General features: G+C 45.8%; 3 protein-coding genes across 5 annotated transcripts in view; 1 reads left to right on the top strand and 2 right to left on the bottom strand.

Moving 5' to 3' along the window:
* Window positions 1–5,021, top strand: part of LOC139317983 (uncharacterized) — a 20,256-nt gene extending 15,235 nt beyond the window's left edge. For all 3 annotated transcript variants that reach the window (XM_070945207.1, XM_070945208.1, XM_070945209.1), the window contains exon 3: window positions 2,501–5,021. In XM_070945207.1, coding sequence (XP_070801308.1) covers window positions 2,517–3,632 — 1,116 coding nt within the window. In that variant the 5' untranslated portion in view covers window positions 2,501–2,516 and the 3' untranslated portion in view covers window positions 3,633–5,021. The remainder of the gene's footprint in view (window positions 1–2,500) is intronic.
* Window positions 5,022–6,831: 1,810 nt separating this feature from the next.
* Window positions 6,832–17,179, bottom strand: LOC139318108 (PHD finger protein 13-like). The gene is made up of 6 exons (XM_070945379.1): window positions 16,903–17,179; window positions 16,727–16,770; window positions 11,567–11,659; window positions 10,706–11,231; window positions 9,642–9,686; window positions 6,832–8,538 (listed from the first exon to the last, which is right to left on the bottom strand). Exons 1-6 carry the CDS (start codon window positions 16,925–16,927, stop codon window positions 8,312–8,314), a joined length of 960 nt encoding a protein of 319 aa, XP_070801480.1. The 5' UTR covers window positions 16,928–17,179; the 3' UTR covers window positions 6,832–8,311.
* An 8,842-nt stretch (window positions 17,180–26,021) lies between these two features.
* ABCF3 (ATP binding cassette subfamily F member 3) lies at window positions 26,022–67,960 on the bottom strand. Its single transcript, XM_070946498.1, has 21 exons — window positions 67,863–67,960; window positions 63,907–64,054; window positions 62,528–62,607; window positions 61,208–61,260; window positions 59,388–59,485; window positions 57,983–58,105; window positions 54,885–55,151; window positions 54,000–54,080; window positions 50,332–50,391; window positions 49,969–50,025; window positions 48,250–48,272; window positions 45,812–45,867; window positions 45,472–45,672; window positions 44,168–44,244; window positions 42,326–42,370; window positions 40,021–40,153; window positions 37,440–37,528; window positions 34,750–34,841; window positions 32,509–32,641; window positions 31,389–31,476; window positions 26,022–27,269 (listed from the first exon to the last, which is right to left on the bottom strand). The coding sequence occupies exons 1-21, from the start codon at window positions 67,936–67,938 to the stop codon at window positions 27,111–27,113; spliced, it is 2,139 nt and encodes a 712-aa protein (XP_070802599.1). The 5' UTR covers window positions 67,939–67,960; the 3' UTR covers window positions 26,022–27,110.
* Window positions 67,961–70,630: the final 2,670 nt, after the last annotated feature.

Genomic DNA, 70,630 nt, shown 5'->3' with positions numbered 1-70,630 from the left:
GCAAAAATTCTATTCTATTCTATTCTATTCTATTCTATTCTATTCTATTCTATTCTATTCTATTCTATTCTATTCTATTCTATTCTATCCTATCCTATCCTATCCTATCCTATCCTATCCTATCCTATCCGGCTTACTTGCAGACTTATACAAGACCCAAATCAAAAATAAGGGAAAGAGGGAGGGGAGAAAAAGCAAACTTAGGCACCGATTTTTACAGTTAAGTTGCAGCTGGTGTTAGATTGGCTAAAATGGATTCAGTCATTGGAGAGAAGCAGTACGGGTAGTCCTCAGGTTACGACTACAGTTGAGCCCAGACTTTTAATGTTGCTAAGTGAAACATTTGTTAAGTGAGTTTTGCTTCCGTTTTACGACTTTTCTAGCCACGGTGGTTCAGTGAATCGTTGCCGTTGAAGAAGCTTCTTGAATGAGAGAAGCGAAAGGCCTTCAAAGGAAAAGAACCAGAAAGTCCAGTGGCCTCTTGAAAAAGCACCTTTGGGTCAAGGGAAGTACAGTAAAGCAAAGCCAGATTGAATTCTTTATTCTTTATTGGCCGAGTGTGATTGGACACGCAAGGAATTTGTCTTTGGTGCATATGCTCTCAGTGTACATAAGGAGAATAAAATACATTCATCGAGAATAAAAAGATGCAACACTTAGTGATAGTCAAGGTTACTAATAAGCCAGTGATGGCTAACCTTTTTGCTGTCGCGTGCCAAAAGCATGGGGAGCGTGGGGGGAGTTGCACGTGTGCGTGCCCACACCTATAATTCAATGCGCCCCGCTCCTCATGCATGCATGCGTGACCCCCCCGCATTCCCCCCACTTTTGGCATGTGATGGCACAGTGGGCCCATTTTTTGCCACCCCAGGCTCCAGAGGCTTTCTTGGAGCCTGGGGAGGGCAAAAACAGCCTTCCCCACCCGGAGGCCAGAAACGGCCCATTTCCCGACTTCCAGTGGGCCCGGAAGGCCCGAAAATCAGCTGGCCGGTGCGCGCATGCACACTGGAGCTGAGCTAGGACAACGCTCACGTGCCCACAGATATGGCTCCACGTGCTACTTGTGGCACGCGTGCCATAGGTTCGCCATCACGGTAATAAGCTATCAAATCGTACTAGGAAACAAAAACAATATAAATTGAAAGATAGAAGCAACATGGTTATAGTAATAAGTAATAAGATCTGAAGTTTGGGGTGTCAAATTCCCAAGTGTAATTCCCCCCCTCCCCTTTTCAAGAGAATCTTACCCCTCCCTGCCCCCCCTTGGTTCACGTTTGTCCAATCACGGTCAAACCAGATGTTTTTGGAATGATTGTCCTTGGTACGCAGCTGCATTCTCTCATAGCTGGCTGTCCTTGAAGTTTCGTCTCTGGCAGGCATGGTGAACAGCGAAGTTTCCTTCCCCCTCCCAATCAGTTTTCCTCCTCTCCCTCCCCCCCCCCCCCAAGCAAAGGAAAGAGAGTGTGTGAGGGGGAAGTTCTGACATTCCACCTCTTGTACAGGTAGTCCTCAACTTACGACCACAATGGAGCCCAACATTTTCTGTTGAGAAGCGAGACATTTGTTACGTGAATTCTGCCCCATTTTACGACCTTCCTTGCCTCAGTTGTTTAAGTGAATCCCTGCAGGTCATAAGTGGGTAACCCCGGGTGTTGTTAAGCGAATCTAGCTTCCCCATTGACTTTGCTTGTCAGGAGGGTCTCAAAGAGGGCAGTCACATGACCTCGGGACACAGCAACGGTCATAAGTATCGCCCCAGTTGCCAGGCCTTTGAATTTTGATCCTGCGATCACGGGGGATGCTGGAAACGTAACTGAAAAGTGCTCACGAGTCACTTTTTTCAATGCTGTTGTAACATTGACCAGGGGGGGGGCCTTTAAAATTTTTAGCAAGGGGTTCTCTGCCCGGTTGCTGGGTGGGCGTGGCCATGGTGGGTGTGGCCTAATTGGCCTCCTGCACTATGTGGGGGGAGTGTTTTTGCCATCCCTGGGCTCCGGAGGCTTTTTTTCAAGCCTCTGGGATGGTGAAAATGGCCTCCCCAGGCTCCGGAGGCCCTCTTTCCAGCCTTCCCAAACTTCTGGTAGGCCCATTTTTCGCCCTCCCCGAGTCTCCGCGCGCACCCTGCACTCACCTGCATCCAAAACGGGCTGCGTGGAAACTCCGGGGCGGGGCCAGCCAGGAGTGGGATTTGGGGGTTCTCCAAACTGCACAGAGTCTTGTCTAGAGGTTCTCCCGAACCCTCAGCAGCCCATTCCTGTATTGAATGGTCACTAAGCAAACAGTTGTAAGTCAAGGACTTTCCATGATTGTACTTTCCATGATTATCTGTGGATGATTTTTTTTTTTTTTTTTGGTCTTTTCAGCCATTGATAAATAAAAGGCAGCAGATGCAAACAACTTGCAAAGCAGAAATATTAGAAAAACGATTTCCTAGCTGCCCCTCCATCTGACTTAACTCTTTTCTTCCTCCCTCCCTCTCCCTTCTTCTGATAATTTGCAGAACGAGAATTTGAAAAATGGGAAGACCCAGGAAAACCTCTGACTCTGCTGCATCTCCCCGCCCAGCTGCTACAGCCCCCAAGGCAGGTCCGGGAACTCCTCGATCCTCAGCCACCTCCAGGACCGTCCCTGCGACCGGTGCAAACCCAACAGCTACGGCTCCTAAGAGTGGGAGCGGCAGAGGATCAGCCCCAGAGAAGGCGGCCTATTCCACAAAGCCTAGGGGAGCAAGGGAGAGCGGCCAGCCCAGGTCTGCAACGGCTTCTGATGGCCAACGCGGAGGTCCAAGGAAGAGCGATGGGGGAGGAGCAGTCAAGAGCTCCACGGCGTCAGGTGGAGTAAAGCCTTCTGCTACTTCCGGTGCTGCGAGCAAAACCCAAGGCAGAGCGAGGGGCCTGCCTGCGCCCCTCTCCCCTGAAAAAGTGGCTGAGGTCGAGAGGGAAACCCGGGGCCAGTGGAGAAACCCCGAATGGCACAAGTGGCGCGAGAACCGCATCACGGCCTCCATCGCTCCCAAGATCTCCAACAGCAAGTTTGCAAACGGCCGGACGGCGGAAGTGCCTCAGTCGTACCTGAATGAAGTGGTGGGATCGAGATCGGGGGTACAGACCCCGGCTATGAATTGGGGAGTCCGCAATGAGAAGAAGGCAGTGCAAGCTTACGAAGCCCTCAAGTCCACGGCAAAGAAACCGGTGAAAGTGAAAGACTGCGGCATCTTTGTCGACAAAGACAAGCCCTGGCTGGCCGCCAGCCCCGATGGCATTGTCCAAGACGCCAATACCGGCAAGGATCTTCGTCTCTTGGAAGTGAAGTGCCCCTATAAACACAGAAACAAGACGGTGGACGAAGCTTGCCGAGATCAGACCTTCTGCCTGGAAAACGAGGGCAGTTCCTACTCATTGAAGAAAACTCATCCCTATTATACCCAAGTTCAGTGTCAGATGAAAGCCTCCGGCCTGAAGAAAACTGATTTTGTCGTTCACACCAACAAACAAACCGCAATCGCCCCCGTGGATTTTGACCCGGTTTTCTGGAAGCAAACAGTCCCCAAGCTGGAGAAGTTCTACACGGATGCCGTGGTGCCTTACCTGGAGGAGAAGAGCTCTTCTGCTGTCTGGGCCAGCGAAGAGTGAAGCTGTGGGAAGTTTCTGATATTTTTTTCTTCTTCTTCTTTTTTCTTCTTCAGAAGATGCGCCTTCAACCTGTTTAACCCGTTCTCCTTTTATCCTTTCTTCTCCCAAGAGGACCAGAATCAGTTGCGGCTTTTTTGTGTCCGAAGGCAGCTTTGTAAATTCTGCAGAGTGGCCTAGAGCAGTGTTTCTCAACCTGGGTGGTTTTCAGAGATGGACTTCCAACTCCCAGAATTCCCTAAGCGGCTAGAGAATTCTGGGAGTTGAAGTCTACACTATCTTAACTGGAGAAAAATTGGCCCTAGAGCAGAGGTCTTAAAGCGGTCTTGGCCGCTTTAAGACTTGTGGACTTCAACTCCCAGAATTCTCCAGCCAGTTATGTTATGCTGGCTGGAGAATTCTGGGAATTGAAGTCCACAAGTCTTAAAGCAGCCAAGTTTGAAGATCTCTGACATAGAGCATAGTCTGCCTCTCTCTCTCTCTCTCTCTCTCTGCCTTTCAGTTAGCATTTTAGAAAGCTGCATTCCTCCTGGGAACGTGCAAAGCGCCCTCAGCCTACTATAGAACAGACAAATGATATCTAGAGCGGCCCCAATTTTTCTCCTGCATCACAAAACATCATTGGTTATTCTCTTTACCTGACCAGGCAGGTAAAGGTAGTTTAAAAAAAAAATAAGAAGACATTCTGGACTTAGCTGCTTTCAGATTTCTAGATTTCTATTTCCAGATATTTTCCACGAAGACGATCTCAGAAATGAAAATGGTTTTTGCTTGAGACGCAGTAACTTTTCCAGAAACGCTAAAAGGACCTGGAAAACGGGATACGCTTACAACTGAATACTTTCACGTTTCAATCCGCAGGCAGAGCTAAATTGTCCTCATCCAACCTATTGCCAGTATTTCCTGGAACCTGCGTTATCCAAGAAATATCCAGTGTGATAATGAAGGCCACAGGTTGAATGGAAGAAAGTAACCCCGGTTAATTAAGGAGCTGCTAAGGTTTTGAACATGGATCCAAATAAATCAAACTCTTCCGTTTCCTGCATGCTCTCGGTTACGTATCCAGAATGATCTGTTACATCCAGTGGTAGAGAAAGTTAGATTTATCATTTAGGCAAGAGGATAGATAATTCTGACCCGGTCTTATTTCAGCACAGGTAGAAGTGCATCTTTGCTTAGGAAGTTTATATATATATATTAAAAAAAAACTGTAATTAAAAAAGATACATTTTGAGGGAATTGCAACTTTTTGAAAAGTGTTTAAAAAATTATAATTAAAAATGTAATTTTTTGGGGGGGGGCGGATTGTAACTGACTTTTTTTGTAAAGAAATATTGTGATATTTTTCTTTGAGACAACATTAACAATTAGTTCTGTTTGCCCTCTGGGGCTTTTGTTATGAAAATAAAAATCATCTATGCTAGACGTTGTCCCGTTGGTCTTTTATAGCGCAACCAGAAACAGAATTTGAAAAAATAGGGTTCGTTACTATTTTTACTATCTATTATGGCTAACTGTATTCTAATTTCTTTTTGTCGAAGGCAGGGGTTGAGAGTTCATTTTGTGCCTTTTCTGCTCTCAAGAGAGATCATGGGATGACTGGAAAATAAGCTTTTAAATGCCGGAAACCGTATGGAAGAAAAATCAAACAGTGGAGTTGCCATCTCTTCTTTTCAACCGTAAGGGTGAACTGTGCCCGAGATTCCAAATCTATCTTTAAAAATTAACTATTAATGGGATTATGAATGTTAATGTGCCAAAGGAGTACACAAGTCAAGGATTGCAGTTTATCTAGGAAGGTCAGCTCTTTAAGACGGGTCTCCAACCATGGCGACTTTTAAGACTTGTGGACTTCAACTCCCAGAGTTCCTCAGCCAGCAAAGCTGGCTGAGGAACTCTGGGAGTTGAAGTCCACAAGTCTTAAAAGTCGCCAAGGTTGGAGACCTGCTTTAAGCGACTATTTTAGCATCTTAATTTCCAACTTTACTTTCAATTACACATGGGTGGGCTTCAAAAATTTTAGCAAGGGGTTCTTTCCCCAGTTGTTGGGTGGGTGTGGCCATGGCAGGTGTGGCCTAGTCAGCTTCCTACAGCCCGGAGGGGAGGGGCATTTTTGCCCTCCCCAGGCTCTGGAGGCCCAAACTTCTGGTAGGCCCATTTTTCATCCTCCCTGAGTCTCCGTGCACGCCCTGCACTTACCTGCATTCAAAACGGGCTGCGTGGGGACTCCTGGGAGGGGCGGGATATGAGGGGCCAACCAGGGTGGGATTTGAGGGGGGGGTTTCTCAAAACTGCACAGAATCTTAGCTTACCCCCAGCAGCCCACCCGATTACACGAGAGATAGACCTTATGACCATCAAGCCCAGCAGTTAACAATCCTGAAGGTTGTAAAGCATTGCTGCTCAAGGGACTGACCTGATTTTATGGGCTTTTCCCTTGCAGCAGTCATTAAGCAAAGCCCATTTTGCTTAATGCTGGTTTTTCTGGCAAAAAAAAAAAAAAAAAAATTGTGCACGCATCTGGCCATGGGACAGTGCTAATGCACACAAATGCAGGGCAGTTGCCCAGTGCCCAAAATATGTTCATGTGACTGCATGGGGTGGGGATGGGGCATCAGTGCCAGGTCATAGTAGTTTTGGGGCAGGTGGCTATTGTAACTGAATGGTCGCTAACTGAACAAGCATAAATTGAGGACTACTTGTGGGGCAGCAAGCAAGAGGAAACAATTGTGAAACGAGTGGATTTAAACTAAACTAGGAGAGTGGCTCGGTGGCTAAGATGCTGAGCTTGTTGATCGAAAGGTCAGCAGTTCGAATCCCTAGTGCCGTGTAATGGGGTGAGCTCCCGTGACTTGTCCCAGCTTCTGCCAACCTGGCAGTTCGAAAGCAGGTAAAAAATGCAAGTAGAAAATAGGGACCACCTTTGGTGGGAAGGTAACAGCATTCCATGCGCCTTTGGCATTTAGTCATGCCGGCCACATGACCACGGAGACGTCTTCGGACAGCGCTGGCTCTTCGGCTTTGAAACGGAGATGAGCACCACCCCCTAGAGTCGGGAACGACTAGCACATATGTACGAGGGGAACCTTTTACCTTTAGGAGAGTATTGGGCAAACTGAAAAATTAGGACAAGGGCCTTGTGCGCAAATGTGGCGATAAAAAAGCAGTGGTTTGATCTGCATTGAAATGAAGCACGGAGAGCTGCTTTAAAAGTATTTTAATCTATACGTATCACTCAGTATATACCCAGTATACAGCATTGTTACTGTGCTACCTTACATTTTTATAGAGGCTAACCGTAAAAATGTAAACACTCAAGGGGAGCAGAGGTACTGATGGGATCATAAGTTAGGGCTGGATTTTTGCTTTTTTAAGCAGTGACCAGGTGTAGCCTGTTTCAAACCGGAAAAAAAAAAACCCCAAATGAAAACAACTGCAATATTATTCCGTGTGCCATCAGGGCAGAACTTTCAGCGTGGCTGAAGGATGAGATGAAAGAAAAAGGCACATGGGAGCAGGGGAAGAGTGACAAATCATCTCCAAACAAGCAAAATTTGCTTGCTGGTGCAATTTCCCCAGGAACCACCAGTAGTTTGCATAGTACACAGATCTTCACTCTTTTTTTTCTTCTTTAAAGAAATCCCCAGATTGCTCTCCCAAGAGCAGCCTGGAGACAAGCAGGACCCAATCTGCTTCTACCAGGTGCCTCACCATCCATCTACTTTGGAGGGGGGGAAGAGGTCTCCCCTTTTTAGCTCCTAAAAAGGTTCTACAGCTATTCGTGTTCTCGGTTCCCTCTCCTCCTCCCCCCCCCCCCCCAAGTCCCACGTTCCCTTCAAATAAGACAGTAGTGCAACCGGAAGTCTAGGCTAGGCCAGTGAGTCGAGTAGATAGAGCTAAATATTTTCTAAGCCTCTGCATACCAAGTATGTACAGTTGGAGAATATTATCACCCCTTTCCTGATCTAACGGTGACTAGCCTGGCTTATAAAGCATGGCGTCTCACTCGAATGCTGAAAGGATGGGGAAGCTCCGAAGCGGGGTGCCAGTTGTCCTGGGGGCAGAGAACGGATCTCTCTAAATGGGCTGCAAAATAGCCCTCTCTAAGCTCTCTCTCTCTGTGTATGTGTGTGCACAAGGGGGAAGGGGACTGGACCCCTTTGAAGTGTGCTTTTGGGAAAGAGGTCGAGGAGCTTCCCGACCCACCGTTCTAAGGGGCAAAGAACAAACCACAAAACGGGGTGCATGATCCGACACATTTAAAGTCCGAGCAGCTAGCGTACCACAGAAAAATCTTGCTTGGGCCCAACTCCCTTTAGGCTGCTGAGAAAAGGCACCTCTGCGCAAGGGCAGAGAGGCTACTGGCTGACTTAGTGCATTGCCTGCAGGTAAATTCCCATTCCCTCCCCAACAGTCTCTCATGTGTCTGCCAGGCATTTGTGCATTTGCTGCTCTAGCATAACCCTGAGATCTCAACAGCACCTCAAGTGTCTTCCTCTTCCCCAATTTTCAACATTTGGAATAAGACACGCGTGTCAAAAAGTCTTGGAAATTTCCAGGGCTGCCTCCGGTCTCTTCCCTAGGGCAGTTCCTGCATTTTGATTGTCTTGGCAGCAAAAATAATAATATCCAACTGAAGCTTTGGAGGGAAGGGCGGCCCTTCCTCCATCTCCCGGCTATAGTCAGTCACAGAAGCGTTTGCGGGGGACGGTCCGGGCTCTGTTGGACCGGCGGATTTCTTGCTTGGCATCGCGGCAGCGTTGGCAGATGAAGACGTCGGGCACGTTGGACTTGCGGATCTTGGCGCAGGAGAGGTGTATCCAAGTCGTGCACTCATTGCATTCGATCATGGGTCGCCCGGCAAAGGGCTTTAAGCAGAAGCAAGTGATGAGGTCCCAAGCGTCGTCTTCTGTGTAAAAAGAGGAAAGAAGAGGATTTATGAATGGCACAATTGCTTGTTTTTCTCAGCTAGCCATACCCCAATCTAACACTGTGATTAATGAAGTGTTTTTTCTTAGACTGTTTAGAACAGCGGTCCTCAACCGTCTGGCTTTGCAGACCGAGTGGTGGGGGGAGGAGAGGGGATGGTTCCACGTGAACAGTGGGCAATCATGTGCACGCTCCATTGGTGCACGCTGCTCGTGCAAGTGGAGCTTCACATGCACACATACTACTTCCGCAGCTCGGTATTGGGCTGCAGCTTGGGGGGGTTGGGGACCCCTGCCTTAGAGAGGGCTGTAAAATTAGCTGTTTTAACTTCCTTTCATTTTCAACCCACTTCCTTCATGCAAAACGCTTTAAATGCCGTGCCTGTAGTGATTGAATAGAATTTAGAATAACTTTGTCACTTTAAACGTACACTAATTGGCATACATTCAAATGAAATTACGTCGCATACACCTCTCAATGGGTCACCACTTTCGTTGCATACACTACATGAGCATGAATAAATAAATACCGTATTTTTCAGACTGAAGAGGTAAGCAAGAAAACTTTTTGCCCTCCCCAGCCCCCAGGAGCACTCTGCAGGCCTCCCAAACCCTCTGCGCGCCCTGTTTTTGCAAAAAACGGGCCCGTGTTTCGCAAAAATGGGATGCACGGGGCAGGGCTTCGAGAGGCCAAAAATGGCTGTATTCGGTGTATAAGACGCACCAACATTTTCACCCTCTTTTTTTTGGGGGGGGGGGAAGTGCGTCTTATACTCTGAAAAGTACAGTAATACAAAAGTATGCATATACCTACATATATGACAGGGACAAACAAAACAGCCTTTTTTCGGATGCATGCATGTAAATGAGCCTCTTTGGCAGCATTTCTCAACCCTGGCAATTATAAAGACGTGTGTGCCTCAATTCCTAGAATTCCCCAGCAGCACAGCATTCTGGGAATTGAACCCCACAGGTCATAAAAATTGCCAGGTTGAGAATTGTGGCTCTGTGGTTTATTAAAGAATCAAACTAAAATGCATTTGCTCCCCCTACTGGCAGCTGGCAATACTGCCCCTTAACTTACCATCTGTTTTGGTGTCTGAGGCTGCAGTAAACTCTTCAGGCAGATCTGGGAGAGGGGAGGGAGAGAAAAATATCAGGTAAAGAAGAGTGCCCACTTTATGCTGCTCATTGCCACAGTTTGCACAGCATCCTTCGACCTAAAAAGAGCAGGCCATGTAAAATTGATAAAGCAGCTACTAGGCCTTTAATTGGTTAAGGAGCCAACCATTCTAAATCAAACTTCTTGCAGCTTATTGGCTCCTGATGTTACACCGTAAAATGTTGCCTAATCTCTCCATGCACAAACTCCACTAACTTTGGGGAAAATAGTGTCATTTGGCCCTCCTCAAAAGTAATAGGATCGCTCCCAGGGAGGACACAAGCCAGGTCACTTCCACCAGTTCTCTAAGACAGTGATTCCCAATACACCAACTTTCGAATGGGTGGACTTCAACTCCCAGAATTCTCCAGCCATTTGCATACTATCATGCAAACGGGGCATCGCGAGTTCAGAGCAAACTCGAACCGTTGGAGGAGCTGAGTATCCAAAAGGAAAATGAACATCTGGATGGGTTGCCTAGGTCTATTTAAGGGTTGATCACAGCAGATCTACAGGAGGAGCTGATCCCTTTAAAGCAGGGCTCTCCAACCTTGGCAACTTTTAAGACTTGTGGACTTCCAGAATTCCTCCGCCAGCCATGCTGGTTGGGGAATTCTGGGAGTTGAAGTCCGTAAGTCTTAAAAACGGCTGGGGGAAACTCTGCTTGATGCTGGCTGGGGAACTCTGGGAGTTGGAAGTCCACGTCTCTAAAAGTTGCTGAGGTTGGAAAACACCGCTCTGTGTTAAAGGCCCGTGGGTTAGGTGGATCAAGATTAGCTGCTGTGTCTGGTTAAGGGGTGGATTGGGTGTCAACCTTCTTCTTCTAAAGACAGGGGTGTCAAACTCGCCTCGTCACAGCTTTGTCATGTGACGTATCTTGACTTTCCCTTTCACTAAACCATGCGTGGGCGTGACCAGCGCGTGACGCATCTGGACCGCGAGTATGACAGCCCTTGTTCTAAGAGCACCAGTACTTGCAGACTTACTGCTAAGTTGAGGGGCGTCTTCTGCAGGTTTTTCTGTGCTTTGCTCCAACGTGTCCCAAGAGGCAGAGGCGTCTCTCTCCTCTTTGCATGACCCTTGTTCCTCAGTCTTCTCTTCGGCGTAAAGTCCAGGGATAGAGTCTTTCTCCGTTTGCTCCAGCAGAGGTCTGGATGGGAGCTCTGGGAGACAGGATTTCAGCTCCTTCACTTCCGTGCAAGTCTCGGGCGTTCTCTGTGAATGGTCCATCAGGGGCATCAAGCCCTTGTCCGCCGCCTGGTTCATGTTGAGTTTTTTGGACGACGGCTTTCTCTTCTTGGTTTGCGGGTGCTGACCAGTGCAAAAGCTACCGGTTATGTTGGGGCAGGTCAGCAGCTCTCCTGCCCCCTTGTAGGCAGGGTTCCTGCTCCCTCCGTCGTCTGAAAGCACTTGGGAGTCGCAGGACTGGGACGATCCCCAACTGTCGCTGTCTTGGGTGCTTCCGGTGCTGTTCTGGGGGCTCCTGTTGCCTCGGTATGTCCATGGCTCATTCTGGGGATGGAAAAAAAAGAGGAAGAAAAAGCTGTGTGATTTGCCTTATTGCAGATGGGAGAGAAAGGGGATTCCTGTAGAACAGGGGTCTCCAATCTTGGCAACTTTAAGACTTGTGGACTTCAATTCCCAGAGTTCCTCAGCCAGCAAAGCAAAGCTGGCTGAGGAACTCTGAGAATTGAAGTCCACAAGTCTTAAAAGTTGCCAAGGTTGGAGACCCCTACTGTAGAATAATATAGGGTCTCTCCCACATACAGATACTGGTATTTCAGCACCCAGGCTAGGGAGGAAGGAAGGCAGAGAAAGGGCCAAGGGCTCGATTCCACATTTCTTACCTCCTTTGGGTAGGGAATGTAGCCTGCGTAGGCTAGCACAAAAGTGCAGAATTGATTGAAGTCTTCTACAGTTCTCTGTCTTTTCTGGGGTGGCTGCAAAGATACATGGGTTTTACATGTCTGGATCTCAATATCCTCTTACAATAGTTTTAACTTCAAACCAAAACAATCAAGTAAACAGGACCCCAATCAGGAAACCGCTGAAGAGCCATCAGTAAACAGCCCAACCAAGAATCTCAAAGACACACACACACACACACACATATATACACTCCACCTACACGGACAGGCAAGACAGCAGAATATAAACTTGACAGCAAACAGCACTCCTTACTAGCACTGATGATGTTACCTGATTAGGGTAATAAAACGTCTGCAAGAACACAAGCAAGCTCAGAGAGCACCAAGGATCCCTCATTTCAACCCTGAGCTATAAATATTCTCCTTTATTGGATCCTTTTACAATGTTAACAAACTAGCTGAGCATAAATATGTCATGAAAACACAAGTTGATTGACAAAACTTAGGCTACCCTATTCAGTTCCATAGATCATTGCCCATCGTACCCTTCCAAAAAAACCTACCATCTTGCCAATATATCCTTGGTCAGCACTATGAGCAAAATACCCTTTAAGGAGGATTGCTTGCTGTCTAAATGTAAGCACCTCTCACTCAGAAGCAGGCCATTGCATTGTCCTGCTCAATGTTTCTGACAATCAACGCCAGGTCAGGAAAAAAAAACGTGAATGCATCTCAAGCAGCAGCTAAGCTTGGTTTGTGTGGTGCATTCTGGTGTGGCACCAACACAAGAAGAGCTCCGATCTGGCCCAAAGGATGTGGGCTGGCCTTCTGGATCATCCAGTGGATATCTGAATGCTTTTAGAAAGCTCACCAGCTCCCTCCACTGTGGCTTCCCAGCTGCAAATATTTGAAGTCTTCAAATATTCTCTCTCTCTCTCTCTCTCCAATATTTAATTACACACCAGATGGAAAATGCTTCCTTCTCAGTCCTGAATCTCAGTCAATGACCTTGAGTTCCAACCATACGAACTCAATTTGCCCAATGGTTAACCTTTGTGTGATTTTATACACTTCCACACCTGTATCATGTCTTCCTTTATTATCTTTCACTCCAAGCTACAGTGCCCCAGAAAGCTGGCTGGGGAAATCTTGGGAGATGGGAGTCTACCCATCTTTAGTTTGAAGTTGCCAAAGTTGAGAAAGTTTTACAAACAGGGAAAATCAGCTATTCTAAAGACCAAGTTAAGGGATGATATGGGGGATACAGCCACAAGGCATTTTTATAGCCAAAACATGCTTTCTGCCTCAATGAGTATTGTCACTTCCCTGAGGATCCCAGCTTCTGTTACGTAACACAAGGACAAAAATTTTGTTTTTTAACTGTTGGGACATTTAGCTTTCCCAAGATATTCTAAACAAGGGGGAAATACATAGGCCACCCAATATCTTATCACAACCGAAAGGACAGCTTGGCCCTGTGGTTTTTTCTCGTTTCCAAAACCAAAGAGAAAGGGAGTGAATTCCAGCAGTAAATCTCAGAGCCTGATCTCCAGGGAAAGGAACTCTCCTGCTATTTAGTGGGGAAGATGATAATAACAATGATAATGGTGTGGAAGTGTGGAGACATTTCCCTGCAGGCACCGCAGTCAAAGCAAACAAGTTGGTTTGCCTGCAGACAAAGGAAAGCTGGAGATCAGATTCCAGCCAAAACAAGCGAGATTGCTGAATTCTTAACATCCTACCTCCCCAATTTGAAGCATGCCACAACAATCTCTCTCTCTCTCTCTCTTTTGGCAAAAGCCTGGCCTCAAATTGACCCAATATGTGATAGTGAGATGGGCTGGGTAGCCTATAAATTTAATAAATAATACTGATGAAATGCCCTGTCAAGCTGGCCCATGGGTCCAGCCCCCAAAGTTGAGAAGGAGGCAGGACAGGTACCCTCTAAAGTAAAGGGGGTCCTTCGTTCCTTGCCCCATGTCCTAAGGTAAAGGTTTCTCTGTCAGTCATGGTGGTCACTGCCCATGTTGTCCAAAGATATTTTCTGGGGTCATGTGGCCAGCATGGCTATGCACCAAAGGCACATTCTGTTATCTTTCCAGTAAAGTGGTTGGTAGGTACCTATCTATCTACTTGCATTTGCCTGCTTTTGAACTGATAGGTGGGCAGGGGCTGTATATATATCCCCTTTTTTGTGAGTTTGCCACAAAGAAGAGGGGAATAACCTATTCTTCAAAGCAGCTGAAGCCAGGATAAGAAGCAATGGATGGAAACTAAGCAAGGAGAGAAGCAACCTCCTTGAGGAGAAATTGAGGAGAAATTTCCTGACAATTAGAACAATTAACCAGTGGAACAACTTGCCTCCAGAAGCTGTGAATTCTCCAACACTGGAAGTTTTTAAGAAGATTGGACAACCATTTGTCTGAAATGTTATAGGTTTTCCTGCCTGAGCAGAGGGTTGGACTAGAAGACCTCCAAGGTCCCTTCTAACTCTGTTATCCGTACTAAGAAATGCTGTTCCTCACGGAGGTTTCTTCCATCTATTAAATTTCAATTTATGGGCCACCCATCTGGTTACCCAGAGTGCCTCCAGTTACATTTAGAGAAGAGAAAGTCGTCTGAATGGCTCCAAGGCCAGGACCGGGGGAATTCCCTAAAAAAAAAACACTAGGCTTTCCTGCCAAATCTCAAAACAGGAAGGGGGGGCAGATATGAAAGGAGAAAAAAGATCGTCACAACAAAACAGACACTGCCCCTAACTGCAACCCATCTTTTCAGGGATGGAGGGAAGGAGATAAAAGCCACAAGAAGGATGACCCTGAGACTAAAAAAGGGGCAGATCCACCAAGAGCTTTCCCTTTTTTTGGGGGGAATCTTGACGCTATAGGGCACTGCACACCAAAATAACAAAACACAAGTTCCCCCCCCCCCAAAGCCATCACTCTTGCTTAATAACTAATTCTCACAAGAGTCAAAATAATTTACTAAGGCTGTATTACTATTCTTCTTCTCTTCCTTCCTAGTATCTATCTCTTCCCACTTATTACTATGACCATGTTGCTTGTATCTTTCAATTTACATTGTTTTTACTTGTTTCCTAGTACGATTTGCTAGCTTATTAGTAACCTTAATTATCACAAAGTGTTGTATCTTTTTATTCTCGACAAATGTTATTTTATTCTCCTTATGCACACTGGAGAGCATATACACCAAAGACAGATTCCTTGTGTGTCCAATCCCACTTGGCCAATCAAGAATTTTCTATTTTATTCTATTATCCACACTAAGACCTGAGCAGAGGCAGGTTGGGGGTGGGTGGTGGGGGGGGAGGAAAACCTTATCCCATTCCCCCCTCAAAAAAGAAAGGGGGGGGGAATTGGGAGAAGGTTTTCCTTACCCCCCCACCCGCAAAAAAAAGAGGGAGGGAGGAATCCTCTAAGCCAGTATCTTTCAATTTACATTGTTTTTACTTGTTTCCTAGTACGATTTGAGAGCTTATTAGTAAACTTGACTATCACTAAGCATTGTATCTTTTTATTCTGGACGAATGTTATTTTATTCTCCTTATGCACACTGGAGAGCATATACACCAAAGACAGATTCCTTGTGTGTCCAATCACACTTGACCAATAAAGAAATCTATATTTACTATTAAATTTTCTGAAATATGCTAATTCCCACACTATCGAATAATTTACTATGACTGTATTACTATTCTTCTTCTCTTCCTTCCTAGTATCTATCTCTTCCCTCTTATTACTATGACTATGTTGCTTGTATCTTTCAATTCACATTGTTTTTACTTGTTTCCTAGTACGATCTGAGAGCTTATTAGTAAACTTGACTATCACTAAGTGTAGTATCTTTTTATTCTTGATGAATATATTTTATTCTCCTTATGAGAGCATATACACCAAAGACAAATTCCTTGTGTGTCCAATCCCACTTGGCCAATCAAGAATTTTCTATTTTATTCTATTATCCACACTAAGACCTGAGCAGAGGCAGGTGGGGGGTGTAAGGAAAACCTTGTTCCATTCCCCTCAAAAAAAAAAAAAAAAAAAAAAAAAAAAAAAGGGGGGGGGGGGCGGAGAGAAATTGGGACAAGGTTTTCCTTACACCCCTCCCCCCCAAAAAAGAGGGAGGGGGGAATCCTCCTTAGAGCAGTGTTTCTCAACCTCGGTAGCTTGAAGATGGGTGGACTTCAACTCCCAGAATCCCCCAGCCAGCGCAGCTGCCTGGGGGATTCTGGGAGTTGAAGTCCACCCATCTTCAAGCTACCGAGGTTGAGAAACACTGCTCTAAGGAGGAGAGGGCAAAAACACCACCACCCCCAAAGGCCATCCAGTCGTGCCGCCTATAAAACACGAAGAAACTGAGGAGCGCGTGGAGAGCCGGCGGCAAAAAACAAACCCTCGCCGTCCCGTTTACCATCCCCTCCCCTCAAAAAAAAAAAGGGGGGGCAAAAGCGAACTTTCTCTCACACACCCACCCACCCTCCCCCACAAAAAAAAAAATCCCCTCAGGACGCCGGTCAGGCTCGAGCCAAGGACACCTCTGAGGGTCGTCCCCTCCCCTCACCCTCCCCACGCTCCCACCCGCTTAAGATGGCGCCGGGGAAGCCGCCGCCACCGCCGTCCTGGCCCAAAAAAAAAAAAAAGAGCCGGGAGGTTTAACTTCGCCGGCGGACTCCCCCCGGGAGAAGAAGAAGAAGAAGAAGAAGCCGTTCAGCCTCGTTCAGTTTCCCACATTAAAAAAAAAAAGCTGCCGGGGTCGGGAAAACGCGGGACGGCCAATGCCAAAACTCCGAAGCCGGGGCGGAGCCGCCGTCGCGCCAAAGACACCCGGGAGCGCCGCCCCCGCCGGGAGAAAGCAGCCGCTCCGCCCGCCCCGCTCTCAAGGCAGCGGTTCTTTCCATGGGGGGGCCCCCGGCCACACACACACCCACATCCACACGACTCGGAGACCGGCCGGTTCGGGAAAGCGGGGCGCAAAGGGAACGGATGGATCCCCTCTTCTCTCTCTCTCTTTCTCGCCCGCCCGCCCGGTTTCTTTCCTCCGCCCGGCCGCTGCCTTTTTTTTCCCCTCCCCTCCGTCCGTCGCCCGCCCTTCCCCTCCCGACCGCGTTGGGGGACTCACCTCGTCGAAGGTGGGGAAGCCCGGACTGGGCACTGGGCTGGCAGCTGAAAAGAGGAGGAAGGAAGGAAGGAAGGGGAGGTTAGATCGGGCCGGGAAAGCAACCCCGGACACCCGGCGCTTTCTACCCGGCAGGCCGAGTGTGGCCCTCCGTCCCTGCCCTCGCCGCCCCTGCCCACCTGCGTCCTCCTCGGAGCTGTTCATCCCCGCCGCCACTCGGCTCGGCTGCCCGTCTGGCTGCTGCTCCTCCTCGTTCGGCCGCTGCTCCCGCAAAAGGCGGGCGGGGAAGGTGGGAGGAAGGAAGGAAGGATCGGGGGGATCGGCAGCGTCTTTCCTTCTTTCCTTTCCTCGCTTCTTCCTTTCTTTCGTTCCTTCTCTCCTCCTTTCGTTCCTTCTCTCCTTTCTTTCGTTTCCTTCTCCCGCGACGAAGGTTGGCGGGACCGGCCGCTCGCTTTCCCAGCCCCCTTCGCTTGTAACCGGCGCCGGGTGTTGAGCGCCAACTCCGCCTCTTTTCCTCCGCCCCCCTCCTTCCCCCACGGGAAGGCTCCGCCCAGCAAGGACTCTGGCGCGGGAGGCAGTACCACCTGGGGAGGAAGGGGAAGGGGCGGCGGAAGCCGGCGCGCGGGGGGCGGGGGAGTTGCAGCGATGATCTCCTACCGCTTCCTCTCCCCCCCCCCGCTTTGGATTCGCCCACCAGCTAAAGCGCTGCTGGCGGGGTGGGGGGGTGTGCGGAGGGGGAGGTGGGGGGGGAGGGGGAGTTGGTTTGGCCGCCCTCCCCGCCGGGATATCGCGACCATCGGCAGGCGGGGTGACGGTGCCGCTTTAGGAGGGGAAGGTGGGCGGCTTTGGGCCAGGATCTCCCGGCAAAGATCTTCCTTTCGTTTCCTCTCCTTCTTTCCAGCCTCTCTCGCTTCTTTCTTTTTCGGTCTTTCGCTCCTTTTTGCCTTTTCTGTTTTTTTTTTCCTTTCCTTCTTTCAGACCCTCCCTCTTTTTCTGTCTTTCTTGCTCTTTTTTCTTTCCTTCATTCCCCCTCCTCTCCTTCTTTCAGTCTCTCTCGCTCTTTCTTTCCTTCTTTCTTTCTTTCTTTCTTTTTCTTTCCTCCCTTCTTTCCTTCCCTCCCTCCCCTCTCCTTTCGTTCGTTCGTTCCTTTCCTCCCTCTCCTCCTTTAGTGTCTCGCTCTTTCCTTCCTTCCTTCCTTCCTTTTTCTTTCCTTTCCTCCCCCCCTTCCCTCTCCTTTCCCCTTCCTTTCTTCGTTCGTTCGTTCCTCCCTCCCTCTCCTCCTCTCCTTTCAGTCTCCCTCACTCCTTCCTTCCTCCCTTCTTTCCTTCCCTCCCTCCCCTCTCCTTTCCCCTTCCTTCGTTCGTTCGTTCCTTTCCTCCCTCTCCTCTCCTTCTTTCAGTGTCTCGCTCTTTCCTTCCTTCCTTCTTTCTTTCCTCCCCTCCCTCCTCTTCCCTCTCCTTTCCCCTTCCTTTCTTAGTTCCTTCGTTCCTTCCTTCCTCCCTCCCCTTCTTTCAGTCTCTCTCGCTCCTTCCTTCCTTCCTCCCTCCTTTCTTTCCTTCCCTCCCTCCCCTCTCCTTTCCCCTTCCTTTCTTCGTTTGTTCGTTCCTTCCATCCTTCCTTCCCCCCTCTTCTCTCCTCTCCTCTCCCTCTCCTTTCAGTCTCTCTCGCTCCTTCCTTCCTTCCTTCTTTTTCTTTCCTCCCCTCCCTCCCCTCTCCTTTCCCCTTCCTTTCTTCGTTTGTTCGTTCCTTCCATCCTTCCTTCCCTCCCTCTTCTCTCCTCTCCTCCCCCTCTCCTTTCAGTCTCTCTCGCTCCTTCCTTCCTTCTTTTTCTTTCCTCCTCCCTTCTTTCCTCCCCTCCCTCCCTCCCTTTGGGATAGTCCAGCTGGGAAGCCAGAGGCTTGGGGTAATGGCTCTTCCCCCCCCTTTCCTTCGGCCAAGGGGGCGGGCAGGGGGGGGGCTGAGGCTCATCTGAAACGGCTCGCCCCCCCCCCCCCCCGCGTCATCCCTGGGGCCTTCCGCAGATGTTGTCCGACCGACTCCAGGGCCCATCCTTCCCAGCCTGAGCTGGCGAAGCGGTGAAGGAAGGGAAAAGGGAGCCAGAGCCATTGGCGGGGCTGCGGGGCACGGGAAGCCTGCCGGTTCTTGCTCCGTCCGGATGGCCCGTGTGGGGCGCGTGGGGGTCGGTCGGGGAAGGGAACTGCAGCCTTGGCTCACTTGCGCGTCTCCGTGCATTGAAAGGCTGCTTTTTTTTTTTTTTTAACTTGATTTATATGCCGCCCTTCTCCGGAGACTCAGGGCGGCTTACAGTGCGCTAAGCAATAGCCTTCATACTTTGGTATATTTTATACAAAGTCAGCTTATTGCCCCCACAAACTGGGTCCTCATTTCAACTACCTTAGAAAGGATGGAGGGCTGAGTCAACCTTGAGCCTGGGGAGATTTGAACCTGCAGTAATTGCAGGCAGCTGGTCTTCATAACAGGGTGCTTTAGACCACTGTACTACCAAGGCTCTTATTTTAACTTGCCTCCCGACTGCGCGCATTAAAAAAAAAAAAAAAAAGCCACTTGGTCACCTGCTTTGAAGGGGTTTTATGCGGCTCTTTCCAATGCACCGGGACTTCTTGCCGGGTAAAAACGGAGGGAAGCAGCTGCTGCTTTGGTGGCCCTTCCAACTTTTTTGCGTGGGATCTGACCGAGGGCCACGTGGGATAGATTGCTCGGGCTGTGGGTCTCATTGCTCAATGAGGGAAATGCAAAATTCTTCCCCCCTCCCCCATTATTATATGTTATAATAATAATTTTAATTAGCAATTTTATGATGTTTGTGTATCCATATTTTTCTTGACTGTATACTGCCTTGAGTCCTACGGGAGAAAGGCGGTATAGAAATATAATATAATATAATATAATATAATATAATATAATATAATATAATATAATATAATATAATAATATAATTAATATAATATAATGTAATATAATGTAATATAAGTAATATAATATAATATATAAATAAATAAATGTTTCAAGGATCTAAGAATAGAATAGAAGAAAATAAAAGAGTTGGAAGGGACCTTGGAGGTCTTCTAGTCCAACCCCCTGTGCTTGAAAGAGGATTTTGCAAACAGGATCTTAGCAACCGGGAGATTCTGGGGAGTCTCAAAAGAGAGGGAGAGAGACCATACTCCTGTGCCTGTGTGTGCAAATGGCATTCTGAGTGGAGCATCTGGACAGTGGTTGCCCTGCAATACTGCGCTTTAGCCACTCTGCCCCCAGGGCACATTTCAGGCATTTGACAGGATAACAAGAGTTTGGAAGGGACCTTTTGGAAGTCCTCTAGTCCAGGGGTCTCCAACCTTGGCAGCTTTAAGACTTGCGGACTTCCAACTCTGAACTCTGGGAGTTGAAGTCCACAAGTCTTTTATTTATTTATTTATTTATTTAAAAAGTTTTTTTATTTTATAAACAAACAAACAAACAGTACATAATCAATCATTCAATATATCTTCTGAATACATCTTTTACGTCTTCTTTTTACTCCTCCAATATTTATCATATCTTAATATTATCATTCCTTTATTATGACATTTCCCCCACTTTTCTTACTTCTCTATTAATACATTTATCTATCTTTTAATTTTATTAAAAATTAGACAACAATTTTAGTCCGCAAGTCTTAAAAGTTGCCCAGGTTGGAGACCCCTGCTGTAGTCCGACCCCCTGCACAAACAGGAAACTACTAGACTACTAGAGGTATCAAACTCAAGGGCCCGGGACCCGGATCTGGCCTGCGGGGTGCTTGGATCTGGCCCGCGGGGCCACCCTGGAAACAGCAAAGGACTGGCTTGCAGTGCCTCTGCCAGCGAAAACGGAGGTCAGGAGGACTGCATGCGGCCGTCGCGAGCTCCGTTTTCGCTGGCAGTGGGTTGCAGGAGGCCATTGCAGCTGAAAATGGAGCTCGAGAGCCCAATTTTGCTGGCAGAGCGCTCAGGCCACCATAGGCACCCCTGACACGAGTGATGTTGAGTTGGCTACGTCTACCCTGGCCATGCCCCCCCTCAGCCCCCCCAGATCAAACACAACCCTGATGCGGCCCTCAATGAAATCGAGTTTGACACCCCTGCCCTATACCAGGGATCTGCAACAGGGGTGGGTTCTAAATTTGTTTACTACCGGTTCTGTGGGCGTGGCTTATTTTGTGGGTGTGGCTTGGAGGTCATGTGACTAGGTGGGCGTGGCTAGCTGGTCAGACCTTCATTTCTGGAAGGTCCTCGCACTTACCACCAGTCCTCGCACTTATGACCTGACTCATTTGTTTGCTTTTAACACTTTTGCTAAAGCACCAAATTGTACAATAAACTTTCTTGCTTTATTTATTTATTTATTTATTTATTTATTTATTTATTTATTTATTGGTTCAATTTATATGCCGCTCTTCTCCGGAGACTCAGGGCGGCTTACAATGCGTTAAGCCATAGCCTTCATACTTTTGTATAAACCTGCTTAGTAGGGCTTTCGCCTCCCCCCAAGCGGTGTTCTTTTTTATACAAAGTCAGCTTATTGCCCCCACAATCTGGGTCCTCATTTTACCTACCTCGGAAGGATGGAAGGCTAAATCAACCTTGAGCCTGGTGAGATTCGAACTTGCAGTAATTGCAGGCAGCTGGTGTTACTTAACAGCACTTTAATCTGCTGTGCCACCAAGGCTCTTGGTGGCTTTCGTAACATTTCCCAGTGATGTGCTGAAAAGCCAAACCATGGTTTTCACATCTATTCAGCATAGAGCTACACTAGAACAGAACAGAACAGAACAGAGTTGGAAGGGACCTTGGAGGTCTTCTAGTCCAACCCCCACTCCACTTTCCAAAATTTGTGTATGGTCATCTTGTACCTTTGTGATCACACTTTTTCCAAATAGCATTCCCTGGCACGTTTAAAATAGTCCCTTTGCAGTTTATGATTCACTCTGATGACTTTTTTCCTTTGCATAAGGTAACAATCACAGCAAACATTTTGGCACAGAGGTAGTATTCACACAGCAAAATATATAGATGTGGCACAGAACTCTAAATGCAAAATATGTGCAAAATACACATCTGTATTTTATCATTTCTTCAGCTACATTCCATCTCTGAAGCATGTTGCAACATGTAACGTGTTACTAGTAATGGTATAATATGTTAACAACACTTAGGTCTTTCTTTTCATCCATTTTTTTCTTGAACCTTATTCATATCCTGCCTTTATTATTTCAAAAAGATAACTATTCTTTCCTCCTATTCTTCCCATAACAACAACCCTGCTGAGAGAGACTGGTCCGGTCATCCAGCTAGCTTTCATGGCCAAGGTAGGACTTGAACTCATAGTCTCCTGGTGATTGGCCCAAAGTCACCCAGCCATGTTAAAGTATATTATGAACTTTATATATGAAGGACTGGAAATTGTGGGGACTTGGAGGTACACTCCCAGGATTGATTAAACATTGTTAATATTTGGCGCTATTAATAATCCTACACATTTGGAATCTGGAAGTTATGGTGGTATAATGAGTAATTTTAAAAATTTTAAATAATAGCATTTAGTAGGGGAACAAATACATGGCGTAAAGAAATGTTAGCTGTGTTTAAACGAATTAATGGGAAAATGACAAAGGATTATGAAAAAGAGAATAGCAGCAGAGCTGGGTTTCAGCAGGTTCTGACCAGTTCTAGAGAACCGGTAGTGGAAATTTTGAGTAGTTCGGAGAACCGATAGTAAAAATTCTGCCTGGCCCCACCCCCATCTATTCTCTGCCTCCCAAGTCCCAGCTGATCGGGAGGGAATGGGGATTTTGCAGTAACCTTTCCCTGGAGTGGGTGGAAATGGAGATTTTACAGCGTCCTTCCCTTGTCATGCCCAAGCCATGCCCATCAAGCCATGCCACGCCCACCAAGCCACACCCACAGAACCGGTAGTAAAAAAAATTGAAACCCACCACTGAATAGCATCATTGAAGTTGGAAGATTAGGACTATATATACTGATTTGTACTATTAGTGTTAATATTGTTTTTTTTTTAAAAAAAAGCTTTACCTAGTCAATGTACTGTCCACAAAATATGTATATGGAATAAAAAATAAAAAAACTTGTTTTTTTTTTTAAAAAAAGTTACAATGGCACTGAAAAATGCGATTTACGACCGTTTTCCACACTTACAACCTCCGTAGCTTCCCCACAGTCAGGTGATCAAAATTCAGATGCTTGGCAAACTGGTTCATATTTATGACCGTCGTTGTGTCCCAAAGTCACATGATTCCCCCCTTTTGCGACCCTTCTGACAAGGACAGTCAAAAACAGGAAAGCCGGATTCTACTTCACAACGTGGATTTACTAACTTTTATCAACTGCGGGGATTCACTTAACAACGGTGGCAGGAAAGGCCGTAAAATGGGGGTGCAAAACTGACTTCACCAATGTCTCGCTTAATGACAGAAATTTTGGGCTCCGCTGCGGTCGTACGTCGAGGATTACCTGCCTATGTCAACCTCACTAGTTAGAAACAGGCCAGGAAATCAACTCACCCCCCCACCCCCCAAGAGGGCTGAAATTATTATTTTTTTAATTGAGAATAGCTATAATTACAGAACCTTGAAAGTCTGCTTGGAAGGCCTCCTCCTTTCTTCTACTCTGGTGAGTTAGGGAGGTGTTTTGGGCTGCTTACAAAGGCTAGTTGTCCTTGGTGGATTTAAGATAAGTTTCCTCCCTTGTTCCTTTGATAACAGTTTGCAAATCTCCTTCAAGGTCAACTTTTTTTTTACTCTGTAGTGTTGCATGCCTTTTACAGAGGTTTTAACAACAAGAAGTCGTGGTCCTTGGATGTGTTTTCATTAGTATTTATTTTTTTTTAATTTGATTTATATGCCGCCCTTCTCCGAAGACTCAGGGCGGCTTACAATGTGCTCAGCAATAGCCTTCATCCTTTTGTATATTTATACAAAGTCAGCTTATTGCCCCCACAACTGGGTCCTCAATTTACCTACCTTAGAAAGGATGGAAGGCTGAGTCAACCTTGAGCCTTGGCGAGATTCGAACCCTGCAGTAATTTCAGGCAGTATTATGAGTAACGGTGTTATTATATGTTTCCCAGGGTCCCCTATAGAATTGAGTAAACTTATTTATTTATTTATTTATTTATTTATTTATTTATTTATTTATTTATTTATTTATTTAATTTTATTCAATTTGTATACCGCCCTTCTCCTAGTGGACTCAGGGCGGTGCACAGCCAGAACTAAAACACATACCAATACAAAATTTAAAAGTTTTAAAAGAATTACATAACTTTGGCCCAGAATTTAAAACATTCAAACTAAAACCCATTGACAATTTTAAAAGCTAAAAAAAAAAAAAGGGGGGGGGTGTTTCACGCCAGCCCTGCTTGATGGAAAAGAAAAGTTTTCAGGGCACGGCGAAAGACCTGGAGATCTGATATCCTTCGTATCTCCGGGGGCAAATCGTTCCAGAGGGCAGGAGCTGCCACAGAGAAGGCCCTCCCCCTGGGGATCGCCAGCCGACATTGCCTGGCTGACGGCACCCTGAGGAGTCCCTTTCTGTGGGAGCGTGCTGGTCGGTGGGAGGCTATCGGCGGTAGAAGGCGGTCCCGCAAATACCCAGGTCCTATGCCATGGAGCGCTTTAAAGGTGGCGACCAACACCTTGAAGTGCACCCGGAAGATCACTGGAAGCCAATGAAGCTCACGCAGGAGAGGTGTTACATGGGAGCGCCCCGTCGCTCCCATAATCCCGCGCGGCCACATTCTGCACCAGTTGGAGCCTCCGGGTGCTCCTCAAGGGGAGCCCCATGTAGAGAGCATTTAATATATTTAATAAATATTCTAAATGGATGATTATCAGGCCGCCCTTCTCATTTACTCCTGGGTCTCCAAATAGCCCCTTTTTCTGTACTGTCCCCGTCTTCATGACCCCCCCAAATTCTTCTCTTGAATTGCACTCATTCAGCAAGGAGGCATCATTTCCCCTCCAGCTTTTGTCTCAAGGATAACTTATTCACAACACGTTACAGGGAATAACGTGCAGCTACCTGCCACTTAGGGATTCCATCTATGCTCTATGCTGCAAAAAAGTCCAAAAAACATGACCCACTTAACGACCGGCATGACTTACAACCATAATTCTGGGCTCAATTAGAGACCTAAGTTGAGGACTATCTGTATTCTATGCACTGCAGTATTCTTCAACTTTTTTCAGGACTCTTTCCAAGAAGTTTAGCAAACACCGGTCAGATATGTTCCAGCATACAAACGCCCTTCATGACTTGGTATACAGGTAGTCCTCGACTTACAAACAGTTCATTTAGTGACCGTTCGAGATTACAACAGCTCTGCAGCGACTTATGACCGTTTTTCACATTTACGGCCATTGCAGCATCCCCATGGTTGCATGAACAAAATCCAGACTTGGCAACTCATAGATATGGCGTGATCCCTTTTTATGACCTTCTGGCAAGCAAAGTCAACGGGGAAGCCAGATTCACTTCACCTCTTTGGCAAGAAAGGGCATAAAATGGGGCAAAGCTCACTCAGCAACTGTCTTGCTTAGCAACAGAAAGGTTGGGCTCAATTGTGGTTGATAAGTCGAGGACAACTGTTGTGGCCTGCCAGCGGCCAGCGGAGCTGGTGGCAGACTCAGATATTGAGGAGATTGGGGAGGAACATGGGCCGGTCCTGGAGTCTGGGGAGGGCTCTGCATCAGAGGCAGAGATGGGGCCAGGGCCGTCTGACAGTTATCAGCTGCCTTCGGAGTCAGATATCAGTGGGGCTGAAGAACAGCTGGAGCCTGTTTCCAGGGTGCGCATGCGCAGAGCTGCCAGGAGAAGGGAACAGCTAAGGAACAAGGGCCGACTCAGGAGTAAAGCCACAGATGGACGGTGAATGGCCCCTCCCATAGGGATTAAAGAGGAGCAAAAAGGGAGGGGAGTCTGCAGGAGACGATTAGTTCGCTTAATTGGTTCGTGACTCTCAGAGACTCCTTGCCAAGTTTTGAAGATATCGGCCTGGCAGCTCTCCAAGCCAGGTAAGGTCTGTGGCTGTAAATTCTCCCTTGAAAGACTTTGCTGGATGTGAATGAGAGGAATTCACAGTAACTTAATAAAAAGGGTTTTTTTGTTGGGACAAGGAATCTGCTTCATGCTCTTCGGTCAGAACAACTACCTGTATACAATCAACTCTGGTGGACACTGGCCCCCCCAGTGTAAAAATTACCTGTGCTGTTTAAAAAAAAAAAAAAATGAAACCCAAGACTAGAGAGATCCATTTTATTTACACGGCAAATCTCAGTGCTGATGAACAGGGGATTGAAAGTGTAACGTTGCAATGTGAAACCACTTAATTTTATTATCGAGACATGGTGCGTTAGCTGGGACACATCTTAACCCTACATGGAGTTGAGACCTTTGAGAGACTCGGGAGACCAATTTTTAGATATAAGGCCCCCCTCCCCCCAAATAAAACCCAGAACAGCCAAGGCCACCACCTTCTGGAAGAAAAGGAAAAGCTGCTGCGTTTCCGCCATCCTTGTACCCTGCATACAGTAAGTGTCGCTTTTTTGTTATCGTGGTGTGTCTCCCTCGTGACAGGATCACACCCGAGAATGGAAACGAAGACGGGCTCCTATCCCCATACAAAAAGCATCACCATCTGACGGGGGAGAGGGAAAAGGGGAGGAAATTTAAGGCTACGCCATGAAAAAAAAAAACAGAAGCCATTTCAAGAGAACTTGGCTTGCTTGCTTGAGTGGTGCTTGGAGTGGTGCTGCAACTCTTCCCAAAGGTGGTGGGTGGGGGTGGGGGTGGGGGAGGGAGAGAAGGCAAGAAACGATCCAGTTTCCAAAGGACGGTTTGCAGCTCCAGCCCAATTCCTGGGAGAAGCTACTCAACGTGCAACATTTAGCAGCATCTGACACCCCCCCCCCCCCCGAAAGCCTTCTTTACATTCCTCGGCGGTGGGTTCAGTTCTACCGACAGGCAGGGGGAGAAGAGACAGGACAGCTCGGAGCAGCCATGTCTCTTCCCCATCCCAACTCCCTCCACTACATCAGCCCTGGGCGCCCCCTTCTCCTCCACCTCTCCCTTCAGCTGTCCTTCCATCCCCGCCCAGCAGAGACTTGGCACAGATCCAGCAGCGGAGTTGGCAACTTGGGTTACTTTCGTCCACTTCTCTTTCCCGGCGGATGCTGGTTTCCCGGGGGAAGGAGGGGGTCAGCTTGGCGGTTGGCACAGCCGACGTTCGCCCAACGGCAGTGGAATCCCCCGGCGACTCCATGGGGCGAGTGGGAGGGGTGCTGCAGGGCGTGTTCCGCTCCCCACCAGCTCACGCACACAGTCTGGCGGCTTTATAGGAAACCTTCTTTCCGGAACTGCTCTTGCAAGGTGTCTCTGTACTCGTCGAAGCCGCCCTCGATACGCTGAACGGTGCCGTTGCCGCACACCCACAGCTCTTTGCACACCAGCCGGATGAACCGTTCGTCGTGCGAAACTAGGATCAAGCCACCCTAGAACAAAAAGGGAGAGAGGGAGGGAGGCTCACATCACAAGAGCCTTGGTGGCACAGCAGACTAAAGTACTGTTAAGTAACACCAGCTGCCTGCAATTACTGCAAGTTCGAATCTCACCAGGCTCAAGGTTGACTCAGCCTTCCATCCTTTCGAGGTAGGTAAAATGAGGACCCGGTTTGTGGGGGCAATAAGCTGACTTTGTATAAAAAAGAACACCGCTTGGGGTGGGGGGCAAAAGCCCTACTAAGCAGGTATACACAAAAGTATGAAGGCTATTGCTTAACACATTGTAAGCCGCCCTGAGTCTCCAGAGAAGGGCAGCATATAAATCGAACCAATAAATAAATAAATAAACTGGGCAGAGCGTATGCCGCAAGGTCAGCTGTTCCCTCACTACAACTTCCTTGCCGTTTGGTTTTTAATACGATGAAAAGCCCTTGGTGCTCCCTGAGCTTGGTTGATTTCTTGCAGAGGTTTTGATCCCTGTCCACGTAACACTGATGATGTGATCTAGTCTGGGTAATGAAATGTCTGCAAGAAAACAGCCAAGCTCAGAGAGCACCTCGTTTCAACCTTGAGCTACAAATATTCTCCTTTAGCAATAGCAATAGCCCTTAAGACTTATATACCGCTTCGTAGTGCTTTACAGCATTATGGTTTACAGCACGGGTGTCAAACTCGATTTCATTGAGGGCCACATCAGGATTGTGGGCGTGGCTGGGTGGGGTGGGGGGGGCTGTGTCCAACTCAACAGTCACTCGTGCTGGGGGTGCCTGTGGTGGTCCGAGCGCTCTGCCAGCAAAAACGGAGTCCCAAACTCTGTTTTTGGCTGCGATAGCCTTGTGCAATCCTCCGCCAGCGAAAACGGAGTTGGGAGTGCTGTCCGCGGCCCTCGCGAGCTCTATTTTTGGCTGCAACCCTCTGACAGTGAAAACAGAGCTTGGGAGGGCCACACACAGCCCTCCTGAGCTCTATTTTCACTGGCAGAGGCACCGCGGGCCGGTCCTTCGATGTTTCCAAGGCAGCCCGCGGGCCAGATCTAAGGACTCCACGGGCCACATCCGGCCCCCGGGCCTTGAGTTTGACCCCCCCTGGTTTACCAAGTCAGCATATTTTCCCCCAACAATCTGAGTCCTCATTTTGTGGGTCGAAGGATTTTACGGGAGGAAGGAAGCATTTTACTTATGAAGGATGGAAGGCTGAATCAACCTTGAGCCGGTCAGGATCGAACTCCTGGTGTGTGGGCAGTGTCAGCCTGCAATAATGCATTCTAACCACTGTGCCCCTAGGGTCAATTAAAATCCTAATTAAAATTGTCAATTAACCTCCCCTTGCCATTAGTAGAATTTCTATTTGAAGATCTGTTCTGGATTATGACAACAGTTGGTTGACCTTCCCTGGGCCTGGAAGTCAAGCAAGATGAGGACTTGGATGAGAAACCTTTAAGAATACCAGCCCGTAGATTAAATTGGACTAACTATCAGCTTTGGAAGCCATATTAGGCCAGAAGCTTCCATGCTGCCACCAACATTAAGGGCAAGCCACCCTCCAGATTGTTAGGCTGTTGAAGTTGTCTGAGCTTGGCTTTCTTTCTTTTCTTTTCTTTTTTGCTTTTAAAAAACAAACTTTATTAAATTTAAAAAGATAAAATTATATAAAACATTCACAACCTTAAAATTACAATCAGCAATGCTAATCACAACAAACAAACTAAATATATGTAATATATATAAGTACAAATATAAACAGTGACTTATTTCCTCTTTTATCTTAATGACGGTGTATGATTATTACTTTTAATTTCTTACTAAATTTTAACTTTACCTTCTTTTCCATTGGTTTATCCACTCATATCAACTATCCCACACCTTAAAATACTGTGAGTCTTATCTTTCAATTTCAACGTTAGTCTATTCATTTCTGCGCATATATAAATGCTTGGCTTTCTTTTCATTTCCAGACATTTCCTTGTCTACGTAGAGCATGTCTGCAATGACATGTCTGCAAATAAAAACTCAAGCTGAAAATTCCTACAAGCTAGCTAAACTGCTCTTGAAGATGGTTGAGAAGAACCTTATGCAGATGCCTCCATGAAGTCACCAATCCTGAGCTTGATTTGGTACCTTTGCCATCACCAAGGAGCCTTGGTGGCGTAGCGGACTAAAGTGCTGTTAAGTAGCACTTAGCTGCCAGCTGCCTGCAATTAGTGCAAGTTCAAATCTCACCAGGCTCAAGGTTGACTCAGCCTTCCATCCTTCCGAGGTAGGTAAAATGAGGACCCGGATTGTGGGGGCAATAAACTGACTTTGTATAAAAAAAGAACACCGCTTAGAGGGGGCCCGAAAGCCCTACTAAGCAGCTATATACAAAAGTATGAAGGCTATTGCTTAACGCATTGTAAGCCGCCCTGAGTCTCTGGAGAAGGGTGGCATATAAAATGAACAAATAAATAAATAAATAAATAATAAATCTTCGATAAAAAGCAAAGAACGAGGAAAGCCCAGTTAGTCATCCCCAGCCTGGGTATTTTCTGGTTTGCTTGGAAAATGTGGACACTGTAATGTCAGCAGGTTTGGAGAATACAGGTAGTCCTCAACTTACGACAGTTCACTTAGTGACCGTTCAAAGTTACAACAGTACTGAAAAAACTTGACTTATGGCTGTTTTTCAGGCTTATGACCGTTGCGGTATTCCCACGGTCACATGATCAAAATTCAGATGCTTAGCCAACGGACTCATACTTATGACGGCTGCAGTGTACCTGGAGGCACGTGATCGCCTTTTGCGACTTTCGGACAAGCCAAGTCAATGGGGAAGCCGGAGTCACTTAACAACCGGGTTACTCATTTAACAACCGCAGCGATTCACTTAACAAACGTGGCAAGAAAAGTCGTCCAATGGGGCAAAACTCACTTCACAAATTTCTCACTTAGCAACATAAATTTGGGGCTCGATTGTGGCTGCAAGTTGAGGACTACCTATATCACCTTGGGGAAGACTGAGTTAATCTCCACTGGCTACAGTGGACTACTACTTAGAGTGTGTATTAAACTTCGGGCTAATTGTCCTATATTGGCGAAGCTTTACACTGTCCTATGATGGGGAAGCTTTAAAGCAGAGCTCTTCAAATTTAGCAGCTTTAAGACTTGTGGACTTCAACTCCCAGAATTCTCCAGCCGGCATAACATAACTGGCTGGAGAATTCTGGGAGTTGAAGTCCACAAGTCTTAAAGCTGCCAAGTTTGAAGACCTCTGCTTTAAAGGGAACCACGGTGCAAGATCAAAAATCAAGGTAGCTCTCTGTTTTGTCTGCTCCATGACATCATTTTTCCACTTGCCCTTCTGTTTCTCAAAGATTTAAAAAAAAAAAAAACACCACCACACAACAGGATTTATTATAGGATTTGGTTATGATTAAACAGGCTCTGTGGTGTTTTGCATTCAGCCTACTGAAGTAACTCTGGAGTGGGAACTTAGCGCCGAAGGGCAAACACCATAAAGCAGCAGTGCTTTTTCTTGGGATTGTGTGACAGATTGTACAGCAGTGGAGAAAGATGCGGCTGCTTTAAGCAGTTACAGAAAGAGGCTACATGGTGTGAAACATCTTTTGAGATCCAATTTCAAGCACAGACCTATTATCAGCCCACAATTTCCCTCTAAAATTAAATTAAACTAAACTAAACTAAACTAAACTAAACTAAACTAAACTAAACTAAACTAAACTAAACTAAACTAAACTAAACCAAAAGAGTGAATTAAATCTGTAGCTCCTGACATGCTGTCAGTGCTGCAGAGCAGTGGTGCGTTTCAAATTTTTTTATTAACGGTTCTGTGGGTGTGGCTTGGTGGGCGTGGCATGGCTTGGTGGGTGTGGTTTGATGGGCGTGGCAAGGGAAGGATACTGTAAAATCTCCATTCCCTCCCCACTCCAGAGGAAGGTTACTGTAAAATCCCCATTTCTTCCTGATCAGCTGGGACTTGGGAGGCAGAGAATAGATGGGGTCGGGGCCAGTCAGAATTTTTAACTACCGGTTTTCCGAACTACTCAAAATTTCCGCTACCGGTTCTCCAGAACTGGTCAGAACCTGCTGAAACCCACCTCTGATGCAGACTTACCCGGAATTTGTTGAGTGCTTTTGCTAGAGCTTCTATGGTTTCCATGTCCAGGTGGTTTGTTGGTTCATCCAGTATATAGAAGTTGGGGCTACAAGGGGGGGAAAAATGCAATTATAGTACAGGCAATTCTTGATTTTACAACTTTGAGGCTGAAATTATCACCATAATTCCATCATGGTGGTCATTAAGTGGGTCATCCCAGGACCAGGCCTGATTTTACTACCTTTTTTTGAGGCACTTGTTAAGGGAGTGTGATGGTCGTAAAGCAAAACGCAGCTGTCACCAAGCAAAGCCAATGTCTACAATGGGCGGGTTTTTTTTTTTTTTTGCTGGAAAATGGAAATAAATGCGGCTTCCGGCAAAAAAAAAAAGTCATAAATTGTGCTCGTGTGACTGTCGGATGCTGCAAATGGCCATAAATGGGGGCTAATTGGTAAGTGCCAAAAATATGATCTTGTTCCCTCTCCATGTTAAGGACACCCTCTCTGCCAGTAGTGAAATGTAAAATTTGTTACTACCGGTTCTGTGGGCGTGGCTTGGTGGTGGTGGTGGTGTAATGTGACTGAGTGGGCGTGGCCAACTTTTTTTTTTTTTAACTTTTAAAACCATTTTTTCTGCAACCTCTTCAGCAGAAGAGGTTGTAAAAAAAATGCTTTTGAAAGCCTCTGACGATCAAGCAACTCAGCTGGGATCGTCAGAGGCTTTTAAAAGCATTTTTTTCTACAACCTCTTCGGATGAAGAGGTTGTAGAAAATCCCAGCTGAGCCGCGATCCCAGCTGAGCCGTGTGATCATCAGAGGCTTTTTTTTTTATTATTTTTAAAAGCATTTTTTCAGCCAAAGAGGTTGTAGAAAAAATGCTATTAAAAAAAAGGCTCTGATGATTGCGCGGCTCAGCTGGGCATGGGGGTGGGTGGGAGGGATTTTTGCTACTGGTTCTCCGAACCACCTGCCGCCATTGCTACTGGATTAGGCGATCTGGTCCGAACCGGGAGCATTTCACTCCTGCTCTCTGCCCACTGTTTATATAACGCAAACAAACAAACAAGCAAACAAACAGCCCCCCCCCCCCAACAACAACAACAGAAAACAAACCAACAATAACAACCCAGCAGGATTACCAAGGCATGGTCATCTGGGCAAAAGCCACTCTGCTCTTTTGGCCCCCAGATAGGCTGGCAACAGGGCGGACGGCCAATTCTCCGGAGACTCCGTAGCATCCCAGCTGATGACGGTACTCCTCCTCCGATTTCCCTAAATCACGTGGAGCAGAAAAAAGAGGTGTGAAACCCAATGTCTAAAACGTTATAAGCAGTTGTGGTTTCAATTTCGTTTGCTCCCGGTTTGCTCGTGGGTGCGCGCATGCGCAGAGACGTCCGGGCAGGTGGGCGGAGCTTCCTGCCATTGCCGCTACCGATTCGCCCGATCTGGGGCAAACCGGTAGCAACTCTTATAAGAGCCGAGGTGGCGCAGTGGTTAGAGTGCAGTACTGCAGCTAGTTCAGCTGACTGCTAGTTCAGCAGATCAGCGGATCAAATCTCAGTGGCTCAAGGTTGACTCAGCCTTCCATCCTTCCGAGGTGGGTAAAATGAGGACCCAGATTGTTGGGGGCAATATGCTATTTAGTATACTGTCTTTGGTGTAAGCCGCTCAGAGTCCTCGGGGAGAGGGTGGCATAGAAATATGAATAATAAAATAAAATAAACTCACCACTGGTTATAAGGCAAGATAGCTAAACCAAAATCTCGTTATCCCAATGGCCAGGTGTGACTGGGAAGCCAGGCTGAGGGATGCTACAAGCCATGATGATAAGGGCTTACGGGGGTTAAACATTGCAATTTGGAACATTCATTTGTGACTGGATTCACACTGCATCTTAAGAGGCGACTGTTTTAAACATGCTTGTTGAGGCAGAACGGTCTAACATTAAACCACACCTCCCACGGTTTATCAACCGTGGAGCCGTTGGTGTCTCTGCGAGGTTGGTTGTTTGCTTGCCGATGTTTTATTACCTGGCTAGGTAACATCGTCAACGCTGGTCATTATGAGGTTTGCTCCCTGTTTATAGACAGTAGCTTGCCTTCCCCGTGTTGGTAGGGTATGGTTTTCTCCTTGGTAGTGCCTAGTTTAGGCTATTGTTTTCTGCTTGGTTGTTTGTCTGGGGTTAATCCCTGCTTATCTGGGTGTTCAGCCCTGAGAACTACGGATATTCTCCTTCATTGGTTTACAAATGCTAATGGGCAAATTTATTCACAGTGGTATGAATTCGGCCACAGTGGCTGATAGACCATGGTTTGTGGCTTATTCAAGGAGATGCAAAAAATGGGACTAGGGGCCTATAAAGCCCGCCAGCATACTTTCTCTGCCTCTCAGATTCAATGAGAATAGATGAGCCAAAAGCAATCTCGGTGAAGAGGTTGTAAAAAAATGCTTTCAAAAGGCTCTGACGATCCCAGATGAGTTGCCTGATCGTCAGAGGCATTTAAAAGAAGAAAAAGGGTTTTTTTCTTTTAAAAGCCTTTGATGATCCCAGCTGAGCTGCGCGATCATCAAAGGCTTTTTTTTTTACTTTTAAAAGCATTTTTTCGGTTGAAGAGGTTGTAGAAAAAATGTTTTTAAAAGTAAAAAAAAGGCTCTGATGATTGTGCGGCTCAGCTGGGCATGGGGAGGGGGGCAGGGATTTTTGCTACCAGTTCTCCAAACCACCCGCCTCCATCGCTACCGGATCGGGCGATCTGGTCCGAACTGGGAACATTTCACCCCTGCCCTAATCCCTTCCCCCCACCTATGTTAAGAGATGGGAAGAGGGAAAATGAGTGTCTTAAGACCAATGCCATAACATCGATGCCTTTTGGTCTATGGGTTTGACAAAAGCCAGTGTGGCCCACTGATCAATAAAAATAGCTGCTGGCTTAACATGTTCCAGGAACCTTTGCCAATTAACTCAGGATAAAAAGCCATGTTTTAGAATGAGGTTGTAACTCAAGTCACTGTCTTTAATCTTCAGTGTTCAGTAAACACAGCAAGGCAGGGAAAAGTGCGCTTAAAAGTATTTCTGATGGTTAACCATGTAGGCCATGAAATTGCAGGAACTGAAATCTAACAAATTTATTTATTATTTTATTTGTTTAAATTTCTATACCGCCCTTCTCCAATATAGGACTCAGGGCGGTGAACAGCCAAAGTAAAAACAAGACATACAAAATCTAAAAACTGTTTAAAATAATTAAATAATCTGCCGTAATTAAAAGATTCCAATTTAAAATCAGTTTAAAATTTAACTCAAGCCAGCCCAGCTAGCTGAAATAAATGGGTTTTCAGGGCCCGACGAAAAATTGTGAGAGGGCATTTTGGCAACTTACCTGGAAACTTTTTTGCTAGTAGTTCTGTAGCACTAATATCCAAATCCAATTGATCCACATGATGTTGGCTGAAATAGCCAATTTTAAGATTTCTGCCCGGCAGGAAAAAAAAAAAAAAAACATTATTAAAACTAGAGTTTAAAATGGCCTATTATTGAAAACATTAGCCAAAGGAATAACTCTGATTTTTTTTCAAGATAAAAAGTGTTCCCTTGCCTGACAAGGAGAGAATAAGAGGGATAAATTGAACTTGGCTTCTGTGGCTTAAGGAGACGTATTTCTTACTGCGGTTCTATCACAGCTGTGGAAAATTTCAGGATCCATTCCAAAAAGGGATTCTCGTGCACAGGTTGTGCTGACATAATATCTAATCTATAACTCTTCAAAGAATCCACATTTTTTTCCCTCAGGATCACTCAACAGCAGCAAAGGGCTGCGTCTTTTTCAAGGTCAGCTTGGTTTCCCTCAACTTGGAGGGATAGAGATATGGGAGGGGAATAGGAGGAGACAAGGCTGGCACTGTTCAGGGCCTGGTATTCTGCAGCCCTTAAAGCAGGGTTTCTCAATCTTAAAATGGACGGACTTCGACTCCCAGAATTCTCCAGCCGGCCATGCTGCCTGGGCAATTCTGGGAGTTGAAGCCCACCTAATTTAAAGTTGCCATGGCTGAGAAACACCGTCTTCGAGTGATACAGAAGAGCAGGAAAGTAGGGCAGAGATCGGAAGCAACAGCAATGTTGCATCTCCCAGCTAACATTAGGAAGCTAAGAGTAGCGATCTTCCCCTAATGAAGGAAGGAAGGAGGAGCAGGGGAAAAAAAGTAGCTTCATTCAGCTTTTGAGCTAATAGGCCTTGGCCTGAGCTGGGATGGTGCTTCGAAGTGGAGCTTAGGATGCACACAATGTGGCCTTTAGCCTGTGAATTCAAAACCGCTGTTCTAGTCCAATGTGCTGAGATTTTACCCAAAGTTTCCCATCTTTACCGAAAGATTAAAAGCTTATCTCCAAAGTAGACAGAAAGCAACGTAATAGATTCTATTCTATTCTGTTCTGTTCTGTTCTGTTCTGTTATATCTATTCTATGTTATATCTAGATTCTATCATATCTCAAGATCTAAAATGGACACCTAAAACATCAAAAACGTAATCAAAAAAGCACAACAAAGAATGTTCTTTCTGCGCCAACTCAGAAACCTCAAACTGCCCAAGGAGCTGCTGATCCAGTTCTACAGAGGAATTATTGAGTCTGTCATCTGCACCTCTATAACTGTCTGGTTTGGCTCTGCAACCCAACAAGACAGACACAGACTGCAGAGGATAATTAGAACTGCAGAAAAAACAATGGCTACCAACCTGCCTTCCACTGAGGACCTGTATACTGCACAAGTCAAAAAGAGGGCTGTGAAAATATTTACAGACCCTTCACATCCTGGACATAAACTGTTTCAACTCCTATCCTCAAAATGACGCTATAGAGCGCTGCACACCAGAACAACTAGACACAAGAACATTTTTTCCCCGAACGCCATCACTCTGCTAACCAAATAATTCCCTCAACACTGACAAACTATTCACTAAGGCTGCATTACTATTACTATTAATCTTCTCATTGTTCCTATCACCCATCTCCTCCCACTTATGACTGTATGACTGTAACTTGTTGCTGTATCCTTATGATTTAGATTGTTTCTTAGTATGATTCGATTGCTTATTTGTACCCTATGACTATCATTAAGTGTTGTTACCTTATGATTCTTGACGAATGTATCTTTTCTTTTTAAGAAAACACCCTGTTGTTCCACCAGGCCGGGCTATCAACATAATTTTAAATTGGGTGTTTTAAATTTCTGGGGTTTTAAATTGAGCCGAATTATTTAATAATTTTAATAATTTTAATTGATGTTTGTCTTGTACTTTTATTAGGCTGTACACCGCCCTGAGTCCTTCGGGAGAAGGGCAGTATAGAAATAAAATTATTATTATTATTATTATTATTATTATTATTATTATTATTATTATTATTATTATTATTTACAATGAGAGCATATGCACTAAAGACAAATTCCTTGTGTGGCCAATCACACTTGGCCAATAAAGAATTCTATTCTATTTTATTCATTTTATTTTTCAAATTCCTATACCGCCCTTCTCCCGAAGGACTCAGGGCGGTGTACAGCCAACTTTTACAATATAAAAGTTAAAAACAATTTAAAATTATTAAATAGTTTGGCCAATAATCTAAAATAAAATAACCCATTAAAATAATATTTTAGGCCTGCTTGATGGAATAATAATGTTTTAAGGGTGCGGCGAAAGGTACTAAGGTCAGGAATCCGACAAATCTCCGGGGGCAGCTCGTTCCAGAGGGCAGATGCTCCCACAGAGAAGGCTCTTCCCCTGGGGGGGTCGCCAGTCGACACTATCTAACCGATGGCACCCTGAGGAGACCCTCTCTGTGGGAGCGTGCTGGTCGATGGGAGGCTATCGGAGGCAGAAGGCGGTCTCGTAAATTCAATTCAATTCAATTCAATTCAATTCAATTCAATTCAATTCAATTCAATTCAATTCAATTCAAAAGCACATGTGGCTCAGGAATCTGGGATGCTATGAATTACTTAGCAACAAGTCAGCAATTTTCTACGAGTGTCTTCTCATTCTACCCTATCTCTGTAACGGTGGTTTGAAATCTACCTGTGAGCGTGTCTAATCCCTCGCACCGGTGCCAGGTCTCCCATCAGGATCTTCAGCATGGTAGATTTGCCAGCTCCGTTCTCTCCCACCTAGAAGTAAAACGATATAGGAATTACAGAAACATCTTGCCGAGTTCTATGTTAGGATTCCAGAACTCAAGAGAAACGGGAGAAAACTTACTCTGATGCATGTGTATTTACTTATAGCCCTTTTAATCTGCTTTTCAATCGAAGAAAAATAGCTGATTGACAAGCAATGGAAGAAAAGGATGGGAAGGGATGGAGGAAGCCGTAATAAATTCGAGGACTAATCCCTAACATTTAAGAATTGTTGTGGCCAAATGAAATGGTGATAAAACACTGCCATCTATTGATGCTATACAGCCTGATACTTTTCTTTTTTTTTTGCTTTTTGGTCCTCAAATGCAAATCTTTAGGTATAGCAGTATGCCAGAAAAGGTGCATATAGGTTGAAGTAAAGTTAAATGTACTTGCCAGTTAAAGAAACTAGGAGAAGTTATTTAAATTATTTTAAATTTATTTCTGCTGAGCAAAGCAGCAGCAATAGTAATAGCACTTAAGACTTATATACCGCTTTACAGCCCTAAGCGGTTTATAGAGTCAGCATATTGCCCCCAACAATATTTAAATTTAAGTTATTTAATTGGGTTTTGATAGGGGTTTTAAATAACTATTTTAGCTGAGTGTTTTAAATTTGGCCAGTGATTGAATTATTTTAATAAATTTTTAAATTTTTGTCTTGTATAGTGTTTTTACCATGGCTGTTCACCGCCCTGAGTCCTTCGGGAGAAGGGCGGTATATAAATATAATAAAGGAAAGGAAAGGAAAGGAAAGTAAGCAGAACTGCCAAGCGTTAAACCATTATATGTCATTGGCTGAGATGGGCGGTCATAGAAATCAATCAATCAAGGCAACAAATGTGACATGCAGCTTTATGAAAATTATGGACACCAATCTGTCACACATATTAGCCAAATTCTTGGGATATTTATTGGTCGCAAAATTGTTTTGCATAAAACTTCCTTTTAAAAATGCTTGTAAAAGGCTCTGACGATCCCAGCTGAGATGCCTGATTGTCAGAGGCTTTTTTTTTCTTTTAAAAACATTTTTTCTATAACCTCCTCAGCCAAAGAGGTTGTAGAAAAAATGCTTTTAAAAGAAAAAAAAAAGCCTCTGATGATCGCGTGGCTCAGCTGGGCATGGGGGGGGGGGGGGCAGGGATTTTTTGCTACCGGTTCTCCAAACCACCCACCGTCAACGCTACCGGATCAGGCGATCCGGTCCGAACCGAGAGCATATTGTATGCACCCAGGCCAGAAATATTTCTGCTGAGCAAAGCAGCAGCAATAGTAATAGCACTTAAGACTTATATACCACTTTACAGCCCTCTCTAAGCGGTTTACAGAGTCAGCATATTGCCCCCAACAATCTGGGTCCTTATTTTACTGACCTTGGAAAGCTGAGTCAACCTTGAGCCGGTCAGGATCGAACTCCTGGTGTATGGGCAGAGTCAGCCTGAAATGCTGCATTTTAACCACTGTGCAACCACAGCTCCTAGGTCAGTGATGGCTAACCTTTTTGCCATCGCGTGCCAGGAGAGGGGGGGCGGAGGAGGGTCGCGTGCGCAAGTGCCCACGCGCATGCGTGTGCAACCCCCTCCCCCCCCAGCTCCTGGCACATGATGGCCTGGTAGGCCCGTTTTTCTTTCTTACCTGGTTCCAGATCCTCTCTGTGTATCTGGGAAGGGCGAAAACAGCCTTTCCCACTCCCTTGGAGGCCCTACGGAGGCTGAAAGGGCCCATTTCCCAACTTTGGTGGGACAGGAAGTGATGTTTTTTGCTGTCCCCCCAGCCTCCAGAACCACTCTAGGAGTTTCCAGGAGCCTTTCTAGGAGTCTCTGGAGGCTGGGGACAGGAAAAAATGTCACTTCCTGTCCCACCGGGAGTCAGGAAATGGGCCCTTTCAGCCTCCATAGGGCCTCCAAGGGAGTGGGAAAGGCTGTTTTCGCCCTTCCCAGATACACAGAGGATATCTGAAGCTAGGTAAGAAAGAAAAACGGGCCTTTCCCACCCCCCCACAGGCCCTCCAGAGGCAGGAAACAGCCTGTTTCCCTACTTCTGGTGGACCCAGAAGGGCCGAAAATCAGCTGGCCGGCATGCGCATGCGCCCCAGAGCTGAGCTAGCGTGCCCACTAATATGGCTCCGCGTGCCACCTGTGGCACGCGTGCCATAGGTTCGCCATCACGGTCCTAGGTCTTATTAGGCCCTTCTGTTAAAAACACTTGTACCCTGTTTCCCCCAAAATAAGACATCCCCTGATAATAAGTCCAATTGGGCTTTTGAGCACATGGCAATAAGCCCAAACGCTTATTTCAGGGTTCAAAAAAAATATAAGACACGGTTTTATTTTCGGGGAAACACGGTAGCATTTCTTTTTTCTTGGTCTATCCACTGCTACAAAACAGTTGCTGAGCTATTGGAGTTTTCGTTTCTTTGTTTGTGGTAGGGAATGCTTTATCGCTTCCACATAATTAACCTTTTGCCAAATATTTCATCTTACCACACAGATGCGAGAGTCCAGGTCAGCAGAGACAGAGAGGGTGCAGAAGATGTAGTTATTGGGCTCGTAGTAAAAATCCACTTCATCGAGTTGTAAGATGGGAGGAGAAAACTTCTCAAAGCCATCTGGGAACCTAAAGGGGGGAAGGGAAGGAAAAAAAGGTCCAGGGGAATGAGCAAAAATGGATGTGGCCAAAAGGTCCCTTGTTGCTTCTATTAGATCAGGAGAATCAGCTTGGCATTAATTTTGCCTTATGAAGAACATACTATGGTAGGAATACATAGCAGTTACATTTTACACAATGTCGTTTTTAATGGAATAATAAGGATGCATTGCAGGCATCATTTAGAGCAGGGGTGTCAAACTCAAGGCCCGTGGAGCCAGACCGTGGGGTGCTTAGATCTGACATGCGGGGCTGCCCTGGAAACAGCAAAGGACCAGCCCGTGGTGCCTCTGCCAGTGAAAATGGAGCTCGGGGGGGGGGGGGGGGGGCTGCACACGTGGCCTCAAGAGGGACGGCGAGGTTCCTCTGGAGGATAAGGCGCTCTCCATGGTCTTGCCTTCCTCTGCTGGTGACAATGGATTCCGCCCAGCCCAGCCCCGCCCAGGCCACCACAGGTGCCCCCAACATGGGTGATGTCAAGCTGGCCACGCCCACCCAGGCCATGCCCACCCGGCCCCCGGAGGTCCAACACAACCCTGATGCGGCCCTCAATGAAATCAAGTTTGACACCCTTGATTTAGAGGTATGGAGCCGTGTGTGTGTGTGTGTGTGTGGCGCATGCATGCCCACACTCATAATTATATGCGCCCTGTACCCGTGCATGCGGACCCCTCCCCCCCCGGCACGCGATGGCATGGTAGACCTGTTTTTCTTTCTCCCCAGCCTCCAAAGCCTTTCTAGGAGTCTGGGGAGGGTGAAAACGGCCTTCTCCACACCCCGGAGGCCAGAAATGGCCCATTTGCCAACTTCCGGAAGATGGCAAACGGGCCGTTTCCGGCCTCCGGGGGGCTGGGGAAGGCCGTTTTCACCCTCCCCAGACTCCTAGAAAGGCTCTGGAGGCTGGGGAGAGTGAAAAACGGGCCTTCCCCACCATCCCCTGAGGTCCTCCAGATGCAGGAAACAGCCAGTTTCCCTACTTCTGATGGGTCCAGAAGGCCCGAAAATCAGTTGGCCAGCATGCACATGCGCGCCAGAGCTAAGCTCGCATGCCCACTGATATGGCTACGTGTGCCACCTGTGGCACGCGTGCCATAGGTTCGCTATCACGGGTCTAGGATGCATATTATTGCCATTTTTGTTGTAGCTACACAGTCCTGCAACCAGACAATGCCTAGATAGGGGGGACTTGTCTGGAAAAACAGGAATTGCTGCCTGAAGAAAAGCTAGGATAATGACTTATCAAATAATGAATTAACTTGAGTCAAGTAATATAGAATAGAATAACAGAGTTGGAAGGGACTTTGGAGATCTTCTAGTCCAACCCCCTGCCCAGGCAGGAAACCCTACACCACTTCAGACAAATGGTTATCTAGCATCTTCTTAAAAATTTCCAGTGTTGGAACATTCACAACTTCTGGAGGCAAGTTGTTCCACTGATTAATTGTTCTGTCAGGAAGTTTCTCCTTAGTTCTAGGTTGCTTCTCTCCTTGATTAGTTTCCACTCATTGCTTCTTGTCCTACCCTCAGGTGCTTTGAAGAATAGCTTGACTCCCTCTTCTTTGTGGCAACCCCTGAGATATTGGAAGACTGCTATCATGTCTCCCTTGGTCCTTCTTTTCATCAAACTAGACATACCCAGTTCCTGCAACCGTTCTTCATATGTTTTAGCCTCCAGTCCCCTAATCATCTTTGTTGCTCTTCTCTGCACTCTTTCTAGAGTCTCAACGTCTTTTTTACATCGTGGTGAACAAAACCTTTCCTTACAAAAACCATACAGGACTGGCCAACCTTATCATTTCTGTCTTGCCAACTAGGTGCCCGAGGCTGGGTGATTTGCCTAAGGCAGTGTTTCTCAACCTCCAACATTTTAAGAGGCATGGACTTCAACTCTCAGAATTCCCCAGCCAAATGGCGATCACGTGACTGCAGGATGCAGCAATAGCCAGAACTTTCAGGACTGGTTGGTTATAAGTATCACTCATTCGGCACTGTTGCAACCGTCGTTGAATGAGTATTGGCTAAGTGAGGACCATCTGTACTGAGTCTGAGAAGGCAGACAGGTGAGTAAGAAGACGTCTGCTCTTCTTTTCCTATGATGGACTAGAAAATTGGGCTTTCTTGTGCCTGTCAAGGTTCACTTACTTCATTATCACTTCAGATTCTTTGTCCACTGGCTTCAGTTTTGGCCTGAGAAAAAAAAAGACAACAATAAGTCTTGTTGCAGTAAATTCAAATTCAAATCTTTATTGTCAGTGCACAACATATGTACAATGAGATTGGTTGAACTCCATCAGTACACCCCCCCCAACATAATACAACTCACAGTGAAGACAGAAAATCCCTAACCCAATAAATCATATTAATCTAGTAATAGATAGGTATCAAATATCCAATCACTAAGCAGACACTTGGAAGCAGATAAATTCTCAGGACTGAGCACTGAAGAACTACTATAACTAGATTCACTAGATCTTGGTTTTCTTTAAAAAGAGAGCTTATTTCCCTTTCCAAGTTATTTTTTCCCCCTAATTCTGTCTCATAAGTGTAAAAGATTTCAAAGACAGAAAAAAAAAGAGTTCACCAATTTCCCTTGGTTCATTATGAAAATCACTTAACACTATATCATCTGAACTGTTCTTTATTTCATCTTTTATGGCAATTAAAAAAAAAGAAAAAAAAATTCAAACCCCCTACCAGTGGGGACAAGAGGAGAGACAAAGATAAATTATTGGGCTAAAATAGCCAATTAGCTATTTCTGGTTTTTTGAATCAGCAAAAAAAAAACTTTTTTTTTTTATTTTTTGCATTCTTTGACAGTGGCCGGTGGAACTTAAAATCAGGATCTCCTCAAGCTGAAGAAAGCAGCCCATGCTTTCCTATTTCTACCAACATCCTGTTAGTATATGTTAGTTACAGTAAGGTTTAAAGCGGGAGTCTTCAAACTTGGCAACTTTAAAGATTTGTGGACTTCAAGTCCCAGAATTCCCCAACCCTGCATGACTGGCTGAGGAATTCTGGGCGTCGAAGTCCACAAGTCTTACCAAGTTGGCAAGTTTGGAGAGCGCCCTGCTTTAAAGAGATAGTAAGCCTTTGCATTAATACTGTTGATAATGTTTACTGCTCTAATGATAACGCAAGTGATTGAGGGATAACTGGGGGCTGAAGAGTGTCAAGGAGCAATCTTTTCCTAACCAAGGAATACTGCACATCCAAATGATGAGAATTAGTGCAAAATATTGCTTTAGTTTATACATTTTGAGACTCATGCTGTATGCCGGGAGCAGGCCGTGCGCCACCATTTAAGAAATTGTGCTAAATCAGCTCCTCAGTCTGTAGATCCTGCAATGATGAACCCTTAAATTGACCTAGGTCCGTGATGGCGAACTATGGCACGCCTGCCACAGGTGGCACACGGAGCCATATCAGTGGGCACGCGAGCATTGCCATAGCTCAGCTGCAGCGCACATTGGCCAACAGATTTTCGGGCCTTCTGGGCCTACCGGAAGTTGGCAAATGGGCTGTTTCTGGCCTCCAGGGGGGTGGGGAAGGCCATTTTCGTCCTCCCCAGGCTCCTAGAAAGCCTCTGGAGCCTGGGGAGGGTGAAAAAATGGGCCTACCAGGCCCACCTTGCCATCACGTACCAAAAGCAGGGGGAGCACGATGGGGGGGGTGTTGTCTGCGCGTGCATGCGTGGGGTGGGGCACATTGAATTGTGGGTGTGGGCACGCACGCACGTGACCCCCTCGCACTCCGCCCCGCTTTTGGTACGCGACGGCAAAAAGGTTAGCCACCACTGAGCTAGGCCAGGGGTGGGCAACTGTGGCCCTTTTACAACCTGTGGACTTCAACTCCCAGAATTCCTGAGATAGCCAAGCTGTCTCAGGAATTCTGGGAGTTGAAGTCCACAGGTTGTAAAAGGGCCACAGTTGCCCACCCCTGGCCTAGGCAATCCACCCAGATGTTCGTTTTCTTTGGGATACTCACAGCTTCTCCAAGAGTTTCAGTTTGCTCTGAACTTGCGACGCCCTGTTTGCATTGTAGCGGAATCGATCGATAAAGACCTGTGGGAGAAAAGCAGAGATGATTCCTGTATCCAGAAGGACGCACCAGCTGCTGCAGGGACAACGGTCTTATTTTAAGGATCTGCTCTTTGCTTACCATATATCACATATCATAGGTAAAGGTAAATGTTCCCTTCACACATATGTGCTAATCGTTCCCAACTCTAGGGGGCGGTGCTCATCTCTGTTTCAAAGCCGAAGAGCCAGCACTGTCCGAAGACGTCTCCGTGGTCATGTGGCCGGCATGACTCAATGCCAAAGCGCACGGAACGCTGTTACCTTCCCACCAACTTGCATTTTTTACGTGCTTTCGAACTGCTAGGTTGGCAGAAGCTGGGACAAGTCACGGGAGCTCACCCCATTACGCGGCACTAGGGATTCGAACTGCTGAACTTTCGACTGACAAGCTCAGCATCTTAGCCACTGAGCCACCGTGTCCCTCTCTCATGTACAATATATCACATCATATATATTCACTATTGTAATGCTCTCTACATGGGCCTCCCCTTGAGGAGCACCCGGAGGCTCCAACTGGCGCAGAGTGCGGCCGCGCGGGTGGTTATGGGAGCAACATGGCGCTCCCGTGTGACACCTCTCCTGCGCGAGCTGCACTGGCTCCCGGTGGTCTTCTGGGTGCGCTTCAAGGTTTTGGTTATCACCTTTAGAGCGCTCCATGGCTTAGGACCTGGTTATTTACGGGACCGCCTACTACCACAAACAGCCCCCACCGGCCGGTACGCTCTCATAGAGAGGGGCTCCTCCGGGTGCCGTCAGCCGAGCAGTGTTGACTGGCGGCCCCCAGGGGGAGGGTCTTCCCTGTGGGGGCACCCACTATCTGGAACGAGCTCCCCCCCGGAGATCCGGAGGATCCCGGATCTGTGCACTTTCCGCCGTGCTCTTAAGACCCTCCTATTCCAGCAAGCCGGCCTGGCCCAATTTTCTCCCCTTTCTATTAAATTTTTAAACTGAAATTTTAATTTGTTTTAAATTATTGGGATTTTTAATTGTCTTGGGCTAAATTATTTAATTTGGTTTTAAATTGTTTCTAACTTTTGTATTTCTGTATTTTATTCTGTGCCTGTTCACCGCCCCGAGTCCTTCGGGAGTAGGGCGGTATACAAATTTAATAAAACAAAACAATAAAACAAACAAAACAATTCAATCGTATTTCATATGGCACTGTCAGATCAGCGTTAGCTGCATCACTAACCACGCTGGCTCTCTGACCTGGATATGCTCCCGGTATTGCTGCTGCGCCTCGTATTCACGCTGCTGGTTTTTGAGCCGTTCCTCTTTGATCTTGACAAAGTTCTCGAAGTCCCCACGGTAACTGTCAAGCCGCTGGGAGTGCAGGTGGATGACATCGGTGGCCACGGCGTTTAAGAAGTTCCGATCGTGAGACACCACAAGGATGGTGGACTGCCAAGTCTAGAAGGGCCCAGAATGCAAAAAAAAAAAAAAAAAGGGCAAAATTGAGGTCTCAGCCAGATCTGAAGGTCCCAAGCTCCTTAAACTAACCCTTGCCCTCCCCCTCAACTGCGGATGGTTTTCCAAATTTTAGACAGACCTGCAAATAGTTTTCCAGCCAGATGATCGCCTTCACGTCCAGCATGTTGGTTGGCTCTGGAAGTGAATTGAAAGAAGGCTGTTTACACAAAGCCCCTTTGGACAAAATTCTCAGGGAAAGACATATACCGTATTTTTCGGAGTATAAGACGCACCTTCCCCCCCCCCCAAAAAAAGGGTTAAAATCTGGGTGCGTCTTATACTCCGAATGTAGCCCCGCCCAGCTTCTCAAAGAGAGGTTTCAGAGGCTGAAAAAAGCATCAGAAATGAAGCTTCAGAAAAAAAGCCTCAAAACAGAGCTTCAGAAAAGAAGCCTCCGAACAGAGCTTCAGATAAGAAGCCCCCAAACAGAGCTTCAGAGGCTTTTTTTCTGAAGCTCTGTTTTGGAGGCTTTCAGAGGCAGAAAAAAAAGCAAAAAAAAAAAGCAAAAAAAAAAAAAAAAAGCAAGGCACAGAGCTCACAACCAAGGAACCTGTTGCTAAAATTCACCTCTGGGAACAGCTGATTGGGGGTATTCCGGGAGAGCGATCCACCTGCCAACCAGCTTTTTTCTTATTTTCCTCCCCAAAAACTAAGGTGCGTCTTATACTCCGAAAAATACTGTAGGTAGTCCTCAATATATGACCACAATTGAGCCCAAAATTTTGATTGTTAAGCAAGACTATTACTAAGTGAGTTTTGCCCCATTTTACAACCTTTGCTTGCTACGTTGTTAAGTGACGCACTGCGGTTGTTAAGTTAGTATCACGATTGCTAAGTGAATCTGTCTTCCCCACTGACTTTCCTTGTCAGAAGCTTGCAAAAGGGGATCATGTGACCCTGGGACACTGCAACTGTCGTAAATATGAGTCAGTGCCAAGTGTCTGAATCTTGGTCACGTGACCATGGGGAGGCGGAATGGTTCTAAGTATGAAAAACGGTTGTAAGTCACTTTTTCAGTGCCGCTGTAACTTCAAACGGTCATTAAACGAATGGTCAGTGTTGATGATGCAATGGTCACATTTGGAATTAAACAGTTCAAAAGAACAATGCCTCCACAGTTCTAATACACCCAGAACATGATTAAAACCAAACGAAGAAATTGAGTTAATTTAAGACAGAGATGGCCAGCTCCTTTGTAACATTTGCAAAATGGCTGAAGGAGCGGGGAGAGCCAACATTTTTTGGTGGACATTGATAAGGTTTTACTTGATGAAACGGGTGCCTAAAATCTTGCAAAGACTTAGGAATCCGTTTTCCCTTCTTCAACCTTTCTTTCAAATTAAGCTGATTTTGGGGTGGTGGGTTACTTTGTTAAATGGGTCCCTTAGCAAGGTTTAAATGAAAAGAAAGACATGATAGCAGTATTCCAGTTTTTGATGGGCCAGAAAGAGGAGAAGGTAAACTTATTTTCCAATGCACCGGAAGGCAAGACAAGAAACAATGGATGGAAACTAATCAAGGAGAGAAGCAACCTGGAATTAAGGAGAAACTTCCTAACGGTGAGGACAATTAATCAGTGGAATAGCTGGCCTTCAGAAGTTGTAGATGTTTCATCACTGGAGGTTTTAAAGAAAAGAAAGGACGGCCACCTGTCTGAAATGGTATAGGGTCTCCTCGATGAGCAGGGGGTTGGACTAGAAGACCTCCAAGGTCCCTTCCAGCTCTATTCCGGAATAAGAGCTGGAAGGGCCTTCTATTCTATTCTCTATTCTGATTAATCAATTAAATCTTCAAAGTTACCCCTTACAATAGAGGCTTAAAATTTTTGGCCAACTTGTGATAGAGATGCCATCTATCTCTGACAACTCCCAACTGCAAGAAAATTGGCCACAAATCCAGATATTCATACATCTGCCAGGTATGGCTGTAGCAATGGTTTCCAATCTAGAGAGCTTCCAAATATTGGAAGTGCACGGACTTCCAACATGGGGAAACACTGGGTCAGAGCAATTGGGAAATCAGCAGTCCAACAGGGGATGGAAAAAAAGTCTACAGCAGTATTCCCTAGAGAATTTTTTTGAGGTTGGTTTGCACCACCCCACTTAGGGATGGGCTGCTGGGGGTTCGTAGGGTTTCGAGAGAACCTCTAGCTAAGATTCTGTGTAGTTCAGAGAACCCCCAAATCCCACTCCTCCAACCCCGCCCCTCCCAGGAGTCCCCATGTGGCCCGTTTTGGATGCAGGTACGTGTAGGGCGCACATGGAGACTCAGGAAGGGCAAAAAAACGGGACTACTGGAAGTTTTCGCCCTCCTGGAGGCTCGAGAAAAGCCTCTGGAGGCTGGGGAGGGCAAAAATGCGCCCCCCCACCCGCTGTGGTGCAGGAGGCTGACTAGGCCATGCCCACCATGGCCACGCTCACCCAGCAACCGGGCAGCGAATCCCTTGCTAAAATTTTTGAAGCCCACCACTGAGCCCACCCCTTCCCTTCTGTCTATGTAGGTCCAGAAAAGACTTACCATCAAGCAGAAGGAGGTCAGGCCTGGGAAAATTAAAATCAACAGAAGAGGAAAGGGAGACAGAAGTATTATTAGTGCAGCAATCATCAATTCTACTTTGGCATTGCTTTGATAGCAGATTTCTCACAAAGCTTTCTATGAAACAACTATGCCCTCTTAATATTTTCATCATCACTGGAAAGCCAATCGTAACTAATCTTTTCAAGTCCAGTTATTTTTGATGGGGAAATTCTTAAAAGTTGCTTAAACCGGCCATTTCTATACAAGTCTGCACTTTTATACCATTGTGCCAGATTTGGCAAAAGGTTTCGCTGTTCTACCCTGTTTCCCCTAAAATAAGACCTCCCCTGATAATAAGCCCTCCCCGAAAATATTTAAATGCATGCACAGCTGGTCCTTGCCATTTCCTCGTTTCCTCCACGTGCCCCAAAATAATAAGACCTCCCTGAAAATAAGGCCAAGCGCTTATTTCGGGTTTCAAAAAAAATATAAGTCAGGGTCTTATTTTCGGGGAAACTCGGTAATATTTCATTATTAAATTTATACCATTCTTATCAATCTGACAATCAAGTGACTTAGCCCCAAATTCTGTAGGTGAACACCTAAAATTTGAAGAAAAAAAAAAAAAAAGGACCCTGCCCAACCTTTAAATTGAGAAAATTCATTACACAGGCATTTTAAAAAGCCGAATGTCTCATTCAATGAAAACGGGGTGATTTGGAAAGGTAAGGAAAGAAAGAAAGAAAGAGACATTAGATTAGTTTCATGCTGATGGATTAGACTGAAAGATTTTCTCACTGCCATGGAAGGCATCTGTCCTTTAAAAAAAAAAAAGTTTCCAATTTTGCAGCAGAACCGGTGCCCTGATTTAAATGTCTATAGAAATTCACAGTCATCCAGTTATCTGAGAAGCTTCTTGCATGAGAAGCAAAATGTCTTCAATGAAATGGAGACTCCTGTTTCATTGAAAAAAGCACCTCCATGATTTAAGCATTCTTTTTCTTTTTGTCCTTTAAATTCTTGGAAAACTTAACTGTTAAGTATCCCCAAATATGTATGTTATCTTTTGTGCACAAAACACATACAGGTTAGTCCTCCCCTTAGGACCGTTCGTTTAGTGACCGTTTGAAGTTAACAATGGCACAGAAAAAAGTGAGATATGAACCGTTTTTCACATTCAATACCTTTGTGCTATCCCCACAATCCCGTGATCAAAATTCAGCCACTTGGCCAACTGGCAATGTATTTAAAACTTTGCAACTTTCAACGGTCACTAAACGAATGGTTGGAAGGCAAGGCTTACCTGTAGCCCAAACACCTGTAATCTCATCTCTCCCTCCACCCCCCCCCCCCACAGCCCAATGCAGTCAGGCATCCTTCCTCAACACTGCCAATCAGGATTAAGACTCTAAGTCTTAATTTTCACACCCACCATTGTTACTATCAACCCATTTTCTGGGACGAGGATTTTGAGCAGAACGGAGATCCTTGAAGACCAGCGATGGTATTCAGCCGGTTCTATCCGGTTCGGGCAAACTGGTAGCGGCGGCTGTGGGAGGCTCCGCCTACCCGCCTGGATGTCATCACGTCCCGTTTTTGATGTTCTACGCATGCGCGGAAGGCCCTGTGCATGTGTGGAGGTGTGCAGGGTGCGCATGCGCTCACATTTGCGAACTGGTAGCGAAGGTTAAGTGAATACCACCCCTGTTGAAGACTCACCGGGCAAAAAGGGCACGAGCCAAAGCCAGCCTCATTCTCCAACCTCCGGAAAACTCTCTGAAGGAAAACGAATAAAAGTAGAGAGAGATCAGTTTCCCTGGGCCAGCCGGACCCCAGTTTGCCTGTAGATACGGAAGGTCGCCTTACATTTTTCAAGGGTTGGTGTCAGAGATGGCCAAGTTCACTTCCCCCTCTATCACAATTGTAATGTGAAGGGACAGCTACCAAGCTTCCTATCTCTGGAAGCGCCCCTCTGTCCCAGCACCTAGCAGTAGGCAAGATCAAAAAGAAAAAAAAAATCTAGGATCCCATCGTTCAAATCACAGAAGGGAACAATTCAGTCTTGGCTAAAAGCCCACTTACTTGGTTGTCTGTTGCTGCATCTTTGCGCTGAAACCCAACCCGGCCAGGATAACAGACGCTCTAGAAAAGGATAGGAAAGGAAAGGTCATTTCTAGAATGCAAAAACTGGACTAGGAGCTGACTCTGGATGGGTCTAAAAAAAAAAAAAATTCCGAAAGGAAAGGCAGCGATATCTGAACTTGGAATAAGAATCGATTGGAAATAGGAGTATTTAGCTAAGGGCACTAAGCCACAAAGGGCAGCATGGTAGCTGCTCAAGTGGTCATGATGCTGGGTTTATCAGCTGGAAAGCTGGCAGCCCAGGTTCGAGACCCGAGCGCCATGGGACTGGGTGAGCTCCCGTCCTCGCTCCAGCTCCTGCCGATCTAGCAGTTCAAAAGCATGCAAATGCGAGTAGTTAAATAGGTACCACTTCGGTGAGAAAGTGTAACAGTGCTCTGCAACATCGTATTGGCCACATGACCGCAGAAACGCCTTCGGACAGCGCTGGCTCAATGGCCTTGAAACGGAGATGAGCACCACCCTGTATAGTCGGTGATGACTAGCAGAGTAAAATCTGCAGGGACTTTACCTTTTTTTTTAATGCTTCCTTCATCAAAGAACTTAAAATAACTGGAAAATCTATCAAACTGCAGGAAGAGCAGCTCAACACCTCAAGAAGCCGTCCCTGGATCCAGCAATATTGGCCAACAGACAGCCGTCCTGTCTCCAACCTTCGCTTCCTGGCGAAGGTTGTTGAGAGTGTGGTCGCGCGACAGTTCCCGCAATTCCTGGAGGAAACATCCTATCTGGATCCGTTCCAGTCTGGTTTCAGGCCTGGGCACAGCACGGAAACGGCATTGGTCGCGTTGGTTGATGATCTCTGGAGGGCTCGGGACAGGGGTTGCTCCTCTGTTCTGGTCCTGTTAGATCTCTCAGCGGCTTTTGATACCATCGACCATGGTATCATGCTGCACCGGTTGGAAGAGTTGGGGATGGGGGGCACCGTGTTACGGTGGTTCTCCTCCTTTCTCTCTGACCGGTCGCAGTTCGTGTTGGCAGGGGGGCAGAGGTCGACCTCGAGGCCTCTCATATGTGGAGTGCCTCAGGGGTCGGTCCTCTCGCCCCTCCTGTTCAACATTTATGTGAAGCCGCTGGGCGAGATCATCCGTGGCTTTGGGGTGAGATACCATCAGTACGCTGATGATACTCAGCTGTACATCTCCACCCCAGGCCACCCCAACGATGCCCTTGAAGTGATGTCCCAGTGCCTGGAGGCTGTACGGATCTGGATGGGGAGGAACAGGCTCAAGCTCAACCCTTCCAAGACTGAGTGGCTGTGGTTCCCGGCATCCCGATATAGTCGGTTGACTCCATCACTGACTATTGGGGGCGAGTCTTTGGCCCCCACAGAGAGGGCTCGCAATCTGGGAGTCCTCCTGGATACGCAGCTGTCCTTGGAGGAACATCTGATGGCTGTAACCAGGGGGACCTTTTATCAGGTTCGCCTGATCCGCCAGTTGCGGCCCTTTCTTGATCAGGATTCCTTGTGCACAGTCACTCATGCCCTCGTAACCTCTCGCCTTGATTACTGCAATGCTCTCTACATGGGGCTCCCCTTGAGGAGCACCCGGAGGCTCCAACTGGTCCAGAACGCAGCAGCGCGGGTAGTGACGGGAGCAGCGTGGCGCTCCCATGTAACACCGCTCCTGCGTGAACTGCACTGGCTCCCGGTGGTCTTCCGGGTGCGCTTCAAGGTGTTGGTTATCACCTTTAAAGCGCTCCATGGCATAGGGCCTAGCTATCTTCGAGACCGCCTACTGCCACCGACGACCTCCCACCGACCCGTGCGCTCCCACAGAGAGGGCCTCCTCGGGGTGCCATCAGCCAAACAATGCAGGCTGGTGACCCCCAGGGGGAGGGCCTTCTCTGTGGGGGCACCTACCCTCTGGAATCAGTTGCCCCCTGAGATAAGGAGAATCCATGACCTCAGTGCCTTCCGCCGTGCCCTTAAAACTTTCTTTTTTCAACAAGCCGGGCTGGCTTAATTTCTTTTTAAGGGTTTTTTAATTGTTCTGTTTTGCTTATCGTTTTAATTAATGGGGCCAAATCTATATATATTTTTAAATGTGTTTTAATATTTGTATCTGATGTTTTTATCTGGCTGTTCACCGCCCTGAGTCCTCAGGGAGAAGGGCGGTATACAAATTCAAAAATAAAATAAAATAAAATAAACATGATACCTCAAAGCTCTAATATGACTGTATGACTGTAACCTTGTTGCTGGTTTCCTTAAGATTTATATTGACTGTTTCGCTATGACTATCATTAAATGTTGTACCTTATGATTTTTGACGAATGTATCTTTTCTTTTATGTACACCGAGAGCATATGCACCAAGACAAATTTCTGTGTGTCCAATCACACTTGGCCGATAAAGAATTCTATTCTATTCTATTCTATTCTATTTTCTATTCTATTCTATTCTATTCTATTCTATTCTATTCTATTCTATTCTATTCTATTCTATTCTATTCTATTCTATTCTATTCTATTCTATTCTATTCTATTCGTGGACAGCCTTGTTGCTCCTCGCTAAAGCCTTCTGCTCCTGGGGTTTCCATCGATGGAAAAGCTAAAGGAAACTAATGGGTTTGTATGTTCTTTAAATCAGATTTCAGGAAGATCTAAAGTCTCTTCTTTCGATTTAAGATGAAAACAGTTAATCCTCGACTTACAACTTTTTGTTTAGTGACCCTTTGGAGTTACAATGGCACTGCAATAAGTGATTTATGACCCGTTTTCCCTTAATGACCACTACAGCATTGCCATGTCACGTGATCAAAATTCAGGTCCTCGGCAACTAACAGGTATTTATGACGGTTGAACTGTTCTGAGGTCATGTGATCACCATTTGTTACCTCCCCAGCCGGCATCTGACAAGCAAAGTCAATTGGGGGGGAGGAAAGGAAAGCAAAATTCACTTAACAGCAATATTCACTTAAAAAAGGCAGTGATTTGTTTGCGCCAAAAAAAGGTCATAAAATGGGGCGCAACTCACTTCACAACCGTCCTGCTTAGCAACAGAAAATTTGGGCTCAACAAGTGGTTGTAAGTCAAGGATTACCTGTACTCTTTCCTTTGGAGAACTGGGGAAGCAGCCAATTTTTATTCGGAATTTAGGAAATTTCTGAGTTCTTGGTGGAAATTTATTACTCTGGGCTGATGGAGAAATTGCCTTTTCCCAGCCACGTTACCCGTGTTTCCCCGAAAATAAGACCCTGTCTTATATTTTTTTGAACCCCGAAATAAGCACTTGGCCTTATTTTTGGGGAGGTCTTATTATTTTGGGGCGTGTGGAGCAAGACGGGGATCCTCTTGCCGTCTTACCTGATTTCCAGCTCTGTCTCTCTAACCCTAACCAGAGGAAATGGGCAGGGACTAGCTGCCCATGCAGTTAAATATTTTCAGGGAGGGCTTATTTTTTTGGGGGGGGGGGCTTATTTTAGCGCATGCGCTCAGAAGCCCGATTGGTCTTATTATCCGGGGAGGTCTTATTTTCGGTAAAACACTGTATCTCCACAGACTCGTATGCATCAGGATTTCCTATTTTAGACTTCAGAACTCACCGACTACCAAGCATGTAAATTCAGAGCTGATTCTGCCTCTTACAGAGACTTTCAACTTACCTTGCTGGGGCCTTGTCTGCCTCAATCTCTTCTAGACCGGCGTAGATTTCGGACAGTCGAGCACCTTCGGTGCCTACTCCCCTGAAGAAAAAAAAAAAACGACAGAAAAGCAGCATGGTGATTTGTAGACGGCCAAACTAGCTCTGTTCTGCACCTGAATTAGATTGTGTTCCTTGGGAACAAGTTTACCTTCCAGAATTGATAGCAATAGCACTCTTAGACTTATATACCGCTTTACAGTGCTTTACAGGCCTCTCTAAACAGTTTTAGACTCAGCCAGGGGTGGGCTGCTGGGAGTTTGCAGGGGTTCGGGAGAACCTCTAGCTAAGATTCTGTGCAGTTTGGAGAACCCCCAAATCCCACTCCTGGCTGGCCCCGCCCACCCCACCCCACCCCTCCCAGGAGTCCCCACGCGGCCTGTTTTGGATGCAGGGCGGAGGCCTGGGGAGGGCAAAAAAATGGGCCTACCAGAAGTTCGGGAAAACCCTCCAGAGGGCCTGCGGAGCCTGGGAAGGCTGTTTTCGCCCTCCCGGAGGCTCGGGAAAAACCTCCAGAGGCTGGGGAGGGCAAAAACGACATCCCCCCACCATGGTGCAGGAGGCTAATTAGGCCACGCCCACCATGGCCACGCCCATCCAGCAACCGTACAAAGAACCCCTTGCTAAAATTTTTAAAGCCCACCCCTGGAGTCAGTGTATTTGCCCACAACAATCTGGGTCCTCATTTTACCGACCTCAGAAGGATGGAAGGCTGAGTCAACCTTGCGCCATTAAGAATCAAACTTCTGGCAGTGAGCAGTGAGTTAGCCTGCAATACTGCACTCTAACCACTGCTCCACCACGGGCTCCTGAATTATTAGACAGTGTTCCTTGGGAACAAGGTTACCTTCCGGAGTTAACCCGGGCAGTCAGCTCCTTTTCCTCCTTGAGCAGCCCCTCACGAACCGTGTCACATTCCAGCACACTCTGCAGGGCTGGCGTCTCGTCCCCGGCCACTTCTTGCTCCACGTGAAGGATGCTGATGTGCGAAGGGATGCGCAGGTTACGGCTGGCGATCATCTTCAACAACGTGGTCTTGCCCAACCCGTTCCGACCTACCAAGCCGTATCGCCGGCCGTAAGCCAGGTTCAGGTCTGCTCCTGTGAGGAGGACCCTGAAAAGAAGAGAATAAAGGACAACTGTCTCCTGTGGTTTTATAAAACGAGGGAACGTTTTTGAGAGAGGGGTTTAGAAACCTCGTTTGTGCCAGGTGAGCTGACAACTGCACTGTACCTGATGGGCAGAGGAGCAACTGCAGGAACGTCTACGTCAGACTGCGGTGCTATCTCAAAATTAAATGAATTTCCAAACTACCAATCTTTAAGGAAATCTTTCTTTAATTGAGTTCAGCCACCAGATCATGACTCCGCGCGGACAAGACTGACCTTTTGCCTCCTAATCCCTCCCTTTCCGATCCCCAAATCTCTGCTTCTCATTGGCTGTCTTCCAAGTCATTCTTCAGACTTCTTTTCCCCATCATTTCCCAGGAATGTGCCCCCTCCCTTCATTTCCACGACAACCGGGCTTCAAAGGGATTTAGCAGGCAAAAGTTTCAGAGCTTATCTCTTGCTCTCCTCTGCTCTATGACAGCGTTAAAACGCTGACAGTCTACCCTGTTTCCCCCAAAATAAGACATCCCCTGATAATAAGCCCAATCAGGCTTTTGAGCGCATGGCAATAAGGCCAAGCGCTTATTTCAGGGTTCAAAAAAATATAAGACAGGGTCTTATTTTTGGGGAAACACGGTAGAAAGTCACCTTATGTCAGCTCTTCCAGGTAAACCAGATAAGAAAGCAGATGAATAGAAACTAGAAGGAATAGATCAGACACCTAGCCCTTGCTTATCAATGGAGACCGAGTGGAGCAAGTGGCCAGTTTTAAGTTTCTGGGTATTATCATAAAAGAGGACCTGACCTCACATTGCAGCACTGGTCAAAAGGGCCCAGCAGAGATTCTACTACCTGAGACTTCTCAGGAAAAAAACAACTGAATGAAAAACTGCTGGTGACCTTCTACCGCTGCACCATAGAGAGTATTTTAACTTACTACACCTGTGTATGGTTTGCCAATTGCACAGTGGCAGATAGGACAGCACTCCAGAGGGTAAAACATCATTGCCCAGAGGATCAGTGGTTGCCCTCTCCCCTCTTTGGAAGAGCTTTATAGCTCCCGCTGCCTTAAGAAAGTTCAAAACATTATTAAAGATCCATCTCATCCTGGGCACCCTTTTTTTTTGAACTATTACCATCTGGCAGACGGTACAGGACAATAAAGACAAGGACAAATAGGCTGAAAAACAGCTTCTATCCCAGGGCAGTAACTATATTGAATTCTATGGTATAGTGCAGAGGTCTGCAACCTTAAGCACTTGAAGAGCCATTTGGACCCGTTTCCCACAGAAAAGAAAACACCGGGAGCCACAAAACTCTTCCCGTGCCTGACTATTTCTTGAGCGGCCACAAAACTAGCATATGTAGTCGAATTAAACATTCTGTTTTCTTCTGAAACTTTTCTTTTCTTGGATTTATCCATGGTTGGCCTACCGGGGGGTTGAAAAGCTCAATAAATCGCTTGCCGGGGGTGTCGCACATTGGCGTTTGTGACGCCTACTTTGAGTGACAGGGAGCCGCAGCAGAGGGGTGAAAGAGCCACATGCGGCTCCAGAGCCGCAGGTTGCTGACCCCTGGTATAGTGCAATATTAATGCAATATCGGGTTTTCAATTTCAATTATATAGAATGTGAAGGATGTGTGTTTGTGTTTTTATTTTTATAGTTATAATGTACACTGAAGATGGCATTTAATTTAGTTGTACGAGGTGCAATGACAATAAATTAATGAGCCAATTGTACTTTATTGTTGGGCAACATTAAAAGAATCTCGCAAGTCTCCCCTGCTACAGGTAGTCCTTGGCTTAGGATCACAATTGAGCTCAACATTTTCTGTTGCTAAGCGGGGCAGTTGTTCAGTGAGATTTGCCCCGTTTTATGACATCTCTTACCACAGCTGTTCAGTGAATCCCTGCAGTCGTTAAATTAGCAACACGGTTGTTAAATGAATCTGGTCTCCCCACACTGACATGGCTTTTCAAAAGGTAACCAAAGGAGAGTTCATGACTCCGGAACACTGCAACCGTCATAAATATGAGCACCTGCATTTTGATTACGTGACCACGGGGATGCTGCAATGGCCGTTAAGTGTGAAAAATGGTCATAAATCACTTTGTTCAGTGCCGTTGTAACTTCGGTCACCAAATGAACTTTAAGTCGAGGACTACATGTATTTTTAGCCACCTGATCCATTAATGGGGGGATCCTTCCTAAATTTCAATCTCTGACCATGAAGCCACTGGCGGCTACTGCCTTTCTTGTTAATTCATTTCCTAGGCAGCATCTCTTCCCCTCATCCCCCAAGGTCATCTACACATTCTGTTACATCCCAACATGTAAACGCGCATCATAATTTTAAATAAATAAGTATTTTTTTTGGAAGTCCAGCTTTAATGCTATTCTATGCTCAGCTCCTTCATCAGAAATACTAACATCTTTCCTCTGCACAGGGTGGATAAAAATCAATGATTTTTTTAAAAAAATCAAAAAAATCAGATTTTTTTGATTTTTATCAAATTTATTCTGCAATATTGGGACTGTTGGTGAGTCAACAGCGGGTCAGAGGTGGAGCTGCTGCCAGAAAAGAGATGTCAGCTGCTCTTTAAAAATTATGATTTAAATAGAGTTGATTTAAATCAAGCCTTTTTACTAGTGATTTAAATCATGATTTAAATCAACTTGATTTAAATCAAATCCACCCTGCTCTGCAATGAAGCTTGGGCTGGATACCACGCTAGGCGTAACCGCAAGTTAGCTTACAGCGCTATGCCAAAGGTGTTTAAATGGCCAAATCAAAGATGCTGCAAAGATGGGTGACCCTTAACATGGAGACTCACCGCTCGCCAAAGGACACGTCGAAGTTTTCGATGCGTACGTCATAGGACTTGTTCTTGCCTGACATTTCGAGACGGTTCTCTTTCTTACTGGCTGCTTGGCTGGCAGATGCTTCTTCAAGAACCCTGCCATCCAGAACAAGATCACAAACAACCATTAGGACCAGGGAGAGTACACATTCCTTTCCTTTTGTTGGGTCAGTTTCCCACATGCAACAATGCAGTTCTCTCCCCTTCTGTTTAACGTGTGCATGAAATCCCTGGCTGAGGTCATCTTTTGGCTTGCAGTCAGATATGAGTATACTAGGTAAAGGTAAAGGTTTCCCTTCTCCTGTTGAGTCCAACTCTGGGGGGGTGGCGGGTGGCAGTGCTCATCTCCATTTCTTATCCAATGGAGCCAGTGTTGTCCGAAGACAATTCCGTGGTCATGTGGCCAGCATGACTATACACCGAGGCGCATGGAATGCTGTTATCTTTCAACCGAAGTGGTACCTATTTATCTACTTGCATTTGCACGCTTTTGAACTGCTAGGTGAGCAGAAGCTGAGGTAAGGAACGGGAGCTCACCCCGTTATACGGCGCTTGGGTCTCGAACCTGGGGTGCCAGCTTTCTAGCTGACAAACTCAATGTCTTTAGCAGCTGAGCCATTATGCTCCCATCATTGGTATGCTGACGATACCTGATTATACACCTTGACCCTCAATCACTCAAGGGATATCATCATCATCATCTTATTCCAGTATCTGAAAGCTATGACAGATGAACCCTGAAGACCAGTGGTGGGATTAAATTTTTTTTTACTACCAGTTCTGTGGGTGTGGCTTGGTGGGTGTGACAGGGGAAGGATACTGTAAAATCTCCATTCCTTCCCCACTCCAGGGGAAGGTTACTGCAAAATCCCCATTTCCTCCCTATCAACTGGGACTCGGGAGGCAGAGAATAGATGGGGGGGAGGGGGGAGCAGTCAGAAGTGGTATTTATCGGTTCTCTGAACTACTCAAAATTTCCGCTACCAGTTTTCCAGAACTGGTCAGAACCTGCTGAAACACATCTCTGCTGCCCTCTGGAACAATGTCCCCACCCAGAGATTTATATGGTTTATGGTCTGACGAAATCCAGGAATTCTTTCAAAATCTGGCTATTATCCCAGGGCTTTGAATTTAGCTGGAATCCAAAGTCCTGTTCAATTATATTTGGATGGAAAATGGTAGCTAAACGAGGAGAAGGGTCTACTTCTATTCAACCCCATTCTATTCTCCTTTATGTCAGCCACACCCTGATCTCTTCTACTTCCTTCCCCATAAGCAGTGGAAAGACTGATGCATTAAGAAATTGATTCTGGTAAAATTAGCCCTCCCACTGTTGAGAAGCAGGTGCCCCATTCCAAGACCATCACCCTTCACTCACAACGGGCTCCCAGATTTGACGGAATCTCGCTCCTGCTTCTTGCATTGCTTTGCTTTAAGGCGGGCCTCGGCTTTCTCCAGCTTTCTGGCGTTCACCATCTGCAACGCAAGAGATGGACAGCAAAGAATGATCAGAGAGAGCCGCCAGTAGCCAGAGAGAAGATGTGAGAGGAAATTAAAAGAAGAGGATGAGGACCTATGGGTAATCCTTGATCCAAAGGTGCTTTTTCAAGACTTTCTGGTTTTTCTTTGAAGACATTTCTCTTCTCATCCAAGAAGTTTCTTTTCTAAGCAGAGGGTTGGACTAGAAGACCTCCAAGGTACCTTCCAACTCTGTAATTCTGTTCTCATTCTCAATTCTCAATTCTCAATTCTCTCCTATCCTATCCTATCCTATCCTATCCTATCCTATCCTATCCTATCCTATCCTATCCTATCCTATCCTATCCTATCCTATCCTATCCTATCCTATCCTATCCTAATTGTCTTCAGGTCTGTCCCAAAGGTGCTTCTTCAAAAGCACTTTTGGGACAACCACAACCTGGATGACTGAGAATCTCCATAGGCATTTGGGTAATCCTTGACTTACAACCTTTCATTTAGGGATTGTTCAAAGTTACAACAGCACTGAAAAAAACTGACATATGACCATTTTTCACACTTACAACCGTTGTAGCATCCCCTGTGGTCACACGATCAAACTTCAGAAGTTTGGCAACTAGCTCATATTTATGACGGTTGCATTGTCCCAGGGTCATGTGATCACCTTTTGCGACCCTGTGACAAGCAAAGTCAGTGGGGACGCCCGATTCACTTAACAACCGTGTTACTAACTTCACAACTGCAGTGATTGACTTAGCAACTGTGGCCAGAGAGGTCGTAAAAATGGGCAAAAACCCCCTCACTTAGCAACAGAAATTTTGGGTTCAATTGTGTAAATCGAGGACTACCAGCATTTGCTAACAACCTGCCTTCCATGGAGGACCTGTATAGTGCATGAGTCACAAAGAGGGCTGTGAAAATATTTACAGACCCCTCACATCCTGGACATAAACTGTTTCAATTCCTACCTTCAAAATGACGCTATAGAGCACTGCACACCAGAACAACTAGACACAAGAACAGTTTTTCTCGAACGCCATCACTCTGCTAAACAAATAATTCCCTCAACACTGTCAAACTATTTACTAAGTCTGCACTACTATTCATCTTCTCATCATTCCTATCACCCACCTCCTCCCACTTATGACTGTGTATGATGGTAACCTTATTGCTGGTATCCTTACGATTTATATTGACTGTTTCCTAATATGATTTGATTGCTTATTTGTTCCCTATGATTATCATTAAGTGTTGTATCTTATGATTCTTGATGAACGTATCTTTTCTTTTATGTACACTGAGAGCCTGTGCACCAAGACAAATTCCTTGTGCGTCCAATCACACTTGGCCAATAAAAAATTCTATTCTATTCTATTTGGTCTGGTCTTATTATAAGGAGTTTGATTTGGGTTTTTTTTTAAGCCTCCGTCTGTATTGTGATTAAGGATGTCCACATAACTAAAGTCTGTATCCGTGGAAAAAAGGGCCAGGGAACAACAGCAAAATAAGCTGTTTACTGGAGCTCTGAAGCAAATATTGGGAGAGGGTGGATCACCAGATGGTTTTGGACAACAGATCCCAATATCCTATAGTAGGAGCCAACATTAGTTGGTAGAACTAAGAGGTGCTCCAAAATGTGAGCGATCCAGCTTTGAAATCTACACAGACTCAATTGTTAGGGATCAATAGTAACAAAAATTGCCATCATGATAGCCTTACCGAAGTCTGATCTCTCTTCAACAGCAGTCCTGGCAACAAGTCCAGGTTAGAATCTGCAACCAACAACAAAACAATAAATAAAAATAAATCTTACTTCAAGAATCCCAGCATGAATTGAAATCCTTTTCCCCACTTATTCTATAAGGCAGTGTTTCCCAAACTTTTGACATATGTGTACCCCTTCTATAATTTTCGTAACACTGAGTACCCCTCATAAAAAACATATGCTTTAATAAAAATCAAAATATATTTATTTTTTCTTTTTTTGGTACATACACTCTAACCGTAGATAACACTGCAATTCTCCGGCGTTTAAACAGCTCCGCGGCTCAACGTCAACTGTTAAATGTTCCCGCAGTTTAAAAATGGCCAAACCCGAGCTGCGCGAAGGATGCGCAGAAGTTCCCGCCATAATGAGTTGCGATACGATGTACGATGGCCCCAGTTCCCGTGTAAAAACTGCAATACACGCCTATTTCTTTCCTTGTTCTGTGGGCGCAGCTAAGCACGATGCAGTGGATATTCCCACGTGATCCCCACCAAACTCCGGTGCAACGCGTACCCCCACCAAACTCTTCCTGTACCCCTGGGGGTACGCGTACCACACTTTGGGAAACACTGCTATAAGGAAGTGCATATGCCAGTATTTCTCAACCTTGACCGCTTGAAGACAGTCTGGACTTCAACTCCCAGAATTCCTCACCCAGTCCCTTCTGGGAGTTGAAGTCCAGATGCCTTCAAGTGGGAAACATTGGCATGTGTAATAAATATGGAAACATTAACTTTCTGGTGCATTATTATTATTATTTATCTCACCAGATGTTTAACAGGTCTCCCAACTCTGTCTAACCTCGATGTTTCTAATTTTGGTGTGCTGGAACATGGCAGCACATCAAGGGTGTAGGTGCGTTTGTGTGAGTGTGTTAAAACTAACGGGTCAAAAATTTCCCTGCTTCTCCCACCATTTATAATTCTTATTGTTTCCAGAACTTGCTCTTCATAAAAGCAGTTGTAAAATCAAGTTTGATCACACGATGACTCAATTTACAATCAAAATTCCAGGCTTAACTGTGATCGTAACTCAAGGACTACCTGTATATATTCCCTCCCCCCCGCCCCCCGATTTATTTGGCAGTCTTGAAAAACTTGGGTTGTTTTCTGAAAGCACTTTTTAAAAAATTCTTTTGAAAGCCTACAATCCCAAGAGAAGGAAACCACGTGCCTCTTGATGATGTCTGGTTGATAAGAGGTATAGAAAAGATTAGAATCTACATAGTTCTTACATTCCGAGTAAACGCAAGAGACCGCTGCACTACTCACCGTAATTGTCAGTGATCTTAGAAAGCTGAATTGGGGCATCCAGGAGAACCTGCCGGCTGCTCGGAGAGTTTTCGTTCTCCCTGTCCAGAAACAAGAGTTGTTACTTAACAAAACTCCACAGATTGCTCCCCCCGTGTCCTCATCCCATCGTTGTAAACCTTTCTCACATTGGGGGATGCTTATGTAGTCAGCGCCATAATAGGTATCCTGGCTTCCCTGATGCTTAAATTAAAATAAGCCCTGGTAGCACAGTGATTAAAGTGCAGTACTGCAGGCAAACTCTGCCCTCAGCCTGGAGTCTGATCCCCTGATGGGGCTCAAGGTTGACTCTGCCTTCCATCCTTTTTGAGGTTGATAAAATGAGAACCCAGATTGTTGGGTGCAATATGCAAAGGATGCTTACATTGTAACCCACCCAGAGTGTGTTGTAAAGTGTTATGGGGGAGGGGGGATCTATAAGCCTAAATATTACAGGTAGTCCTCAATTTAGGACCACAATTAAGCCCAAAATTTATGTTGCTAAATGAGAAATTTGTTAAGTACCATATTTTTTGGACTATAAGATGCACCGGACTAGAAGACGCACCTAGATTTACAGGAGGAAAAGAAGAAAATAAATAGTTTTTGGCCTCCGCGCATCGCGTTTTCGCACTCCCCGGCCCCCAGAAGCACTCTGCAGTGCTCTGTACATTCCGTTTTTGCCAAAAACGGGCCCATGTTTGGCCTCCAGAGTGATTCTGGGGGCCGGGAAGGGTAAAAATGTGACACGCGGAGGTTTCGGGAGCCCCAAAATAGGCCCGTATTCGGTCTATAAGAGGTACCGAAATTTTCACCCACTTTTAGGGGAGGAAAGTGCGTCTTATATTCTGAAAAAATACGGTAAGTTTTGCCCCATTTTAAGACTTTTCTTGCCACGTTTCTTAAGTGAATCATTGCAGTTCTTGAATTAGTAATACGGCTGTTAAGTGAATCTGGCTTCTCCACTGACTTTGCTTGTCCGAAGGTAGCAAAAGGAGATCACATGACCCTGGGACACTGCAACTGTCATAAATGTGAGTCAGTTGTCAAGCATCCAAATGTAAATCATATGACCATGAGGATGCTGCAATGGTCATAAGTGTGAAAAATGGTCCATAAGTCACATTTTTTCAGTGCCGTTATAACTTTGAACGGTCCCTAAATGAACAGTTGTAAGTTGAGGACTACCTGTATTGTTATACAATATAAAGGTTGCTTGGGTTCTCAAGTTCTACCCAAAGGGTCTTGGTGGATTCTGGACCTCTAGTTTCGGCTTCATGTATTATTAAATCATCATCACAAGTGAAGAAAGCACATCTGTTTGGTTTCTCATGACCCCGTTTTAATCAGAGGCAACTTACAGATGAAGGGTGTTGAACATACGCTGGCAGATGGCACGGATGTCCACGTCATCTTTGGAGTCTCGGGATACGTCTTGCAAGAGCTCGCCGACGGCTTCAAATAGATCGTCCACCGTCTCAAAATCTGAGCTGCCACTGTGCAGGACCCCTGCCAAAGAAATCAATTGTTAATGCAAGGCTGAGACCCCCCCACAGGCATTCCAGCTGGGGAATTCTGGGAGTTGAAGTCCAGGCTTCTTAAAGTTGCCAAGGTTCCTCTGTTAGAGGCTTAGCTAGCAAGATACTCGGAAGAGGGAAATAGCATTACCAATAGCACTTAAGACTTATATACCACTTCACAGTGCTTTTACAGCCCTCTCTAAGCGGTTTACAGAGTCAGCATGTTGCCCCCAACAATCTGGGTCCTCATTTTACCCATCTCGGAAGGATGGAAGGCTGAGTCAACCTTGAGCCTGGTGGGATTTGAACTGCTGAACTGCAGGCAGCCGGCAGGCAGCAAAAATAGCCTGCACTTCTGCACTCTAACCACTGTGCCACCACGGCTCTTGAGATGAGAAAGAATCTCATTTTGGCTTCCCCATTGACTTTGCATGTCAGAAGGCCGCAAAAGGGGACCATGAGACACTGCAACAGTCATAAATACGAGTCAGTCATCTGAATTTTGATCACGTGACCACGGGGGAATGCTGCAATGGTCGTTAAGTGTGAGAAAAGGGTCCTAAGTCACTTTCTCCAGCCCCATTTGGAACTTCAAAGAGTCACTAATCAAACTGTTTGAAGTCAAAAACTACCTGCAGGCAGATTTGAACTACAATACTGATTCTAAAATATAAGTTGCTATGGTTTTTTAATCCAGAATTAAACAAGTCTGGTTATGCATAATCTCTTGCTTCTGCCACAGTTTAGTCATGTGTGATGTCTTCTACTGAAACACAAAATGGCACATCTTTCAGCTTACTGAATGGAGTCACACCAGACTTTGGCTTACCCTACAATAGCTTAAAATGAATCAAAATTAAACTTGGGAAGGGAAGCAAGAAGGAAAGGGAAAACGTTTTCTCTTTGCTAAATGCCAGGCCTGGAAGAGCAGAACCAAAGAAAAGAGCAATATCTCAGGTTTTTAGTACACTGAATTCAACTGAACAGTAATTCTAATTGAAATAATGTAGACTCGCTTCAGCGTAAATACCTAATGAATTATGGTGAAAATGAAATATGAAATCTGCCAAATACTTAGCTGAGATCATCAGCTGAAAACATAGATGCAGCAAGAACATGGGAAAAACGCCATTTAAAAACACATATATACTCTTTTTATAGCATTTCTTCCTTTATAACACATGAGCTTTTTATGTTGGTGCTCAAATTTTTCTTACAGAGGTCACAGGCTAAAAATACATGGAATAAGATATTGGATTTGCTTTATGAGCACCCAGCTAATATCTGCTTACATTTATCCAGTGCTTTTGAGTATATAAATCATTTCGCATTTATGACCTATAGCGTGATAGGGCACTATTATCTCCATATTTCAGAGGGCTGGAGAGCAGTTGCAAAGAATTGTGAGACCTGATGGCAAAGGAAAAGTTGGCAATAAACTTAACTCTTTCCATAAGATGTCTTTTGTTCCCTAACCCACACTTCCAACAATTACACAAATCTATTTTAAACCAATTTCCAATCAAGATATTTGAAATGTTGGATGGCAGAAGTTGTTCAATACACCCGTTCAAAAGAAGGCAGCCTCTAATCTGAACTAGATCTTCCACTTTTGAGCAGAATTTCCGAAAGGTGGGACCTTTTGGACAGGGCTGGGAGGGAAACTGAGAAAGATTAAGATACAGATGTTGTGGGATGAGCAAACTGCAGACATTAGCATCTGTCTAACTAACAACTGATCTGGATGGGACGCAAGCAGGAAAATGACAGCTACAGCCTAGGCAGGAAATTAAAAAAAAAAAAATCAAAACAAGACAAAATCAAACCATTTCTATATTGCTGGTAAGAAAACTTTATAGTGACATCCATGAACTCATTTTGAGTCAAGCTCCTGTATAAAACAAACCCGATCTTACCTTTTTCCTGGACACAGCTATGTATTTTCTTTAAGTAAATGTGAAATTTACTTAATTTGTAAATTTAATAGTAGTCTGCACTACTATTAATCTTCTCATCGTTCCTATCACCCATCTCCTTCCACTAATGACTGTATGACTGTAACCTTGTTGCTGGTATCCTTACGATTTATATTGACTATTTCCTAGTATGATTTGATTGCTTATTTGACTATCATTAAGTGTTGTACCTTATGATTCTTGATGAACATATCTTTTCTTTTATGTACACTGAGAGCGTATGCACCAAGACAAATTCCGTGTGTGTCCAATCACACTTGGCCAATAAAATTCTATTTTAAAAAATGGTTTGATATTGGCTTCTTCTCAGGAGTCCAATTAAAACTCGGACCACACGTTTTCTGAATAGTTTTTATCCCAGAGCTATCATTGCACTCAACAATGAACTAAAGGGCCACCATCAGTGAACTGTTGGACAGCATTACTTGGTCTGTTGTGTGGATGTTTGGGTGGTTTAGGGGTGGGGGAATTGTGGTTGGTGGGAGTGTGTTTGGGGATTGTACTTGGTACTGTACTACCAAGAGCTTTGGTAGTACAGTGGTTTAGAGCACCCTATTATTAACACAGCTGCCTGCAATTACTGCAGGTTCGAATCTTACCAGGCTCAAGGTTGACTCAGCCTTCCATCCTTTCTAAGGTAGGTTAAATGAGGACCCAGTTTGTGGGGGCAATAAGCTGACTTTGTATAAATATACAAAAGTATGAAGGCTATTGCTTAACGCCTTGTAAGCCGCCCTGAGTCTCCGGAGAAGGGCGGCATATAAATCAAATAAAAATAAAAATAAAAATGTGTGTTGGGCCTGGTCTTTGGGTGTTAAGTGAATTTCGTTGTATGAGTATACTGTGTATACACGTACAATGCCAGTAAAGTTATTATTATTATTGTCCTGGGTGGAGGGGTTGAATTCACTCCAAATTCCAGAACTGTTTTTATTAAACTAGAGAATGTCGCTCTATATCACTGTTTCTAAAAGTTGGCAAGGATAGGAACGCTTCAACTCCCAGAATTCCCCAGCATGACTGGCTGGGGAAATTCTAGGAGTTGAAGTCCACATATATCTTAAAAGTTGTTAAGGCTGAGAAATACTGCTTTACAACCTGGAAAGCCAAAGAAGGAAGTTGGCTCATCGAGTCATCTAAATTGAGTTTTTAGGCCCTGAGATCCAACCCTTTTCCCCTCCAGCCCTGAATTTCACCTAATAGCCCTAAAGGTGGGGAAACGTCCCAGGAATGGGAATTTCTGAAGAGTCTTTGAATGGGAGACCACTAAGAGATCTCAGGAATGAATGGATGGATGGAGGCAGGAAGTTGCTAGCAGTTGAACTCAATGAGGTGGTGCTTTTAACCAGGATTAGAGCTTGGAGAGAAAAAAAAGCTTTTTCGTCTTTTTGCCCGATTTAGGGCTTCCAAACCAGCCTTTTTATACATACTGGGAAGCGCAAACTTTCATTGATCAGGGCAGCAAGCCTCACCTGGCAAAAGGCACCCCCCCTTTTTCTAGACATGGACTAGTCCAGGGAAGCGCTGACCACAAGGGCAACGCTTCTAAGGGGACGTACCAATGCATTAGGGAGGGGGGGGGAAGAGATCCAGAAATCTCGTGATCCTCCGAGCCCACCGTGCGATGCTCGAGCGGACCCTCCTTCCCCCGCCACAAGAAGCCCACGAGATCCTTTCAGCTTCCCTCAGGAGGCTTCACCGCCCTCGTTAGCTTCCTCCGACCCTTTCCAGAAGCCGGGACAAGCCACCCTGGGAACGGCAAGCCGAGGCCCAGGCCGACCCCCAGGAAGCCTAATCCTTCGCCGCCTCAGCTTCACTCACCGGTCACGTATTCGAACATCTCTCCGTCGAGCTCCGGGAACTCCCTCCGCAAAATCTCCGCGCAGGAGGCCGCCATGGCAGCCCGGCCGCTGGGCCTTCCTCCCTCAGCCGACTGCAGCGTTGGCCGCCGCGGTGGTTCTTGGGAAACGTAGTCCTCCGCTGGAGCCGTAAAAGGCCTGCCGCGGAGGCTTCTGGGAAACCGAGGCCGTTTGAAGCTGTGGCGGAAGGAGGCCCTGTTTGTTAGTTTTTTTTTTTTTTTGAGAGAGAGAGTTCAGAGCAAAAATGAATAAAGTAGAGGAGGCCTCTGTGTGGGTCTCTTCTCATACCACAGCTGGTGGCAATTCCTGGTTGATATCCATAAGCCAAATAAGCTCAAATGTTGGTGTAGCGCAGGGGTCTGCAACCTTAAAGGCTCAAAAGGCTCAAAAGAGCCATTTGGACCCGTTTCCCACAGAAAAGAAAACACCGGGAGCCACAAAACCTGGGTGGGCGTGGCCAACTCACTTCCACCAGTCACATGACCCCCCTAGCCACGCCTACCCAGCCAGTCATTAGGGCAAAGAACCAGTTGTTAAAAAACACAGGGAACTACAAAACCCTTTTGACATCTCTCCTTCCCTCCCACCTCTCTCCCTTCCTCCCCTCTCTGTATCTCTCTATGTCTCTCTCCCCCTCTCTCTGCCTCTCTCTCTCCTCCCGTCTCTCTGTATCTCTGTCTCTCTCTCCCCCTCTCTCTATATCTCTCATGTCTCTTTCTTTCCCACTATCTTTCTATGTCTCTCTCTCTCTCTCTCCCCCTCTCTGTATCTCTCTATGTCTCTCTCTCCCACTCTCTCTATATCTCTCTATGTCTCTTTCCCCCTCTCTCTGTATCCCTCTATGTCTCTCTCTCCCCGCCTCTGTATCTCTCTGTCTCTTTCTCTCCCACTCTCACTATATCTCTATATGTCTCTCTCTCCCCCTCTCTCTGTATCCCTCTATGTCTCTCTCCCCCCTCTCTCTGTATCTCTCTATGTCTCTCTCTCCCACTCTCTCTCTATATATATGTCTCTCTCCCCCTCTCTCTGTATCCCTCTATGTCTTTCTCTCCCCCCTCTCTATCTCTCGATGTCTCTTTCTCTCCCACTCTCTCTGTATCTCTCTCTCTCTCTCTCTCTCCCCCTCTCTGTATCTCTCTATGTCTCTCTCTCTCCCCCTCTCTCTGTATCTCTCTGTCTCTGCTCCAGCCACTTCTCCATCACCCACCGTCACTCTTTCCTTCTCAGGCCAGGCGAGGAGTGATTGGGAGGGGAGGGCGAGGGGCGGGGTTAGCCAGTGGTGGGATCACCCGACAGGGAGCAACAGGAGACGGCCCAAAGAGCTGCATGTGGCTCTGGAGCCGCAGGTTGCTGATACCTGGTGTAGCGCTTGGTTAAGGAGACCATTAGGCCAACCTGGGCTATTGGCTAAACTGGGAAATTCACCTGGAAGAAAACGATGGGTAACCTTTTGGCAAGAAGAATGAAAAAAAAAGCATCAGGAATGGAGTGCTGTTCAACTGACAAGACTTGCATAGCCAATAATAATATCAGTTAATTGCAAAAGGCAGCTTTGCTCCAAACATCTTAAATCCTGCCATGATACTTCTAATACAGGGGTGTCCAAACTTGGCCCCTTGAAGAGTGGTGTGTCAAGTTTTGAGGTCGTCTCAAATAAATTGTATTTCAAACAAAGTCTGTGAGATGTAAATGCCTTATTCCCTAATGTGTAAATAATGTATATATGGGACATCGGGGGTTAACTTATTCTTTGGTTCCTAATGTATTCATAATTCACCACTCCCATTCTTGGCTCCACCCCTTGTATATATAAGGAGCCACCTTCACCATTTTCCTTGCTTCTATCTGTGAATATTCAGTGAATATAGAATGCCTGTTATAATTAAAGAGAAATATATTTAAACCTCTAACTCTTATTATCATTATTGAGTCTGATCCTGAAAATATTGCAACAAGCTGGTAGCAGAGGATGGTTAATTGACTCAATAAATACTTAAAGATGTCTAAGAAAGATAGGCTCAACAACAGGGCCTACAGCAAAGAAATAGAAACTGAACAAGAAATAATCAACGAATCCACAAACGCGATTTCGAGAGAATCCGAAGAATATACCACTACAAGAATGTCTAAGGATTTCTTTTCTTCCAGAGTAAAACCAGGGGTTTCCATAAGTGAGCATTTGATATCTCTAAACAAAATAAGAGCTGAGCTGCATTTGAGGGGGGAAGTGATTTCAGATCAAACAATGAAAAGTGTTATTATCAATTCACTTGATTCATCATGGGATAGTTTTATGTCACACTTAGACAGTCTTCCACAGATAGACATAAATATAGAAGCCCACCAAATTACAGAGATAGTAGAGGGGGTAGAGAAAATTCAAAAGAGAGAAAATCTGGTTCACTGAATGGACTAAATAAACAAGACAGCACTAAAACACAACAAAATGAGAACAATAATTGGCTTATTGATTCTGGGGCAACCAACCACACCACTAATAACAAAAATATATTGTCTTCATTTACAGAAGATAAATTTGTAATAAAGGTAGCTAATCAAGAAAAGGTTCAAGTATTAGGCAGAGGAAATGTGACCTTGCCTGGCCTAGGAAAAATAGAGGGGGTATTGTTAATTCCAGAAATACCTCATAACATACTAAGTGCCATAAAACTAAGCAGAGATTCTGACATCAATATAGTTTTCTCAAAAGGGAAAAGCAACTTTAGAGAA

The sequence above is a fragment of the Pituophis catenifer genome, unplaced genomic scaffold (genome assembly GCF_029215685.1).
Source record: "Pituophis catenifer annectens isolate HBS135680 unplaced genomic scaffold, rPitCat1.0.hap2 SCAF_6, whole genome shotgun sequence".
Taxonomy (NCBI): Eukaryota; Metazoa; Chordata; class Lepidosauria; order Squamata; family Colubridae; genus Pituophis; species Pituophis catenifer.
Note: the sequence above shows the minus strand (reverse complement) of the source record. Positions and strands in the feature narration are given on the sequence as shown.

Coding starts and splice junctions, on each gene's coding strand:
- LOC139318108 (XM_070945379.1), bottom strand. CDS start 16,927: ATGAACAGCTCCGAGGAGGACGCAG. Junction 11,232..11,566: donor ACATTCCCTACCCAAAGGAG/GTAAGAAATGTG, acceptor TTCCATCCCCAG/AATGAGCCATGGACATACCG. Junction 8,539..9,641: donor CTCAGACACCAAAACAGATG/GTAAGTTAAGGG, acceptor CTTTTTACACAG/AAGACGACGCTTGGGACCTC.
- ABCF3 (XM_070946498.1), bottom strand. CDS start 67,938: ATGGCGGCCTCCTGCGCGGAGATTTTGCGGAGGGAGTTCCCGGAGCTC. Junction 50,392..53,999: donor GCAGACAAGGCCCCAGCAAG/GTAAGTTGAAAG, acceptor ATCCTTTTCTAG/AGCGTCTGTTATCCTGGCCG. Junction 40,154..42,325: donor GAATCTGAAGTGATAATGAA/GTAAGTGAACCT, acceptor TCCCCCCTTTAG/GTTCCCAGATGGCTTTGAGA.